General features: G+C 70.4%; 3 protein-coding genes across 3 annotated transcripts; 1 reads left to right on the top strand and 2 right to left on the bottom strand.

Annotated features, from left to right (window-relative positions):
• The first annotated feature begins 8,136 nt into the window (after positions 1-8,136).
• Positions 8,137-26,953, top strand: TAF4 (TATA-box binding protein associated factor 4). Its single transcript, XM_037501046.2, is given in 17 exon segments — positions 8,137-8,531; positions 8,534-8,841; positions 8,844-9,333; positions 16,654-16,820; positions 17,547-17,666; positions 18,515-18,634; positions 19,004-19,126; positions 19,542-19,631; positions 19,931-20,179; positions 20,549-20,696; positions 20,931-21,045; positions 21,754-21,923; positions 22,132-22,262; positions 22,826-22,951; positions 23,223-23,279; positions 23,952-24,071; positions 26,766-26,953. Coding segments are annotated over 17 exon segments (3,063 nt in total). The 5' UTR covers positions 8,137-8,170; the 3' UTR covers positions 26,934-26,953.
• A 609-nt stretch (positions 26,954-27,562) lies between these two features.
• Positions 27,563-29,040, bottom strand: LOC119237707 (basic salivary proline-rich protein 3-like). The gene is made up of 2 exons (XM_037501657.1): positions 28,945-29,040; positions 27,563-28,468 (listed from the first exon to the last, which is right to left on the bottom strand). The coding sequence occupies exons 1-2, from the start codon at positions 29,038-29,040 to the stop codon at positions 27,563-27,565; spliced, it is 1,002 nt and encodes a 333-aa protein (XP_037357554.1).
• A 3,149-nt stretch (positions 29,041-32,189) lies between these two features.
• CDH4 (cadherin 4) lies at positions 32,190-50,500 on the bottom strand. Its single transcript, XM_037501033.2, is given in 13 exon segments — positions 32,190-32,447; positions 32,782-32,919; positions 32,922-32,945; positions 33,210-33,349; positions 33,997-34,230; positions 35,289-35,522; positions 36,585-36,727; positions 37,094-37,347; positions 39,048-39,233; positions 42,334-42,471; positions 46,531-46,703; positions 48,299-48,443; positions 50,380-50,500. Coding segments are annotated over 13 exon segments (2,100 nt in total). The 5' UTR covers positions 50,464-50,500; the 3' UTR covers positions 32,190-32,240.
• Between the last annotated feature and the right edge of the window lie 1,933 nt (positions 50,501-52,433).

The raw sequence follows: 52,433 nt of genomic DNA, 5'->3' as shown, positions 1-52,433 counted from the left end.
AGGGGGAGGGGAGGGCGGCGCCCGGCCGGGGGGGGGGGGGGGTGAGCGGGGGTGGGCGCCGGGCTCGCAAAGCTGGGCGGACAGGGTGCTGGTGGAAACACGTTTCCCAGGCTGCTCGCTCCACTGGCCGGGGGCGAGGCGTGTGGACACAGGCGTGAGCGCCCTGCCCCCTGGAGGGAGCTGGGCAGGGCAGTGGCCCTTGGAGGCCGCCCAGGGTCTGTGCAGCAACAGCTGCCGAGGCCTGTGCCCACCTCGTCTGCCTCGAGGCTGCGTCCTGGCGGGACATCCCAGGTGGCCACAGAGGGTGGCGTCTGGGCTGTTTCCACTGTCCAGCTCCTGGGCACAGCGGGCCACGGACACTCATGTGCAGGGTCTGCGTGGACGTGTCTTCACGCCTCTGGGTCTAAACCAAGGAGGGTACTTGCTGGGGGCCGCGCAAGCTGCAGGTGTAGGGGCCGCTCCTTCTCAGACATGGGGCTGCCGATGTGTCTGCAGCCGCGCTGGGTGCAGGGCGGCGCCTCACCCCAGGGCCTGAGCCCCTTGGAACCCACGCCGTGGTGCTGGCGGCCTGTGCTGGACTGGCTGCGCTTCTGCCTGGAGGGCGGAGCCCCATCTCGGTATGTCGGCTGGGCTGGGTGTGACTCAGCTCAGGTGAAGGCCTGCTGGCCCAGGAGGATGCGGGGGGTTGGGGGGTGGTCCCCAGAGAGGCACCTGTTCTCTGTGGGGGAGGCGCCGCCGACTCTCTCCCCATGGGCCTGTCCACTCTGTGGCCTTAGAGCGTCCAACGCTGGTCAGGTCAGCCAGGCCCTGCCTTTGGCCAGCAGCCCCGCCTCCTGGGAGCGCTGGCAGCCTGGCCAGCAAATCGGGTTTGAACTTGAGCTTCTTCTGCTCTTCCGCCCGAGTGGAGGGTTTCTCCAAGGCTGCTAATGAGACTGGAGGATCTCACGCTTCGTTTTCAATTGCTTGTTAATTGCCCTCAGCCTGTCATTAGGTCTTAAGTCAATGCAGCCGAGTTAACAACCCTTGGGCCCATTGTCCCCACCCCGCCCCTCTACCAGCTCCTGGGCAGGAACAGGCCAGCAGCTGGGCCCAGGGCGGGGTCACCCACCCACCCGGTTTGGCTGCCAGATTTCGGGCGCCCCTAAAAGACGTGTTGAGCAGGAGTTGAGGTAGGAGAGTGTTCGGGGGCGGCCGCCCCTTGTAGACGGAGAGAGGTAGCGGGGCTAGACAGGTGGCCATCCAGAGTGATGTGCCCGAGTGGGGGCTGCAGGCCCAGCCAGCGGCACTGCCCACCCCCTGGCTCGGCAGTGACTGTGACCTGGGCTCCGAGCGGGTGGGCGGCCCCTCACCCGCTCCTCTAGAGGCCACTTGAGGGCAGGACCCAGGATGGGGTTTTTAGAGCTCGCCTGGGGACCCCGATGCACACCCAGGTGTGACCCTCTGGCCAAAGACGAGGGGAGGAAGTCGGGGCAAACAGGTAAGGCCGGCCTGGGCATAAGAGGAGGGTGCAGAGGGACAGGGCAAGGAGAAGGGATGCAGTCGGAGGGGCCCCAGGGAGCCTGCACTAAGGAGGAGGGATGAAGAAGGAGCAGCCAGTTCCATGGGGACCCTTTCCAGGTGCAGCGGGGCTGTGAGCTGAGGGTTAGGGGTCTGTAGGTCTTGAGGTGATGGACACGCCTTGGTGCCCATCCCAGATCCGTCTGGCCCCAGGACACTGGCCCCTGGACAGATGAGGGGTAACCTGGGGAAGGTGCCCACGCTCACCTGCTGGCACTGGGCCAGCCCCTGGGCGAGGCGCAGGTCCAGGTTGTCAATCTTCCACCACAGACGAGGTGCAAGGGCCAGTCTGGACGGCAGGCCCAGTGTGCTGTCTTGATAGGAGGGGCGCGCGAGGGTTTCTGGGTGCGTCTGGGTTGGGAGCCTCCGGGAGCGCATGTGTGTGATTCCAGTTACATAGGAATGGGCAGGCGTCCCTTAGGAAGACGTCTCCAGCATGCATGGCCACTTCACTGTGGCCGCCCCGGCTCTCAGGCCCCCTGCACCCCTGTGCTGGCAGAACCTACATCGGAGAGACTTGGAAAGCAAAGGTGGGCCTCCCTGGTGGCACAAGGGGTTAAGATGCAGCCTATGAAGCTGTCTGCAGCCTCTGCAGCACAAGTCCAATCACCGTCCAGGGAGCTACCCACACGGCGCAGCAGACCTCTCCTGTCTCCCCGCTGCTCCCCTCAGCAGTGTCTTTCGGTCAGTCTGCCTGTTCTGCTCCCCGCTCTCTCTGGGGAATCCTCTCACCCCCCACACCTCTGGCCTGTACCCCGGTTCTTGTATACATAAATAGATCTTTTTTTTTTTTAAAAAGGAAAGCCGAGGCATGTTCCCCGAGTCTGGAAGGCAGCCTGTGGGACGGCCGCGCTGTTGTTCACAGCCGCAGGGAGCAGCATTCAGCCTTTGCAGGGCCTGCTGGGCCAACGTCCAGCCCCGAGGGTGCCCACTGAGAAACAGGCCCGACGCGGACGCTGGGAGGAACAGGGGCCTTGCCGGTGGGGAGGGGTCCCGGGTGATGGATGTGAAGACTCTCTGGGGGCCTCCCTGTGGCCCAGGGGTCTGTCTCAGGCTGTCCCTGGCCAGGGTGCTGACCCGCTGCTCCCCTCAGCGGTGTGTTTCAGTGGATCCACCTGTTCTCTCCTCACTGTGGGGCGTCTTCTCACCTCCCCACACCTCTGGCCTGTACCCCAACTCTTCTATGCAAAAATAAATCAATCTTTAAAAAAGAACACTCACCGGTTAAGGTTCTGGAGACCTTTTGCTCAGCAATGCCAGTACTCCGAGCAGCCAGCACCGCGCACCTCAAATGATCACAACGCTGCATCTGATCTTAGGTATTTTTTATTGCAACTGGGGGGGACAGGGAGCTGATGAGAACAGACCGCTGAACTGGGGGCATCCTGGTTGGGGTCCTGAGCCCTTGGGTCTGGTCTGTGTCCTCCTGTCTGTCACCCCTGGGGGTGGGCGGGAGGGTTCCCAGCCCCCGAGGCTCCACCCGCTGAGTCCCCCAGAGGAGCCTGGGCGCCCTGTACTAGGATCCTCGCGTCACCTTGTCTCTCCGACCACGGTAGGAGCAGATCGCCTCTCTGGTCCCTGCTGTGCCGTGGTGGTTCTGGTGTCCAGGTCGGGCGAGGACGACCCTGGGGCCGTGGCTGGGGTGTGGAGGGGGTTGGCGAAGCAGCAGGCACAGGCTCGGAGTCCTCCCGCCCTCACACAGATGCTTCACTGCCCCCCACAGGCCCTGCGGGCTGCCTGCCGCCCAGCTGGCTGCCCGGCTGCTCCTGGCTGCCCGAGGAGTTTTTTTATTTTCGTATTTTTATTTTTTTAGAGGCATTTTTATTTGTTTGTTTGTTTGTTTACACAAGCACTGGGTACAGTCAGGAGCGCGGGAGGGTGAGAGGATTCACCAGAGCCAGAGCGGGGAGCAGAGCAGGCAGAAGGACCGAAGGACACTGCTGAGGGGAGCAGCGGGCGGCAGGAGGGGTCTGTGCGCCATGCGGGACCCTCCTCCGGTGGCCGGGGAGCAGCCGGGGATCGAACAGGCACCACAGAGGCTGCGGGCAGCTTCGCAACCCAGCGCTCAACCGCTGCGCCACCGGGGAGGCCCTGTTCCAAGTATTTTTTAATTTCCCGTGATTTTGTTTAACCCAAGGGTTCCTGAGATACTCCCAAATATGTGGGGTTTTCATAGCTACCTCTCTACTGGTTTTAAAAAGAAAAAGGGAAAAAATTCCCAAACAATAAAAAAGCAGCCCGTGTGGTCTCAATCCTTCTGCGCTGCTGGAGCCTGCGTGAAAGTGAAGCCAGCACCTCGTTGTCTGGCCGAGGGTGCCCAGGCGGAGGGTGTGCTGGGCAGCGTCCATCCCTTGGCCAAGACCTGCCGCTTGGCCCAGGGGCCCAGGCCCGCGTCCCGCGGAGGCTGCTGCCAGAGGGGTGCTGAGCCCCGCGGCGCCTGTGGGGCCGCCTCTTCCTCCGTTTCGTGTGAAGCTGTGGGGAGGGATGCACCAGCTTACCATTGTCTTCCCGACGAGGAAGCCTTTTCAGCGAGGGCCCCCCACCTGCAAGGAAGCTTGCCGCGCCATGCTAGGGTGCGGTGCCCGGGAGGTCGCCCTGCCCGGCTTGCTGCCTGCTTGCAGGACCCTGTCCCTGCGCTCGAGGGGCTGCGCGCTGGACACGGCGGTTGGAGGGACGCGCTCAGGCCTATTCCTGCTCTTTGTCTTATACCTATTCCCTCTGAAATTTCATCTTCTAAATCATTTAGGTTTTTTTTTTTTTTAAAGATTTATTTATGCACACAAGAGCATGGGCACGGGCTGCAAGTGTGGAGGTGAGGGGATGAGGGGACTCCCCAGAGACAGAGTGGGGAGCAGAGCAGGCAGATCCACTGAAATCCACTGCTGAGGGGAAAGTGGGGAGACGAGAGGTCTGCTGTGAAAGGCACCTTTTATTTGTATCGGGGATTATAGCTATGATGATTACTTTCAAATCTTTGCTAATTCACTCTCCTGGTCATGTAGGGGTCAGTTTCTATTACTTTTATCGATCAACTGATTGAGAATGGCTAACATTCTCCTTTGCATGAAAAATTTTGAGTTGGGAGCTTTCCCGGTGGCGCAGCGCTGTGAAGCTGTCCGCAGCCTCTGCAGCGCGGGTTCGATCCCCGGCCGGCCAGGGAGAGTCCCACATGGCACAGCAGACCTCTCCGGTCTCCCCGCTGCTCCCCTCAGCGGTGTATTTCATCAGTCTGCCTGTTCTGTTCCCCGCTCTGTCTCTGGTGACTCCCCTCACCCTCGCGTCTCTGGCCTGTACCCCAGTCTCGTATAAACAAATCTTTAAAAAATTTTTTTTTGGTTTGTATCCTGGACGTGCTGTTCTTTGTGGTGACTGAATTCGTTTCTACTAACGAGAGCGTTGGTTTTATCATTTCTGTGCTGTGTCAGAGGCAGGAGAGCTGTGAGGGGCAGGCCCAGGCTCTGCTCCAGGACGCGGCTCGGCCACCTGGTTCTTGCCTCCCGGGGGCAGAGGCTGCCCGCGATCCGGCGATCTGAAAATAGGACTCGGGTCTCCCCTTCCCTTGTGTCTTCCTTTCTTGGGTGCCCCTTTGCTTTCCGGAGAGTGTCACTGCCCTCTCCCTGCTCTTGGGGTCAGAAAGGGGCTGTCTCGCTGATGCCTGCCTGCACAGTGTGGCTGGGCGGCCCTCAGGCTGAGGCAGGGAAACAGGCGGTAGTAACCGGCCCGTGGCTGATGCTGCTGCATCCTGGCCAGGCTGTAGTGCCGTTGGTGGGCGGGTCAGTTCGGCAGGACTGGGGGCAAAGCCCACTGTGTAGAGACCCTGCGGGATTGGAAAATCCATTTTGTGCTAAATCTGTCGGTTACGTTTGCGGAGATGTGGCATTTTTACAAAGCCTAGTTTTCCGGGCCTTGGGCTTGTCCTTCCCTCCGTGTTTTTCTCTCGATCAGGTACTGTTTTTGGTCTAGGTCTTGCACCTTTTTGGGGGGTGGGGGTGGACGTGGGCAGATTTATTTAAAAAAAAAAAGGAAAGGAGATGATGCTTGCACAGCACGGCGGAAGGAAGGAGCATCTGGAAGGGGCAGGGTTGTTGGAGGCGCCTGCGCAGGCTCGGCGGGCATGCTGGGGCACAAGCTCCTGGACACTTTGTGAGCTTTATGTCAAGGACTTTTGTTGCTCTCGAGTAATTGCATTTAAAAGGCTTCCAATTTAGGTTCTCACTGGCAGGCAAACAGTCAGAGCCTAACAGCTTAACTTTGCACGTGAGCTGAGGCCCTGCGTCCCCGGGCCCCAAGCCACCCATGGGTGGTGCACACAGTGCACAGCTGGAGGAGCTGGTTGTTGGAAATTAACCCAAACAGGCGATTCCATGAAACCACTGTGCGCTGGGGAAACCACAGCGCAGCCAGGCACGCCTTCCCAGGGGACACGGGCCGGGTGCTCCCTTGAGGAAGGGGAGAGGCAGGCCCTGGCCGCCTGCAAGGAGGGGTCAGTGGAGGCCACCTGGGCAAGGGTGCCGGGTGGTGGTGGTGGGTCGCTGCCGCCTGACCTTGAACACAAGTTTGTGTCCAGGCCCTGCCGGCAAAGCGCGTCTGGAGGACGTAGCCAATAGTCTCCTGTAGCTGAGCTGCTCAGGCCGCCCCCTCCAGCTCTGGTCAGCCTGGACAGGAGGCAGGCCTGGCCACTCCAGTGCAGGGAGCCCACAGGCCATCAGGGGCCTGCCTGGTCAGGGAGGCCGAGTTGGAAGAGAGCGGCAAGGCCTGGCGGCTTCAGGGCCTGAGCCTGCGTCCGTCCCGACCAGGAGAGGCGGCGCGCCTCAAGCGTCCTCAGCTTCAGTGGCCTTTCCCGCAGCTCAGGTGGCCCGGTTTGGTCTCTGGCTGCTCGAGCAGGCCGCGCACGGTCATGCTCTTGGCCGGCAGAGCAGGGAGCCGCTGTCTCCACCCCACACCCGCCAAGGCTGCAGTCCTGGGCACAGTGCTCGCCGCTTTCCCTGAAGGGTCTCCTGTCCAGCAGTGGACACCGCTGCCCGCTGGCGAACTGGGAGACAGGCGCCCCTTTGAGCCCATGCGCTCCCGGAGCCCGGCCCTGCTGCCCGCGGCGCCGCTCCAGGCTCTCGAGATGAGGCCGCGTCAGGTCCCAGGCCCAAGGGGTGGAGTCCCGGAGAGGAGGCGACAGACGCAGCCTCGCCGGAGCCACACGCCCGAGCCCCAGCACCGGGCGGGCGGGCAGGTCCACACCTGGGCTCTGAGGGCCGCCCCGTTCCAGCCGAAAGCCCGCGTTTGTGGTCTGCCGCCGAGCCCGCCCGAGACGCTCGTCCGCGCTACAGACGGGGGTGCGGGGCGCGCTTCCGAGACCCCAGGGAGGGCGCCGCCCGGGAACAGCCGGCGGCGTATGCAGGGCCGGGGCCCCTGTGGCGCGGGGGCCCCCCACCCCCGGACCCCCCCGCCCCGGCGGCCCCCTGCCCAGCCCGGGCCTCCCCGCAGCCCGCGCGCAGCCCGCCCGGCGCCTTCCCTTCCCCGGGACGGGCCGGCTCCCGGCCCCGGCTGCCGCCCGCCGCGCTCGGCCCCGGGGCGCCCTCCGCGCGCAAACACGCGCCCGTCAGCCGCCGACACCGCGGGGCCCGGCCGGGCGCGGGGGGACCGGGGCCCCCTGTGCCGCGCGAGGCGCCGCCGTCCCGGGGCTCGAGACCCCGCGGAGCGGCGCGGAGGGGCCGGCGTCCCCCTCCTGCTGGGGGCCCGGGGGCAGCGGCCGGGCGCGGGGCGCCTCGCCGGGGCGGAGGGTCGGCGCGGGCCTCGGGGCCGGCGGGGCGGCGCGTCTCGGAGGACCCCGCCCGCGCCTCCCCCGCGGCCTCAGGCCGGCGCCCCCGCGCGCCCCGGGACCCAGCCCCGCCGCCCTCCCGCCGCGGCGCCAGGCCCGGCCCCGGGCCTGCTCCAGGGCGCGCCCGGGGGCGCGGCGGGCGGGGCGGCCTCCCCTCCGCGGCCCCGCGGCCGGCGGCGCCCCCGGCGCGGCGCTTACCTGGCGGCGGGACAGGAAGCGCGGGCGGCGCTGCGGCCGGAACTGCCGGCCCGGCCGGGCCCGCGCGCAGGAAGTGACACGCCGGGCGGGCGCGCGGGGCCGGGCTCGGGGCCCGGGCCGGCCGCGCGGCCCCGCCTCCCCCGGCCCGGCCGGCCCGGCCCGCCGCCCGCCGCCGCGGCCATTTTGGGGCGAGCGGAGACAAAGAGCGCCCCGCGCCCCGGCCCGGCCCGCCCCGCGCCGGCCCCCCGCGCCCGCGCCCGCGCCCGCGCCGCCGCCGCCGCGCCCGCCCGGCCTCTGCCGCCCGCGGCCATTGGTCGCGCCTTTTAAGCGCGCGCCGCGGCCAATGGCGGGGCGCCGGGCGGGCGGCCGGGCGGCGCCGCGGCCAATCGCGAGGCGCCGGGCGGCGGGCGGGGGCGGGCGCGCCGTCGCGCCTGCGCACCGCCGCCCTCCCCCCGCGCCGGCCGCCCGCGCCCCCCGCCCGGCCGCCGCCCCCGCCCCGCCCGGCGCGCGCCGCCCCCCGCCCGGCCGCCCGCCCGCCCGCCCGCGCGGAGCCTCCTCCCCGCCCAGCGCCGGCCGAGCGGCGGCGGCGGGGGCCGAGCGAAGATGGCGGCGGGCTCGGATCTGCTGGACGAGGTCTTCTTCAGCAGCGAGGTGGACGAGAAAGTGGTGAGCGACCTGGTGGGCTCGCTCGAGTCGCAGCTGGCGGCCAGCGCGGCGCCCCCGCCGCTCCTCGCGCCCCGCGCGCCCGAGCCCCGGGCCGCGGCCGCCGGCGCGCTCGGGAACCATGTCGGAGCCGCCGCCGCGCCGGCCGAGGGCGCGCCCGCCGCGGCGCCGGAGCCGCCCCTCGCAGGTAGGGCGCGCGGGCCTGGGCGCGGGCGGGCGCCGGGCGGGCCGCCGCCTCACCGCCGCTTCCCCGCAGGGCCCGCCGCCAAGCTGGGCGCGCTCGAGGCCGGCGCGCCGGGGCCGGGGCCGGGCCGGGGCCGGGGCCGGGCGCGGCGGCGGCGCCCGGGGCCTGCGCGCCCGGGGCCGGCGCCGGCGCCGCGGCCGCGCCCGAGCCCGCCGCCAAGCCCGCCGCCCGGCCCGGCGCCGCGCTCGCCCTGAACGGGAGCGCCGGGCCCGGGAGCCCGCTCCGCGCCGCCGCACCTGCCGCCAGCCCGCTGCCCAACGGGCCGCCCGCGCCCGCGCCGCCCGCCGCCTCCGTCATCCAGACGCCGCCCGGCCCCGGCGCGCCCGCGCCCCGCGCCCCTCGCCCCCCGCGCCCCCCGCGCCCCCCGCCGCGCCCCCCGCGCCCGCCGCCGCCCCGCCGCCGCCCGCCGCCGCCGCCGGCCTGGCCCGGCCGCCCGGGGCCGCGGCCCCCGCGCCCCCCGCGCAGAACGGGGCGGGCGCCGCGCCCCCCGCGCCCCCCGCCGCGCCCCCCGCGCCCCCCGCGCCCCCCGCCGCGCCCCCCGCCGCGCCCGCGCCCGCGCCCGGGCCCAAGGCCGACTCGCCCAAGGCCGCCGCGCCCGCCGCGCCCCCGCCGCCCCTGGCGGGCCCCGGCCCCGGCCCCGGCCCCGGCCCCGGCCTGCTGCTCGGCCCGCCGCTGCCCGCGCCCGGCGCGCCCGCCGCGCTGCCCAAGGGCCCGGCCGCCGCCGCCGCCAGCCTGCCCCGCGCGCCCGCGCCGGCCGCCGGCGGGATCCGGGCCACGCTGACGCCCACCGTGCTGGCCCCGCGCCTGCCGCCGCCGCCGCAGAGCCCCGCCAACATCCAGAACTTCCAGCTGCCCCCAGGTGAGTGCGGGCGGGGCGCGGGGGGCGGGGGGCGGGGGGCGCCACGTCCCCCACTTCCCGAGGGAGCGGCCGTCCCCGGGGCTGCCCGGCTGGCCAGTCGGGGTGGACGGCGCCCGCCCGCCCGCGGGGGAGGCCCAGGGGCGCCCGGAGGGGGAGTCGGTGCCCGGCGCAGCCCGGCCTCGGCAGGCGGCCCGGGACTGTCGTTTCTGGCTGAGGAAGTGGGGTCCCCCGCGTCTTTGGGCTGGCCTGCGGCTCCTGGGGCGCCTCGGCGTGCCTCAGTGTCCCGCCCGGCCCGGGGCTCGGGGCTGGGCGGTGGGAGCGCGCAGTGCCCGGCTTCCCCCACCCCCGCCAGAGCACCGGGTCCTGTGAGCGCCGGCCGGGTCGGTGGAGCAGCACCCCTGTACCCTCGTGCTCTGGGGAGGAACCCCTGGTCGCCCTGCAAGAACGTGGGGTCTTCAGAAGCTCAGGCTTCCCCGGCCCGCCAGGGGGGAGAGTTCCACGCAGGTGGGGGCCGCCACCCGCACTCGTGTTTTGGGGTGCCGGCGGGGGCTGCGCACCTGAGGAGGGAAGGGCGTTGTCAGCTGAGCTGCCGGCTGCGCTGAGCCACCTCTGCGGGCTCTGCTGGCTCCTGTGTCTGTGGGTGCATCCCTGAGCCCTCCTGCAGCTGTGCGTTCGGGCAGAAGAGGGGGCACCTTCCCACCTGGGGGTGGCTGCGTGCAGGCGCGCTTCCCTCAGCCTGCGGGGGCCTCCTGGTGCTCCGGCCCTGCTGTCACCCCGCTGAGCTGCCGGGGGAGGCCAGGGTCCCACCAGAGCCGACGTCTCGCGGGGGGAGGGGCTGCGGTTTGGGATGGACCCTCCACGTGCTGCCCTGGACACCTGGGGCTCACGTTCCTGGGACGCTCCCCGTGACCGCCCTGGGCGCTGGCTCTGCCAGGGTCCCAGGAGGTCCGGTCTGTCCCCGGGCCCAGCTGAGCTGCGCCAGCTGGCACTGGGCGACAGGCACCGCGGGCTGCGCCTCCGGGGCCACGCGCCCTGGGAAGTCAAAGATGGGCCTGGACGAGGTGGCTGCATCTGGGCACCTGCGAGCCTGAGTGAGTGCAGGGAGGGGGCGTGACCTGGGAAGGGGGCGGCAGGGTCTGCAGAGCGCCGGGTGCCGATGAGGAGGCGCCTGCCCCGGGCTCAGTTCCGTGGCGGAGAGCAGAGACACGGGGTTTGTGATCGCCTCCTTGTGTCCACAGGAGCCCCGTGGACTCGCAGTAGCAGCTCCGTGGTGGTGGCTCTTGTCCCATGGCTCCGCAAAGTGGCATTTGTGTTGCGGTGAAGGGAACGTGGCCCAGGCTGTCCCCTGGGCGCGGGGACCAAGTGGGGCCCTGCAGAGGCGCGGCCGCCCAGCACCCTGACCAGCTTCTGCTGGCTCCGGGGCGCTGGCGGGGGCAGAGTGGGCTGCAGCTGGAGAGGCCGCGGGACTGGCGTGCACGGGCAGGCCGCTCACGTCTCGGGCTCCGGCGGGAGTGCTCCTGCCGCCCGTCTGCCCGGCGTCGGCCCTGCCCAGAGAACTCGCTCCTGCCAGGCTGCGGTGTTGGGAGGGGCAGGCTCTGCCCGGGACGGAAGGCCACTTCCTCGTCGCGGCCGCCTGCGCTGGACTAGGGGCCGCCCGCCCGCTCCTCACTTAATGCCATCGCTCCAAAGGTCGGGCGCCAACTCCCGTCTGGGGACTCCAGTGACTTGCCGGGCAGGAGGCGAGCAGCGCCGTGGTCGCGAGAGTGCTGTTGGGGCTCCACCTGGGGGGACGCCCTGGCCGCGGGTGCAGGAGCTGGAGCTGCTGGTGGCTGCTTTGGCCCCAGCACCGGTCTCAGAGTATAGGTTTTGTGTTGGGTGGACGCTCACGCTCCAACTTGGCTGTGGCTCCGCGGAGCCTCAGTTTCCCTGCCAGATGGCAGGGTTGGATGGGGGAAGCCCTGAAGTCCCCCAGCCGAGCGCCCCCCCAGGCAGGCAGTGTTTGTTATTCACGCCCTGCCCTTGACCGAAGCATCTGCGGTCACATGCGTAGAGAAACCCCGCAGCTCGGTCCCCACCGAAGCACACTGGCCATGCGAACGGGCCTGGCCAGGAGGACCCGCGCTGGCGTGCCGGTTGCAGATGTGGGGACCAGCGTGGCTCCCGCAGTGTGGGCTGGGGGCTTTCCTCTCCGTGCACCGGGGTTGCTGTGGCCTTTGAATGAGGAAAAAAGTCATCTCCAGGGAGCCAGGCCAGCCCCGTGGCCAGGGAGCCCACACTTCTTGGCGCCCTGAGGTGGGGCGAGTGTTTTGCTGGTGGGGTTGGAGGTTCTGCTCCTCTGATCTTTCCTGGGGCCCTTGGTCTCGCTGCTGAGGGCAGAGCCCTGCCTTCCTGAGTCTGTTGGGCCAGGAGGGTGCACTCCTGCTTGCCAGGGGCCCCGCGCAGGAAGCTGGTTAAGGAGGTGTCCGGGTACTCAGTGGGCCGGGCCGGAGGGCCTGCCGCCCGGGGTCCCGTCCCCTCTGGCCACGAGGCCGCCGGTGGGCCCGGGGCTGTGTGTGCTGGGCGGTGCCAGGCGGGGCTGGCCCCACTGCAAGTCCCACGGGTCTCACCGCCCTGCACCCTAATAAAGCAGAGGTCCTTCCCGACGTGCTCCCAGGCCCGGCGGCGCGTCAGTGTAAGCGTGCGTCGTCTTCAGTGACTCGCTTGAAGGAAGTGTTTATAAATAGCTCGTTATGTGTGAGTTGATCAAAACATAATTAACTGTTTTTGAAAACCTTGAAGCGGCGATGTAAAAGGACTCTGGAGAAACTTGTCTGCGATTTGGGGTAATTTGCATAGTTCTCAGCGGTACTTTTCTTGTTGACAGCAGCAGGACCCCCAGACTTGCCCCACGCGCGCCGGGAGGCAGGTGCTGCTCAGCCTCTCACCTGGGAGGCTGGCCAGGCCCTCGCTTCTCCCCAGGCCTGCGCCGCCTGCGGTTGGCTGGAGAGGAGGAAGCGGGCGGGGCCGCCCTGCGAGGCCGTGCACCTGGCGGCGGCGGTTGCCGTGGCGTCCGCTGGGGGTGCTCAGAACCTCCGGCCTAGTGATTGCTCCCTGACCCGCCCCCGGCCGGCTGCGGCGTGTGTGGGGTCAGGCCCGTGTCTGCATAGGCCGCGAAAACCCCGAGCTGAGTTGTTGGCTTCTCACACGCCTGGAGCGTCAGCGACGGGGAACTCGACTCTCAAAGCCACGGGAGGAGTCCCCGGCTCGCAGCCCCAGCTCCAGGGCTTGCCCAGTGTTAGGCTGCCCGCCTGGCCCTGTGCCCCAGGGCACCAGGCAGTGGGCTCCCTGCTCCTGGCGGGCGGGTGCTTCTGGCGGGAGGGTGCTGCGTGGGGCCCGGGCGCCGGCCTCTGTGCCCTGCGGGTGGGGCTGCGCTGACTCGTCTCCATCCCAAAGTCAGTCGACGGGACCCGCCGCCGCTCCCAGGCTGGTGGGCGTGTGGCGGGGTCTCAGTGTCCCCAGCCCCGCGGGGTGGAGGCCCACAGCAGTTTGTGTAGCTGCATGAAGTGGACTTCAGGGCTGGACTCTGAGGGCCTCGGGAGGTGTGTTTCCGGGCCCAGTGGTTGGACCCCTGCGTGCACAGAGCAGGTTGGAGGGGCCAGCGCTGCGGGGCTTCCTTCATGCTCGGGCTGCCGGGCTGGTGCCAGTGGTGGGAGCGGCAGGCTCTGGCCTGGGACACTCCCCAGGGCAGGGTGGCCTGAGGGGTCAGCCGGTGAGTCCGAGAGCCCTGGAGTGCTGGGAGCAGCTGTGGGCGGTGCTGAGGCCAGGCCGTGGTTGGCAGGTCACCCTCCTGGGGTGGGCAGCAGCGGCAGCTGACTGCATCAGGGACCAGTGCCCGAGAATGGCCCGGGGCTGGCACCTCAGAGGGGCTGGGGGTGGGCAAGGGGGAGCCACGTGCCGCCTATGTGGGCAGAGCTGCCGTCGGGGACCGGCCGTCCTGTCGGCTGCCCAGCCGCCCGCGGGCCCGCCCCCACCGGGTGCCGGAAGCACAGCTGCCCGCCCTCTGCCAGGAACCCGCCTTGGACGCCAGCACCTCAGGCTCCTGCAGCGTGGCTTCTGGACGCGTGGCCCTCCAGCAGGCGGGGCAGCAGGCGGGGCAGCAGGCGGGGCGCGGGGCTGAGTCAGGGAGGCGCCCGGCTGCCCTCCCGCCCCGCCCCCACGGCCACCTGCCTGCACTTCCCCTTTTCTGGGCTCACGGCAGGTCCTTGTGGACTGTGGGGAGGGAGCCCCGTGGCCCCCTGGGTGCGGCCTCTCCTGGGGCTGTCGCCCCCCACCCCCCATGGGGCCGGGCAGCCCAGCAGACGTGGTCCCACCGCCATGGGCCCCAGCCTGTGGTGGGCCGTGCGGCTGGGGCCCAGGGGGTGCCTGATCCCGCTCCGGCACAGGGTCCTCCTTGCTCCAGAGCCCCGCGGGCGGGTGCAGTGTCGGGTGCGGGCGCCGAGAGGGAGCTGGGGGTGGGGCAGCGGGGCCGCGCCGGGCGTGCCGGTGGGCTGGCGGGGCAGGGAGGCCGGTCTGAGGCGGAGGAGCGGGGCTGGGGCGCCGTGGCCGTGGGCGCCGGAGGGCACGGTGTGTGCAGCGGAGCTGGGTCCAGGCAGGCCGGCGTGAGCCGGGAAGCCGGAAGAGGAGCGGGGCACGCACAGACCGCCGGGGTCAGGCCGGGCTGTGGGCGTGGCCCGTGGGGAGGCCGCCTGAGAGAGGCCAGGCGATGTTCCCCGGAGCTCTGGGGGCCGGGCCGGCCGGGCGCTGTCCCCGCCTCCTGCCCACTCCTCCACCAGCTGGACCCGGGGCCCAGCCAGGCGCTGGCTCTCCCCACAGCTCTGGACCCGTGGGTGGGCTTGTGGGGCCCTCCTGTGTCCAGAGGGCGGGGCTGGGGTGGGGCGGGGCAGAGGGCTGTGGTGGGCAGGGCAGGGCAAGGGTTGCCGGAGCCCAGAGCTCCACAGGCCCCGCTGGCCCCGTGGTCGGTCCGCCCGCCCTGAGCTCCCGCGCCGAGGCCTGGAGGGCCAGGTGGGGCCCCTCCAGCAGGTCGCGCAGCAGAGGGTCAGCCAGGCCAGCCGATCAGTGCTTGGGCTTCTTGGGCCGGTTCCTCTTAGACCCACCTGCCTTGTCCCCAGTTTAAGCTGATGGACCTGATCCCCAGGGCGGTTCCAGAGTGGGGGGGCAGCATCCCCCAGTGGGGATGCAGTTCAACCCCTCGTGTGCTGTGGGCCCGGTCAGGGAGGCGCAGGTGGGCTCAGGGCTGCCCTCTGCGGTCTCTGGACAGGCGGGGGCTGTGAGCACGCCGGGACCCTCTGTGCTCCTGACCAGCTGAGCCATGGCCGCTGCCCTCCCCACCACACCAGGGTGCTCTCCATCCTGGCCGCAGGCGAGTGTCCCTCAAGGGGTGCTCCGGCGAGCTCTTAGTTTGCACCCCTGGAGGTCAAAGCATCTCCCATCTTCAATGTTTACTTTGAAAACTTCGAGGCTTACAGAATGGCCGGGGCCATGCCTTACCGACCCCACGTGGGGTCCATGGTCTTGGTGCCTGGGACGGTGCCGGGTGCCCGTAGAGCTGGGTCTGCCCGGGCTCTGGGCAGGGCACAGGGAGGGGCCTCGGCGCCCGCCGGCTTCCAGCCTGTGCCCAGAAGCGCTTCCCCGGAAGTGAGGTCATCCAGGGCTCCCGGGTGGGTTGAAAGTGCCGGTCACCGTGTGCTTCTGCTTGACCTACATTTCGGTTAAAAATACAGAAGGTGCCGACACGGGAGGTCAGAGGCGGGTCACGCAGAGCGAGACCAGGGTCGCTCTGGTTTGTGCGTGCGGCCGGGGTGTCTGGGGGGCCGCCCTGGCCCCCGCACGCTCCAGTCAGGGGCTGCTGTCGTGCCCTGGCACCCGGTCCCCACTGGCCGAGTGGCCTGCGTGGGGCCTGTCCCTCGCACGGTCCCCGAGTGTCTGTGCCGGGCCCCGCCCGTGCGTGCTTGGGCTTCCTCCCTGGGCCGGGGCGACAGAAGGCCGCGCGAGGGGACGCTGCAGCTGTTCTGCCCGCCGGCGCTGGCAGGCTGAGGCCACAACGTGGCCCTGCCGCTGCGGCCAGTGGCTGAGCGTCTCCTGCCCCCGCCGCTGCCCAGGCCCTCCGGGACCCTGGCCCCCGTGGACCACAGTGCTGCTGCTCCGGGGCCCTTGTCACAAGCGCGTTGATGTGAAGTTTGTGGGGAGAAGCTTCTGACGGCTGAGGTGCGCGTCGGCTCTGAGCCAGTTGCGGGCCTGGCTGTGCGCCGCTGGCCGGTCCCCAGGGCAGAGGAGGGAGTGGTTGGGCGGGGTGGCCGGGTGCTCGCAGTGTTCCCCTGGTCCCCACCCTGCGTGGGCTTGGGGTGCTCCTGGTGGTCCTTGGCTGCAAGGGGCTGCTCCACCTGCATGGAGCCTGGGGCAGGCACCGGGCTGCCTGCTGTCTGGGTAGCGCCCGACGCCCTCCTGGCCCCGAGCAGCTCCTCGCAGCAGCCGGGTCGGGCGGCGGCCTCAGGTCTGCCTCGCTCGAGGGGCAGAAGGCTGTTTTGGGCGTTGCGTGGTGCTTCGCCCAGAGTGGGGCGGGCGCGGGGGCCTCCGCCGATGATCGTTGGCTTCGCCAAGGAGCCGGCCCAGTGACTTCAGTGACGTCCTGGACCCCGGGCGGCGGGAGCGAAGCCAGCAGGCTCGGAGGATGACGGCCTGATGCCGGGGCTCCCAGGGCGCCCCCGGCCGCCGCGTCTCCCTGCCCTCCCTGGGCCCGGCCCCGGGCGTGGAGCTGGGTATGCTGGCCCTGGGAGGGAGGGTGTGGGCCCTGGCCCCCCCCCCCCCCCGCCCCGTGAGTTGGATGGAGCAAAGGTGGCTGCGCTGCTGGCCGTGTGTGCCGCCAGGGCCCGGTCGGGCCGGCTGGCAGGGTTTGCGCTCCGGTCACTTGGCTCCGGAGCCACACGGGCCAGCGTCCTTCCCCGTGCCTGTCTTGGGTGCCCAGGTCTGTGTGGCCCAGCCCACGTGTCGGGGGCCCTGGTGGGGCAGAGCCGGCCTACAGGCTCCAGTGCTGGTGGCGACGGGCCCCGGTGGACAGGCCAGGTCTGGGCAGGGCGGGTTGCCCCGGGCGCTGGGGCCGGCGGCCGTGTTGTGAGCCGTGTAGGGGACGCATGCATGGGTGTCGGCGTCCCTGTGGCGGTGGCCCTGGCCCGGCTGACCGGCAACGTGAGTGAGTCTGTATGTTGGTGGCCTCTTCTTCCCGCCCGGCCAGGGTCTCTCTGGCCAGCAGGGTCGTTTCCTCAAGGCCAGCCCCTCTGTCCCCAGGCATGGTCCTCGTGCGGAGCGAGAACGGGCAGCTGCTGATGATCCCCCAGCAGGCCCTGGCCCAGATGCAGGCCCAGGCCCATGCCCAGGCCCAGCCGCAGACCAGCATGGCGCCCCGCCCTGCCACCCCCACCGGGGCCCCTCCCGTGCAGATCTCTGCCGTGCAGGTGAGTCCGGGGCCCCTGTCCTGGCCCCTCTGTCTGTCCTGGGACTTCGCCCTGAGCCTCCGTCTTCGTTCCGTCTGGTGGAGATCCCACCGGAGCTGTCCCGGGACGACGAGGGCCGAGCTCAGGCCTTGGGAGTGTTGGGGCTGTGGGGCCGAGGCTGCTGCTGTCGTGGGGGTGCCCGGCGCCGAGGACCTGCTGCGGCCGTGTGGGCCCCTCCAGGAGCTTGCACATAGGGTCCCTGCCTGCACCCCAGCTGGTAGCAGGAGTGGGCCTCGGCTGCCCTCAGTCTCCTGGGGCCGGACCGCTCTGTTGGGCTAGCTGGCCGGCAGCACCTACAGCAGAGCCTGGAGCGGCCTGGAGGGTGCATTCCGAGATGCCACAGCCCCGCTGTTGAACCCCGAAAGGCTCAGGGCAGTTCTCGTGGCGGGGAGCTCTGTGGAGTGATGCCCCGTGTGTTTGCCTCGCCTATCTGCCGTCAGCTCCTCTCCCGCCACTCCCGGCGCCGGGAGCCAGCGCCTCGGGCCCCCCGGCATCTTCTTTGGCTCTGACTGTTCTTGTGTCCAGGTCTGGGAGGGCCGGTCATGCCGTCCAGCTTGGCGGGGTACCGGAGAGCCAGGGTGACTTCCTGAAAACTGCAAGCCACTTGCGTGCCCTAGTTCTTTGCGGGTGGCTTTTGGGGTGCACGGTGATGGGGAGTCCTGCTCAGTGGCTCTTACTTGTCTCCAGGCCCCCGGAACCCCAATAATTGCACGGCAGGTGACCCCAACAGCCATTATCAAGCAGGTGTCTCAGGCGCAGACGACGGTGCAGCCCAGCCCCGCGCTGCAGCGACCGCCTGGAGTGCAGGTGAGCAGGGCTGGGGCGCTCCCGGGCAGGTGTGAGCTCGGCCAGCCATGGCTCTCAGGGAGGCTTAAAAGCCACGAGAGCTCAGCACCAGGCACATGAGGATGGCCCCTTGGCAAGGTCACGCGGCCCTGTGCCCGGCATGTGGGCGGTGCAGCCCCAGAGAGCCCCCAGCCTAGCCGACCACAGTGCCCGGGTGGTCACGTTCTGAGGAGGCCAGGGACGAGCAGGCCGACCGCTGGGGCAGTGCGCGTGTGCCCCACGACCAGACAGGCCACGCCCGTCCCCCCACCCCCCACCCTGGCGGTTCCTTCCTCGTCCTCTTCGAGGTTTCTCTGCTTGGAGCTTTTAGCTGCAGAAGTAGCCGGTGCTTGGCATCGCGAGGGGAGAGCACTGAGGCCCAGGAGCCGCGTCCCGGGGTCAGGTTGCGGGCGGCCTGTCCGGATGGCTTGTGAGCCGAGCTCGGGCTGCACGGCTCCCGCTCCGGGAGGGAGGACGGGGCCTTTAAAACCTGGAGCGGGAAGATGGGCTTTGGAGGTCGGGAAAGCACAGTCTAGAGGTCCCGGCGCCGTCACGTGGGGCGGCGGGGTCCAAGCAGGACGCCTCTGCCCGGCTGAGGGAGCGCAGGCGGCTGCCTGGTGGCGTCCGGCTCGGTCCCTGCTGGCTGCGCCTGCGCTGGCAACGGGCAGGCGGCTCACAGGGGTGCCTCGTGGCCTGGCGCTGGGCTCTGCCGGCTTCGTTCCGCTAGGCCCACAGTGGGTGGGCCGCGGCCTGGCAGCGGCCCCCACCAGCCGTCCTGTGCACCCTGTCTGCGCCGGCTGGGCGCCCGCTCAGAGCCCCGGTTCTCCTAGCCCCAGCTGGTCCTGGGCGGCGCGGCTCAGAACACCCAGCTCGGGACGGCAACGGCGGTGCAGACGGCGACCCCCCAGCGCACGGTGCCCGGTGCCACCACCACCTCCGCGGCTGCCACGGTGAGTACCCAGGCTGGCCCCCAGGCACCACGGGGCCAAGCCCCCCCCATGAGGACTGTGTGGGAGCTGCAGCGACTGACCCAGTAGTCAGCATGCCCACTGGGCTGCCTGGGTGCTCGTGGGGGCCTTGTGCCAGCGCCCCAACTTGCTGTTTCTCTGCCCAGCGCCTCCTGTCAGCTGCCAGCGCGGCTCAGCTCCCTCGTGAGCGTTTAGATGCCGCCTGACTCTCGCTTAGTGCAGCCCCGGGGACCTGGGCCGCAAGAGGTGGGGGCCGGCGAGTGGGCCCGGGAGCTGGGCTGGACCTGCTCCTCCGGCGGAGCCGGGGGCCTGCCTCAAGACGCCATCCCTCTGTCTTTACCTTGGACTCAGGAAACGATGGAAAACGTGAAGAAATGCAAAAATTTCCTATCTACGTTAATAAAACTGGCTTCATCCGGGAAACAGTCCACGGAGACTGCCGCCAACGTGAAGGAGCTGGTGCAGAGCTTGCTGGTGAGGCCCGCAGAGCGCCCGGCTGCAGGGCCTGGGGCTGCTCCGCCCTCCTCACTTCGCCTCTCCTGACGGCCTCAGGCAGAAAATGCTGAGGCCAGAAAACGCGGCGAAGGGGTCTGGTGCACCCGGGCCTGTGCCCCACCCTCGGCCTCCCCCTGGAGTTGGCCGGGGCTGCTCAGTGCATGGGGTGGATCTAGCGAGCTGTCCCCGACTCCCTGTGGCACCCGCACTGGCTGGCCCCGTGGCGTGGGGGCTGTGGGCAGCAGGCCCTGAGTGGGGCTGCCTGTGCCCAGGGCCAGCGTCCAGCTGGGAGGCCCCACCGCCCCGAAGTGGGCTCGGTGTGAATGCAGCTTGGGGCCTGGGGCGTCCAGGACTTCATTCATGTTAGAAATTCAGTGTGAATTTTGTTTTTAAGGATGGAAAAATCGAAGCAGAAGATTTCACTAGCAGGTTATATCGAGAACTTAATTCTTCACCTCAACCTTACCTTGTGCCTTTCCTGAAGGTAATCCCCAGGTCCCTGGGGTGCAGCGGGTGGGCCTGTCGGGGTGTTACAGGAGAGGTGTTTCTGCAGTGGTGCGCCCTGAGGGGCCGTGTGGGGCCTGCTCCCAGGCAGAGGGGCTGCAGGAACCTGGCGCCCCCAGGGCCCTGCTTCGCTGCTGTCTGCAGGGGGCGCTGGTGCCCCCACAGCGGGCCCCCTGGGGGCTGGGCTGCACTGTGGGGTTGCGCTCCTCCCCCAAGTCGGGCCAGGGAGTGAGGGTCCTGCGCTGTGCGGCCGCCCACCCGTATCTGTCTTCCGCCCAGAGGAGCTTGCCCGCCCTGAGACAGCTGACCCCCGACTCCGCGGCCTTCATCCAGCAGAGCCAGCAGCAGCCGCCACCCGCCTCGCAGGCCACCACGGCCCTCACGGCCGTTGTGCTGAGCAGCTCGGTCCAGCGCACGGCCGGGAAGACGGCAGCCACGGCAACCAGTGCCCTCCAGCCCCCGGTCATCAGCCTCACGCAGCCCACGCAGGTTGGCAGGCGGGCAGTGCTCCCTCCCTGCTCACCTCTGGCCACGCTAGAGACACGGCGCCTGGGGCCTGAGGGCACAGGCAGGGCCAGGCCCCAGAGAGTGTCCCGCCCGGTGGGCTGGGTGAGCGGGCTGCTGCCCCTGGGGCTGTGGGCCATGGCTCTTGTGGCTCCAGGGGTGCAGGCGGGACTGAGGGCAGCTGCCACCCAACCGGTGTCAGAGCCACCCCTGTCCCTAGAGGGGCAGAGCGAGGCCCTCGAGCTCTGGGGCCCTGGCCGCCTCTGCTGTGTGGGGCCTCAGAGCCCCCCACCCCAGAGCCTCAGCGCCACATAGCGCTGCCCTCGCGCAGGAGCTGCTGGTGGGGCCGCCCTGGGAGGGTGTACCGGCCTTGAGTGCTGGACTCTGCCACAGGTGATCCAGCAGCCGCCCAAGCCTGGGGCGCTGCTCCGGCCCCCGCAGGTGACGCTGACGCAGACGCCCATGGTTGCACTCCGGCAGCCCCACAGCCGCATCGTGCTCACCACACCCCAGCAGATCCAGCTCAACCCGCTGCAGCCAGGTGGGTCCCGCAGCCCACGCTGCCTCCGGCGCGCCCCCATCGCCCCATCTCCCTTATCTCCCTTGCGGGCACCCCCCACCCTGTGCCCCTTGTGCCACGCGCTGGTGCAGGTCGCTGCCGCGTGGAAGCAGCTCAACAGAGGCGGGAAGCTGTGGTGTGGGCGGCTCCTCCCTGTCCGTCGCCCCGGCCAGGGCAGGTCCCGGCGGCGGGGACAGCCTGTCTCCCGTTTTGCAGTCCCCGTGGTGAAACCCGCTGTGTTACCGGGAACCAAAGCTCTTGCCACTGTCTCGGCCCAGGCAGCTGCTGCTCAGAAAAATAAACTCAAGGAGCCCGGGGGAGGCTCGTTTCGGTAAGGGGCGGGCATCCTCGCTGCGCGGCCGCTGGCCACTGGCCGCTGGGGCGACTTCCTCCGCGAGCGCGTGTGGGGGCCCTGCGCAGCGGGAGCCGATGGGCAGCCCGGGACGCACGTCCCTCCGCCTCTCGGACGCCTCCCCACGCCCTGTCCTTGGTCGTGGGGCCAGACAGCGGGACACGAGGGGCGGGGTGGCGCGGCCATCGTTTAGGAGGGGTGCGAGCTTCAGGGGCCCCGAGGCTTTCACGGGACCTGCCCCTCCCGGGAACCGAGCGCGCGTCCACCTGTCCCGGCGTGCCAGGGGCGGAGGCACACGGAGCCTGCTCAGCGCCGTCCTGCTCAGTGTCCACTGGCCAGGAGGGCGGTCTGGGCCCGGCGCACAGGCGACGGTGTTTGCGCTGCCCTGGGGTCCCCGCGGGTCTGCAGTCGTTTCTAAGCCCTGCCTCTGCTGACAGCCTTTAAGGAGTTGGGGGGTGGGGGGCAGGGCCCAGGCGACGTGCGCTGAGTGGGGGTGTTGCCAGCGCTAGCCCTGGCGAGCCCTCTGCCCATGCCCACCCCCCCGCCCTGTCCCTCAGCGCTCCGGGGAGTGCAGACCCAGATCTGCTTCCCTGCGGTTCTGATTTGGGAAGAGCAGGTTCCCCGCAGCCTTGCTAGTGCCCCCGAGGGGCCCCCCTTCAGTTAGTGATGTCGCCTTCTTTTCTGAAGGGATGATGACGACATCAACGATGTTGCGTCAATGGCAGGAGTGAACCTGTCCGAAGAAAGTGCTAGAATTTTAGCCACCAACTCGGAGCTGGTGGGCACCCTGACGCGGTCCTGCAAAGATGAGACCTTCTTGCTCCCGGCCCCTCTGCAAAGGAGGATCCTGGAGATAGGTGCGCGAGGTGCCCCTGCTGCCCCGGCGTCCCGCGGGCGTCCCTGTGTGGACACGGTGCTCCCGGGAGCCGCGGGGCCCCTCCCCGCCCCGGGCGCTTGGGCTGCCGGTCGCGGCCTAGAGCAGTGACTGGTGGGTGGGAGCGGACAGCAGCGTGGCGAGGGAGGCCGCGGGTCCGGTGGCTGAGAGATTCATGTGCCAACCCCTAGGTAAAAAGCACGGCATCACGGAGCTGCACCCTGACGTTGTGAGCTACGTCTCCCACGCCACGCAGCAGAGGCTGCAGAGCCTGGTGGAAAAAATATCGGAAACGGCCCAGCAAAAGAACTTCTCTTACAAGGTGACGGCCGGCTGTGCTCTGAGACCGGACTGCGGAGCCGGGCGGGTTCAGGGAAGTGGCCACTTGCCCCAGCCACGTGCTCTGCCCCCCAGCTGGGGGAGGGGTGGGCGGTGGGGGGGGGCGCGCCCTGCGGGGCTGTTCACCTCTACCAGGCGACCTGTCTGCCTTTGGAAATCGGGAGCCTCTTGCCTGTGGGCGCCCAGGGCTTGGCCGGGCGTGGAGGGGCGCACTGCACCAGCGCCAGGTTCAGTGCAGGCACCGAGTGGACGGCCGCCCCTGCGCCCGGTGCTGTTCGGGGGCACTGCAGCGGTGGCTTTCCACCTGCCTGCAGGGCGAGGGGAGAGTCCGCAGCCACCTCCCTGAGCCGCCGCAGAGGCGCGTTAGTGTTGCTGAAAATGCCGAAGTAGACGAAGGGTCCCAGGGTGACCCCAATGAGAGTTTCTGAGATCGGGGGGTCTCGGGGGGCTGCTGGGTCAGCACTCCTGTGGGGCCTGCACAGCGGGGCTGTGTGCAGCCCAGCTGGGCCCCCAGGTCCATGACTTCGGTCTGTCGCTTTGCTGCAGGATGATGACAGGTACGAGCAGGCCAGTGACGTCCGGGCTCAGCTCAAGTTTTTTGAACAGCTCGACCAGATTGAGAAGCAGAGGAAGGACGAGCAGGAGCGGGAGATCCTGATGCGGGCGGCCAAGGCACGTGGCCAGCCCCAGCCGCTCGTCCGGTGGTGGGGGCTGGGCTGGGGAGGGCAGTGGGCAGGGCCGCGCTGGCTCGTGGTCCGGTCAGCGCCTGGGCGCCCGGCTGGTGTGCAGACGCTGTTGATCTTCTTACGTTTTCATTTCTTTCCAGGAGGGGCTTTGTGCTCCGCGCGTGAGGGAGGTTGGCACCGTGCCCTGTCGTGGGGCTAGACGGCCGGGTCACACGCGGTCCTAACTTACTGTTCTTTTTGATCTCTTTGAAAAAAAGTCTCGATCCAGACAAGAAGATCCGGAACAATTACGGCTGAAGCAGAAGGCGAAAGAGGTGAGCTTTCTCCGGGCAGGGTCTCCGCTGCGCCCCAGCCAGCGCCCATGTCCAGCCCCCTGTCCGGCAGGCGGGAGGGGCCCGCTCTCAGCGGCAGTGGCGCGGGTGGGCCGCGCGGCACTCCGTGGTTTGGTGAAGGCTTTTCTCTGCAGTCTGCCTCCTGCTGAGCGGCAGTTAGCGGCTCTTTTTAGAATTTGTTCATATTTCCTGAATTTTTAAGACAAGCAGGTGCTGCTTCCTCCTTCTGGTGGTAAACTATGTTCCCTGTTTTATTTTAATTTTTAAAAAAGACTTATTTATTTATTTACACAAGCACTGGGTGCAGTCAGAAGCGCGGGAGGGTGAGAGGATTCACCAGAGCCAGAGCGGGGAGCAGAGCAGGCAGAAGGACCGAAGGACACTGCTGAGGGGAGCAGCGGGCGGCAGGAGAGGTCTGCGCGCCATGGGGGACCCTCGCTTGCGGCCGGGGATCGAACGGGCGCTGCAGAGGCTGCGGGCAGCTTCGCAGCCCAGCGCTCGACCGCTGCGCCACTGGGGAGGCCCTATGCTCCCTGTTTAAAAAAAGTGAGAATGTTAAAAATGCTTTAATTTAGAAAGTGTCAGGAGCCCCCCTGGCGTCTGTAGTAAGCAGAGGTCACGTGCGTGGACCGACATCCTCTGTTCCCCTCAAAGATGCAGCAGCAAGAGCTGGCGCAGATGCGGCAGCGGGACGCCAACCTCACGGCGCTGGCCGCCATTGGGCCGCGGAAGAAGAGGAAAGTGGACTCGCCAGGCCCGGGGTCGGGCACGGAGGTATGGGTGGGCTGCGGCCCCTCGCCCAGAGCCCCAGAGGGCCCTGTGTGGGTGCTGGCGTCACTGGTCCTCGGAGCCCAGACCTGGGGACCCGTCTGTGTGCGGGGGTCCCCGGGGTCCACACCCCGCTGCTGGCTGTGAGGGCTCAGCCCGCGCATCACCTTGTTTTTGCCCTGAGAGGTCAGTTGTGAACGTCAGGCCTGCAGGGCGGTGCGCCGGGAGGTGGCCGTCTTCTGCCTTTCCCTCTGTCCCTGAGCCCCTCTATTTCACCACGGGGCGCCAGCGCGGGGTGTCTGCTCATGGAGAGACGGAGGTTCCCAGGCAGTTTTGCAGATCTGGAACCCTGTCCTCGGAGGTGGCCAGCGGCCTGAGGCTGCGTGCCGCTCGGGGCTCCTCCGAGGCCGTCCTGGCCACCAGCGCCCCCTGACTGGTGCTCCCACGCCCTGGCCGGGTCCTCTCGTGGGCCGCTTAGAGGGGGCCCCCAAGCATCTGGGGTTGGTCTGTGTTAGGTGCCGGGCCGGGGCCTCTGCTTCAGGCTGACTTTTTCCTCTGCACCCAGCGTTGGGGTCAGGGTGCCTGGCGGGCCTGTGTCCCCGCCCGGGCTGCTCCCGCCCTGTGTGCTGGGCCTCCTGCTGCGATGCGCTGCGCTGCCCGCCCGGCCCGGGAGAGCTGCCTCTCACCGGGTCCACCGCTGCCCGCCTGGCCGGAGCCTCCTGCTGCCCTAGGCCCGGCCGCTTGCCTGTTTACGTCTGTCTCGTGGCCGCGGCCGAGCTGGCCCCTGGGCGCCTGGTGGAGCGCCAGGGCCGCGGGCTCTCGCGCTGCGGGAGTTGGGTTGCTGCGGCTCCTGCTGTCGGCGCTTTACTTTCGCTGCGGTGTTGGCGAGGGGGCGGGAGAAGCCTGCCAGCGCCTAGGGAGCGGCCGCCGCCCTGGGAACGCCCGCGGCCAGCTCCTGCCCCGCTCCCCAGTTTAGTCTTCATTTCTCAAAAGAAGTTTTATTTGTGATTTTTTTTTTTGTCACGCTGCTTGCTCATTCCCATTTGTGGCGTTTTACGCTTTCTAGTGCCTTGTAACGTCTCAGTTTCGGAGCAGGATGCCCGTCTCTGGCGTCTGGCGGAGCCGGCTGCTGGCCCCATCCCGCCGTTCCCTGGGGCGAGGCGGCGCCCCCTTCCTCCAGCCCCAGGGGCTTTCTGGGGCGGAGCTGGGGCTCCTGACCTGTCCAGGGCGCATCCTACCTCCTGCGGCGAGCGGCCCCTTGCTGTGCGGACCTGTGGTTGTGGGGACCGAGGCTGAGCTGGGGCTCTGGTCATTCGGTCCCTGCAGCCTCTGATTTGAGCTGGGCCAGCGCGGCCCCGGCCCCCGGGCTCCGTGAGCGCAGAGCCGGAGAGCAGGCCCCGGCAGAGGCCCTGCAGGCTGCCCCTCCCTAGGGAGCCGAGGGCCGCTGGTTCTGTCTGGTCAGGCCCAAGGGGGCGTCTGGGCTCCCATGTGCCGGGCCAGGAGCCCAGGTCCGTGTGTTGAGGTGTGAGAGGCCTCGTGCCCCGGGCAGTGGCCGTCCTGGCGCTGCCTGTCCGGCTGCTTGAGGTACATCTCCCCGGCCACTGGGACGTGAGCACCGTCCCTCTAAGTTGCCGTCCGTCTGTCCTCCTGTCGTCCTCAGGGAGGTGTTGGCAGGGTCCTGCTGCTCCTTCAGCGGGGTGGGCAGCCCTGTGGTCCAGGCCCAGTGGCCTGCAGGCTCTGTCCTCGGAGCCCGCCGTCCCTGCCGCCGGCCTGCCCCGTGCCCGCCCGCCCCAGGGCTCCGGTCTGCGGCCTCCGCCTTGCAATGCCTGGGCCTGGGAGCTGCCTGGAGCCTGGGGCGGGTCCTCTGTGGGCTCCAGGTGCCCGCCTTCTGGCCCGAACGTCCCTGAGTGCCCCAGGTCTCTGCAGCCTTGGCCAGAGTCCCGAGTCCTGGGCGCTGGTGCCTCTGCAGAGTGGGGCAGGGCCCTGCGCAGGGCCAGGGGAGAGCTGGCCGGGCCTGGCCGTCCCTCCGCCCGAGTCCACCCCCTTCCCGGGGCCCTGTGTGTCTCGGTGGGGCTGGGTCAGCTGGTTTCGGGGCTCCCTGTCCAGCCCTCACCGCGCCGCCTCCGCGGCCTGGCTCCTGTGGGCGCCGCCGCGAGCCCCTCCTCGCCCGGGCCTCTGGCCCCGTCCCCCGCGGGGCTCGCGCCGGGCTGGCCTGGTGGTTGGAGTGTCCCGCGCGCGCCGGGCGGGCCGGAGCCGCGCGGGGACGGGTCTGCGCGGGCCGCGCCCGCCACCTGCTGGCCACGGGCGGCGGCGCGGGTGGCCGGGGCGCGGGGCCGGCGGCTGCGGGAGACGGGCCCGGGTCGGGGTCGGGCGCCGGGTCGCGCTCCGGGTCGGGCCCGGGTCGGGGTCGGGCGCCGGGTCGGGCCCCGGGTCGGGGTCGGGCCGGGTCGGGCGCCGGGTCGGGCTCCGGGTCGGGCCCCGGGTCGGGTCGGGCGCCGGGTCGGGCCCCGGGTCGGGGTCGGGCGCCGGGTCGCGCTCCGGGTCGGGCCCCGGGTCGGGGTCGGGCGCCGGGTCGGGCTCCGGGTCGGGCCCCGGGTCGGGGTCGGGCGCCGGGTCGGGGTCGGGCGCCGGGTCGGGTATGGCGCCGGGGCCGCCCCGGCCCGCCCCGCCCCGCCCCGGCCTGACCGCGCGTCCCCGCAGGGCTCGGGCCCCGGCGCGGCGTTGCCCGGCGGCTCCGGCGGCGGCGGCCCGCGGCAGTTCGCGCGGCAGCGGATCACGCGCGTCAACCTCAGGGACCTCATCTTCTGCCTGGAGAACGAGCGCGAGACCAGCCACTCCCTGCTGCTCTACAAGGCGCTGCTCAAGTAGCCCAAGCCATGGCGGGCCCGCCCCGCCCCGCCCCGCCCCGCCCCCCGGCCCCCGCCCCGCCCCGCCCCGCGCCCCTATTTTTGTACCGTCGGCGGCGCCGCCGACTTTTAGCCCGTCCCGCGCCCCGCGCGCCCCCCGCGCCCCGCGCGCCCCCCGCTCTGGTGGGTGAAGCCGGGGCGCGGGCGGGCGGGGCCCCGAGAGTCTATTTTACTTGCACTGTGTTTTTTAGCTCAAAGTGGAGACGCGGACGAAGTGAGAGCCGGGCGGGGGCGGCCCCGCGCCCCGTCTTTGTACCTATTTTTTTATCGCAGATACGCTGATGGGTTCTTTATATTTTCAGAGGTTTATTGTATCCAATTGCCCCGGACAGGACTTTTATGACCTTCGGACGCGCCGCCTGGACCCGCGGCCGCGCCCCCGCGCTCGACCTGATCAGTATTTTTTACCGACCCGACCGTCGCGCCTCTTTCTTTGTCTTTTAGGGCCCCCCCCTTCTTTCCATTTTTTCATGTAAATTTTGCACAGTTACTTGTTCATATGTAAATATTTTACTTTCAAAAATGAAGTTTTTAATGGCTATTGTTTTATATAGGATTGAAAGAAAATTAACTCCTTTATTAAAAACAAATTTATCTGTACGCGTTTCGCCTGTGTTTCCCGTCGGGTTCGCCGCGGGGCGCCCTCCAGCCCCCGGGGGGCCCCGCCCCGCGCCCGGACTCCCCGCGCAGGAGGCCCCGCCAGAGCCGGGCGCGCCCCCGGGGTCCCCAGGGCGTCTGCTGCGGGCCGGGGCCGTCGGGGGTCCGCGGTGGCGCGGGCCTGGGGCGCCGCCTCCCGGCCTCGTTGTCCCCGTATGGCCCGACGGCCTCCGTGGGGTGCGGCCCCTGCGCTGGGCGGCCCTCGGGGGTGCGGCCGCAGCTCGGGCCGCCGCCGGCGCTGCGGGATGGGGGGCTGCGCCCCAGTCCTCTCCGGGCCGGGCCGGCCTGCCGTGCGCGCCCTGGCCCGGGGGCGCGCGGGAACCGGGGGCGTGGGCGGCCGGCGGCTGCCGGGGCAGGGGCGTCCTCGAGGCGCCCAGGGCCGCGCCAGGCGCTGACCCGTTCCCCGCGGCGCGGGGCGGCCCGGAGCGGCCGTGCGGGGTGGGGGGGGCTCCGGGCGCTCGCGGGGAACCCTCGGCCGAGGCACCTGCGGGCGCGGGCGGGGCTCGAGCAGGGGGCGGGCGGGAGGTCGTGGGAGGGGGCGCGCCGGGGTCCTCGGTCCTTGGCCCGGAGGGCGCGCGCCCGGCCCCCGGCCCCCGACTCGGGCCGCTCCCGACTCGGGCCGCTCGGGCTCGTCTGCTCCGCGGGGGCGGGGGCGCCTGGCTTGAGGGCCCAGAGCGCGCGCCCCAGAGCCGGTCCTGGGGGGAGGCCGGCCCCAGAGCCCCCCGAGTTGGGGCCTGCGCTGCCCTGCGTGAGGCCGAAGCCGGGCCGCGCCCCGAGGGCCAGGAAAGTGCCGGCGCCGAGCAGGGCGGCCCTCGGGCCCCCGTCCCGCTCGGGAGGGTCCTGCAGCCCGGGGGGTGCCCGCAGGTGGGGGCCAGGCCGCCCCTCCCGGCCGCCCGTCGGCCTTGCCGGAGCCTCCCCGCAGCGGCTCCTCGCCGCCTCCCCGGCCCCGGCCCACCGCCCTGGCACCCGGCCTCCCCGCTGTTGGCGCCTGAGGGACGCGCCCCAGCCCCGGCCAGCGCCAGCGAGGGCCGCCCCTGAGGCCCCGCCTGCCCGCCCCTGAGGCCGCCCTCCCGTGAAGGACCCCGGGGAGCTGGGCGGGGTCTGGGCGGGGCCTCAGGCCTCCCTCCCCGGCCTCGGGGTCCGCCCCCAGCCCCCCGCCCCCCGCCCCCCGCCCCCGCGCCGCCTGGTTGTGAGCGTGATTAGCTGCCGGCCCGGAATCCACGCGGCTCCCTGTGCTGTGGTGGCCGAGCTGCCCGCGGGTAGCCGGGGCCGTTTCTGTCCTGCTTTGTGGACGCAAGTTTGTGCCCATGACAGGCCTGGGGCGAGGAGGCCGAGCGGCCCTGCCGCGGGCGGGAGCCTGACCCCGCGGGCGCCGACCGGCCTCTGCGGCGGCGGGGCGGGGGCGCGGCCATCCCTGCTGAGCTCGCCCCAGGGACCCGCGGGGTCCGGGGCTGTGCCGCCCGCGCCCGTGCCCGGCTGCCCCCTGGGGCGCCCCCCCCCGCGGGACCCAGAAGGCGGGGCCCCCCGAGCGCGGGAAGCCCCTGCGCCTTCGCCAGGCCTGAGCCACCTCACCGGCTGGGCTGTCCCCCCAGGACCCCGGGGCCGGCGGGCAGGCCCTGTGCCCGGGCGGGGGAGAGGCGCTCACGGCTCGGGGGTGCACGGGCGGGCGCGGGCTCCGTTGGGCCGCTGACCTCGGTGTGTGTTGGGGGTGGCGCGGAAGGCCCCCCCAGGGCCCCGGCGCGGCCTCTGCTCGGGCCCTGGCCTGGCTGTGCGCCCCGGGGTGGGCCCTGGGTTCCCGCCGGCGCGGCCTCCTCCGTGGCGGCGCCCCAGCTCAGGAGCCGCGGCCCCGGGGTGCGCCCGGCCGGTCTGCGGGAGCCCGGCGCCCCTCGAGGGGCGGCCGCCGGCCCCTCCGCCCGGGACACCTGCGGAAAGAACCAGCCCGAGGCGACTTCAAAGGGGACTTTATTTCCTCCCCAGCAGGTGCCGCGCCCCGCGCGCCCCCGCGCCCCGCGTTTGGAGCCGCGGCCGCTGGGCGCTGCCACACGAGAACATGGACGCGCTCTCCCCCTTCGCCTTTTTGGTACAAAATGATACAAACAACAATACAAAATAGTTGTGCTGTCGACGGTTACAAAAGAGGCCGCGCGCCCGCCCCCGGCGCCCGGCGTCCAGCCCGCGGCCTCGTCATGCGCCGCGCGGTCGGGAAACATGCAACGAAGAACCAGAACGGAAGACGGGGCGGCGAGAAGACGCGTCTCGGGGCGCCCCTCCAGCCCCGCCCGGGGAGCCGCCGCGCGGGGAGCCGAGGCTCGCGGGGGCCCCGCCCTGGACGCGCCGTCGGGCCGCGGGGCCGGTGCTGCCCGCTGGCCCAGGCCCCCCGCGCGGCCGTGCGGGGCTCCCCCGTTTGCAGAACCACCCCCCAACAAGCCGAGCCCCGCCCCAGCACGTCCCAGCGCCCATGCCGGGCCCGCCGCGGACATGGCGCGAGGACGCGCTGCGTGGGGGGACGCTGGACACGCGGCTAACGTGCCGCGGGCTCCTGGGGCAGCTCCGGCACCCTCTGGGAGGGCGTGGGAACCCCATTTTCTCCGCCCAGGGACCGCTGTCCAGCAGTGTGGAGACGGGGTGGCCGCGGGGCCCCACTTCGCGGGGAGCTGCCCGGGCAGAGGTGGCCACGCGGGAGGCCGGGGAGGGGGCGTGGGTGACGGCCGGGCGGGCTCCGGGTGCATGAGGCGGGCAGCCCAGGGCTGCCGGTGCCTGGGGCGCCCACAGGTGTCGCTGATGCTGAGCCCTGGCCTGGTGCAGCCTCCCAAGGTGAGCCGGGGCCACCCCGGGCCACGCCCGGCACGTTCACACTTAGCAGTGACGCGGGATGAACTTCCCCCAAACCAACAAAAATGAGATTCCAGCTCCCACCCCGGCAGCACCCCCCGCAGGCCCCCGGCAATGGGCATAGCAGGGCTTGGACTGGGGTACCCTCTGAGGCCCCCACCCTACAGGCCACACAGAGGGGGGCACCAGCCCAGGGTGCCGCCTCCCCTCCCAGGCAACCAGGAGGTCGATGCACAAATGCGCACAGGCCAAGCCAGGGTCCCGGCAGCCCTGGGAGCAGCGGGATGGTGAGGGGAGTGAGTGGCTGGTGAACCCTGACGTCCGTGACACACCCCACGGCCACACGCGTGCACCTCCCAGGTCACAGCTGCTCAGCGGTGAGGATGAGCGTGGCAGCAGTCACCCCGGGCTGGGGGGACGGAGCAGAGGCCCATGGAGACATGGAAGGGGCACCCAGCCCCGCCTCTCCAGGCCCCGGGGAAGCAGGGAGACTACCCGCTCCCCCCCCCCCGCCTCCACGCACCCCGGAGGGGGCTGTGCACCCCGCCCGGCCCGGCCGCTGCCTTGGGTCTGGGGCGTGTAGGCCTCCCCAAGGCCGGCCGAGGTGTCCCCGCAGCAGCAGCCTTTGTCCTTGTCGGTGCCGGGACCCTCTCCGGGGGTACCGAGGCCAGGTCCTGCCCAGGGCTATGGTGCCTTCACCCATCTTGGGGCGCAGAGAGCAGAGGAGCTGGCCCCACGGGGGTGCCTCCTGCCCCGGCTGCTGTGGGGAGTGCGGGAGGTTGCTCCGCAGGGACAGAGGCTGCGGGGCGGCCCTTCCTGTGTCCCGGGGCCGCCCCAGCGTCCAGTGGAGGCAGAACTCCTCCCCCTGCTGCCGCGGGTCCACGGGGGGGGGGGGGGCAGGCGGACGCGCGTGGGACAGCGGGACAGCAGCGAGGGCGCTGAGCGCCAGATGCCCTGCCCAGCCAGGCGGGCGGGAGAGTGCCGCGGCCCGGTGGCCGGCCAGGGCGTCTGCCGGCTGCCGACGGGTCTGATGAGGGGGCTCGTGCCGGGGCCTTTGGGTGCGGACTGATTTGGGCTGTGGCTCCGTCGGACACCCAAGGCAGGGGGCCCCGGGCGGCGCCTGGGGTGACAGCAGGCCTTGGGGAGGCTTCCTGGTTGGCTGGGGGACCCTGCGGATGGCAGGGCGGAGATGGGGAGACCAGGGACAGTCCCTGGGGCCTCCACCCCAGCTCTCCAGTCTCCAGGCAGGGCCGGAGGGAACGCGCTCAGCTGCTCCTGTGGTGCCAGCAGCTGCCCGGGACTCCCGCTGCCAGAGCCCGGCGCGGGCCTGCCCCCAGCCGCCCCGCGAGCCCCGGGAGCCCCCAGCCCGAGCCAGCGCGCTCGGGGGGCTGCTGGGGTGTGTCCCCAAACAAGCTTTGCTTTGTGAATTTTGCCAAGTGACTCTTCCCCTTAAGAGACTAGAAACAGCGACATCCTCCCCGTTCCTGGCCGGGCCGCCGGGCGCTCGGGGCCGGGCCGGCTGCTGCCGCGGCGGCTCCTGGCTGAGGCCGGCGCGCTCCGGAAGGCACTTCCGTGTTCTTTAGCCAGGGCTGCTCGCGGGAGTGTCGAGTCGGGCGGCGCCTCCGCTCTCCTGGCCGGCCGGCGGGCCGCGGCGAGCATGCTGGGCAGTGGGGCTGGGCGGGAGGGGCCCTGAACCCACGAAAGGGCCGTCCGGGCAGGAGACCCGGCCTCCCCGCTGCTCCTGGGCACCTGCGCGGCTCCCGTTGGGTCCCGGGAGGCCTCAGTCCTCTTCGCCGCCCCCGTACATGTCCGCCAGCTTCTTGAAGCGGGGCCCCCAGTCGCCCAGGTAGTCGTAGTCCTGGTCCCCCGAGCTGGACGAGGTCAGGGAGCTGACGGAGCCCGTGGTGGAGCCGCTGCCCTCATAGTCGAAGACCAGCAGGGAGTCGTAGGGGGGCGCCGTGGGGTCTCTGTCAGCTGCCCGGAGGCCCTGGGGGAGACGGGGGTGAGGGCCGGGGCCGGACGGCGCAGCAGGTGAGCTGAGGGGGGCGGGGGTCAGGGCCGGACGGGGCGGCGGGTGGGCAGGCTGGGGGGCTCAGGGCTGGGGCTGGACGGCGCTGCGGGCGAGCCAGGGGGACGACGGGGGTCAGGGCCGACGGTGCTGCTGGGGGCTGGGGGGCCGGGAGTTGGGGCTGGCCGGGGGGCCGGCAGGCCAGGGAGCTGTGCTGGGGAGCAGGTCTGGGTCTGTCCCTGCCCCGCGGCGCGTCTCTCGGGGTGCTCTCTGGGAGTCCTGCCGGGGCGCCTGCTGCCGTGTGGGCACCCACCTCACTGATGAAGTCGCCGATGTCTCCTGGGTGGGGTACCACAGGCCTGGCAGGGTACTGGGGCTCGGCGCCCACGGGCCGCTCGTCCACGCGCCGCACGCCGGGGCCTTGCTCAGCGTGGGCTCCATGGCCTCGGGCTGCTGCAGCTGGCTCAGGTCATAGTCCTGGGGGGTTGGTGGGGGGGTGCTGCTCTGTGACGGCCTGCCTGCGCCCCCCCACCTGCCCTGCCGCACCCCCGCTGCTCTTGGCCCACAGCCCCGCCGTCCGGGATGGCCACCGTCCTCGCTGCCCTGGCAGGCGTGGTGCCCACACACTGCCAGGCTGGGCTGCGGATCCCCTGCCCGCGGGCTCCAAGGGGTCATGGGGGGGAGTTGCCACGTGTCCGACGGCTGCGCCCGGGAGCTGCCCCTGCCACCCGCGGGGCTCACCTGGTCCTCCTCGCCGCCCCCCTCCTCGTCGTACTTGAGGATGTTGTCCCGCACGTCGTCCTCGGGGTCGATGAGCAGCTGCTTGGCGTGTCGCTCCCTCTCCCGGCGCCGCAGCCACGCCGCGAACACCAGCACCATGGCTGCGGCCGGGGCCCGGAGAGCAGCGGTGAGGGGCAGCGGGAGGGGGCCCGTGGCTGCTGCACCCCGGCCGGGCGCCCCGCTGCCGCCTTGGCCGCCTTGCCCTCCCTGCCGGCCGCCCGCCACTGGCCGCCGGGGGCCGTCCGCGCTGGGCGCTCCCAGGGCCGGCTGGCGTGCGTCCCCACCGGCACAGACACCTCCTGCCCGGGCCAGAGAACACCCCGCGACGCAGCTGTGGTGACCTCGGTGACGAGGACCCGCCCTGGGGGATGACCTGGAGCTGGAGGCGGGTTCCCCCCACGTGCCTGGAGGGCCCCTTGGCTCTGGGCATGGAGCCGAGCCCGCGCCCACCCCTCCCTGTCCTGCCTCCTGGGGCCCTCCCCGCTCGCCCTACCTGGGGAGCCAAGCTGGCTGGAGGAGCAGGAGCGGCCGGCACACGCCTGCCTGCCGGCGACAGGCTCCAGGGCAGAGACACACCTTCACCCCCGCCAGAGAGCGCCCGCTCCGGACAGAGTGCGCTGGGGGGCGCTGCCCCTCCTCCACGGCCTCCACCCTGGAGGCTGCTGCCCCTGGCCCGGGGACACCGGCCCGAGGGGCGTCCGGGAGGCCCCGCGGAGAGCCCGGGGCGGCGCGGCACGGCCGTACTCACTCAGCAGGATGACGATGCAGAGGAGGATGGCCACCATGGCCCCCGTGCCCAGCCCGGCCGCTGCCACCGCGCCCACCGCCGTGCAGTCGCCGTTCTCGTCGCACGGGCACACCTTGACCTTGATGATGGACGTGCTGGACAGGGGCGGGTTCCCAGAGTCCGTCACGGTGATGGGGACGTCGTACACCCCGGCCTCCAGGTACAGCACGCGCAGGCTCAGCTGGGCGTAGTCCCCTGGGCAGAGGACAGGGCCGGTCAGCACCGCCGCTCAGCACGCCGGCCCCGGCCCCCGAGAGACCGCTGCCCGAGGAGGCCCAGCCATCGACACGTCTCAGTGGTGCGTGGGAGCAGCAGCGAGAGCCGCTCACCCCGGTGGTCGGGACGTGGACGCGGCTCCTTACTATGTGAAGAGTTTACCAGATCAGTCAGCAAAGCGCCCCCAAGAACACACCGGCGCAGGGGCCCCCGGGGGCACAGGGGCCAAGTCTCAGCACTGAAGCTGTCCGCAGCCTCTGCAGCACGAGTTCGATCCCCTGCCCGGGAGCAGCCCACAGGGCGCGGCAGACCCCTCCTGTCTCCCCGCTGCTCCCCGCAGCCGTGGGTTTCAGTGGATCCGCCTGTTCTGCTCCCCGCTCTCTCTGGGGAGTCCTCTCACCCCCGCACCTCTGGCCTGCGCCCCAGCTCTTGGATGCATGAATAAATACATCTTTAAAACAAAGGAGAACGCCCCAGGGCAAAGCACAGACAGAAGAAATGAAATAACAAAAATACATGAAGGAACGTCCCCCGGTAGCCGAGAGCCGCAAAGGGAGACAACGGTCTCGGCCATAAGTTGGAAAAGTGCTTCTGGACGATTCTGTTTGGTGTCAGCGAGGTCTGGGGAGACGCTGCTCTGTCCCTCCAGGGAAAGCGGGAGCCACGTGGCCCGTGTGGGGGCATCTGCAGGGCGTGGGGGGTCAGGCCCTTCCCCTGACCTCTGGCCCTGCCTGAACCCCACGGGTGCCCGGGCCTGGAGCACCGACCGCGAAGCTGCGACCCCCAGTGGGGCCACACGGAGTGAGACCGGCGGCCTGGAGCCGCACCCAGTGTCGCAGGGTCCCCCCGCTCATCCTTGTTACAGCGAAATGTAGTTTTGGGGCGATGTGACTCGAGGGCCCGCTGGAGCTGCTCTACAGTGGCAGGAGACGCGACACCCCGCTGGCTAGAGCCCACGTGGGCTGCCCGGCCTCCGTGCCGCGGGTGCCCAGAGCAGCCCCGGCCCGCCCGGCCCACAGAGGCCGCCCGGCGCTCACCGCTCAGGCGCGCGATGGTCCAGTTCCTCCGCACGGCGGCCGGGGCAAAGGGCAGCTCGAAGACGTAGGGGCCGACGTTGGGGTCGATGTCGGCGTCGGCCGCGGTGATGTTGACAACGTTCAGCCCCGGCCTCTCGCATACCTGGGCCTCCTTGGGGAGCAGCTCGGGGGCGTTGTCGTTGATGTCGATGAGGTAGATCTGCAGGGTCCCGGTGCCGCTGGCGGGGGGGATCCCTGTGGCAGGCGGGACCTCGGGGTCACCTCCGGGGATCGGGACCTCACCACGAGGCGATGCTGCGGCCAGCCCACAGCCCCCAGGACAGGCCAGAGCCCCTCGGCCCCCCAGGTGGACCACGACAGCCCCGGGAGGCCCTCAGCCCGCGCAGCCCTGACCCTGCACAGATGCCCACACACCGCGACCAGCCACGCGCACACTCAGGGCACTCGCGTGCACACTTACATACGCACACACAGCTGCACACTCACACACGCACGGCGCCCACACAGGCTCTACGGACCTGGGCTGCAGGGAGCACATGCTTCGCCCAGAGCCCTGGGCCGCGCTCCGCCAGCATGGGGTGTGCGCTGGCCCTGACCCTGCTTCCGGACTCTTCTCTCCCGGCTAGCCCTTCCCCAGCCTCTGCAGAGCGGGTGGGTGCCCCAGGGCTCAGTGCCGGCAGGGTGTGGGCTACCCCTGGGCCCAGCCCCACTGGCCTCTGCTCCCCCTCTCAGCCCGTCCAGCCCAGCCCCACGTGGGGCCCCGGCCCCTCTCCGCCCGCTTCTCCGGCTCCCAGTCTGTGCCGGCCCTCGCCGCCGCGCCTCTCATTGGCAGGCACACGCCTTCCCACAGGCCCTGCCCGGCCCTCCCAGGCCCGCTTTCGCTGTGACCACAGGCCATGGGGCTGCGTACGGGCGGTCAGGGGCGCCAGGAGCACCAGGGGCTGCTCTGGAGGCTGCTGAGCAACCTGCCTGCCCTCGCTCTGCTGAGGGCGCCCGGGCGGGGCCTCGAGAGGGCCGCACACTAAAAGGCCCTGTGTGGGGGGCCTCATGGGGCAGAGGGGCCCAGCTGCTGTCCCGGCGGCTCGGTGGACGGGCTGGGCACGCAGCAGCCCCGTCCCACGGCGGCGTGTGGCCCAGTGTGCAGGCTGGAGGGACCAGCGGTCAGGAGAGGGACGGCCCTGGAGGCTGGGGACGTGGGCCATGGGCCCATATGGCCCCCCCGTGCTGCCCACCCCGCTCCGGTGCCAGACGGCCTCATGTCCCCAGCCCAGGCCCATGGCGGGGCCGGGCACGCACCGTTGTCGGCCGCCAGGAAGGTGGCCTCGTAGACGTTGTTCTTGGCGTAGAGAGACTCGCGGTCCAGCACGGCCGCGGTGCTGACCTGCCCGCTGGTGGTGTTGATGCGCAGCCAGCTCGCAGGGTCCGACAGCTTTGAGTACCTGGGGGTGGGGTGGTGCTCTGGGTCACCCCGAGGGACAGTGCCCATGGGTCTGCAACCACCCGGCTGGACAGCCCCCCCGCCAGGGACCCCAGGAGGCAGGCGCGGTGGGGAAACAGGAGCAGGTGGGAGGCGGCTGGCGCGGGCGTCCGAGCCTTCACCTCTTCGGGGAACCTCCAGGATCCCGGGCCCTGCTGCACAGCGGCCTTGCTCACCACCTGCGCCCGGTGGGCTGGGGGACCCCGTGGCTCCTCTGACCTGGGGAGCGCCCTTATGCACGCCCCCAGGACTCCCTGGGCTGCGGATTTCGCTGGACGTCTCGGGTCCCTTCCACCTGGAAAGCGGGGAGCCTGCGGCTGGGCCCCACCTCACGGCCTGCTGCATGAAGCGGTCGGGGTCCACTGCCGAGAACGTGGTCAACACGGTCCCGGGGGGCACGCCCTCTTCCAGGCGGATCAGCTTGTGGTTGGAGGGGAAGTAGGGGGCCTCGTTGATGTCCATGACCGAGATGGTCACCCCTGCCGTGGACTGGAAGGACATCTGGATGCCACTGGCCAGCGGCGCCTGGTTGGACACCATCACGGTCAGCATGAAGGCTCGGTTCAGCTCGTAGTCGACCGCCTGCGAGGAGCGAGGCCCTGCCTGAGCCGCAGCGTTTGGAGGGGGAGGGCGCCCCACCCAGCTTCCAGCACCCCTGTGCCCGGCCCAGGAGGCAGGTCCCCGCAGATCCCATGCCGCAGGCTCCCTTAGCTCCTGCATGCTGGGGTTTGGCCGACAGGAGAGAGTCGTGGTCCTGCCTCGCCCTGCCCTCCGCCCTGGGCGTGGGGGGCAGCTGGGCTCCTTGGGGGCTATAGAGTCCGCTGGGCGCCCCCCCGCAGCCCCCGCACGGCTGGCTCCTGCTCCGCTCGGCACCCAGCGTGGTGAGGGGCCTGCGGTCTGGCCGCCTTGCCCGGGCGCCGTGGTGTCTCCTACAGAGATGCCCTGGGACTGGCGAGTGGGGCCTTATTTGGAACCAGGGGCTTTCAGATGCGGCTATGAAAGGCCTGGAAGGGGTTGCCCAGTCCAAGGACAGGCCCTGATACGCGCGGGGGCCACGGAGACACAGGCGATGGCGTGAGGCGGCCACTGCCCGAGCATGGAGGGCGTGGCCCGGCCCAGCCCAGGTGCCAGACCCTCACGATGCTGCCCCAGATCCGACCTTCAGTTAACGGGAAGACGGGACAGAGGGACAGACCAGACAGCACCAGGACTTAAACAGAAAAATCAGTTTTCTGGAACATTCTACAGGACAGGAGACTTGGCTTCTCCAGCGAGTCAGGGGCACCGATAGAGACAACTGTGTGTTGGGGGCGGTTCTGGATTGCACGCCCCAGAAGCGGGACAAGGAGCGGCGGCCCTTGGCCTGGTTTGGTCCAGGAGGCCCGGAACGAATCCATTGATAAAAAACAGACATTTTGGAGACAATTGGGAATTTGGGTGCTGGGGGAGTCCTAGGTGGCTTTTCTTACACCTGACACGGGCCATCTGGCGGTGAGTTGCCTTTCTTGCCCTCCCTTCGTCGCCCGTGCGCTACCCCGGCACACAGTGCTTTAGCCAGGACCACGAGGCTGCTTCTCGCTAAGCTGTCAGTGACCGATGCTGCCTCACGCCGCTGCTGCCCTGCCTTCCGGGGACGTGGACGGCGGGCGTGGGGAGAGGCGGGTGGGAAGATGGCTCACGGCCCCGTGCCGGAGGCTTGCGGAGGTCAGCTAACACGTTTACACGGAGCACGCTTCTCGGGAAGCGCGGTGACCACAGTTAGTGAAGACCTTGCGCCGGCGGGTCCCTATTTATCCCGCCCCAAGACAAGCGCGCAGAGAACCCTGCGGCCACCTGCCGGGGCGCCGCCCCCGCCCCGCCCCCAACGCCAGCGCTGGGTAATTCCGTCTGGCGCGGCTGGTCTGGGGCAGCCAAACAAGAGGCACCTGCCCCAACAGTGTGGTCTGTCACCTCCAGGGCCGAGCCCGACGAGACCGCGTGGGCGCGGCGGCCACTCCCGCTTGCTCGGGGACGGGGAGCGTCTTCAGGTAGGAGGCGCGCGTGCTGCCCTGTGCGGAGAGCGGCCAACCCAGCGAAGCCGGGTGCGTCTCGGGAACGCAAGGACGGGTTAAGCCGAGAAGCCCAGGTTACTAGACGGGGGCGAGCGGGGCCCCGGGAGGCACGGCGCGTCCCCCGCGGGGGCCCCCCGGTCTCGCACACCGAGGCGGGACGGCCGCCGGGACCGCGGCTCCGGGGACCTGACGGGGCCGAGCTCGGCGCCTGGCGACGCGAGCAGCACCCACCTTCACCACGGTGACCATGCCCTCGTTGGTGACGGGGTCTGTGCGGACACTGAAGTGCCCCGAGGGGTCCCCGCTGATGATGCGGTACACCGCGTTCCAGTTGGGCGAGTGCGGCTGGTCTCGGTCCACCACCGTCAGGTTTGCGACCACCGTCTCCACGCGGTTTTCAGGGACCTCCCCCGCGTACTGTGCAGGTCAGGAGAGAGCCCGTGAGGCGCTGGGGGGCAGCTCGGGAGGTTGGGGGCCCTCTGCCCCCCACTCCGCTTCAGGCCCACGCGCTGCCCATGGCGGCATCTCTAGAGGGTTCTGGCACCTCCAGCTGAGGCCCGCAAGGCCCGGGGCTCAGACGCGCGTAGACCCGCGCCTAAAGCAGCCCTTCCTGCACACACACGCGCACGCACACGCGTCCGCACCACGTGTGCTCCCCCAACACACTTCCCAGGGCTGGCAGAGGAGCTGGGGTCTGGTCAGTCCCGAGAACCAGCCACTGAGGTTTGACTGGAAACTGGGTCTATTGGTGCTAACTGCACCCCCGGCCCGAGCCCCCCACCCGGCTTCTCAGGACCCATTGTGGGAAGCCGGGCTCTTGTGGGTGAGGGCTTGGTGGGGCTGCGGGTGCATCATCTGCCGGGGGTGCCGGAGCCCCGCAGGCTTCCCCGCCGGGCCTGGAGGCACAGGGGGAGCAGGCAGACAGGCCCCTGCCCTTGGGGGTTTAGGGGCGGTGTGGGCCACGGACACGGTGTGGGGAACGGAACCCACTGGAGGGAGAGCCGAGGCCGCGTTCCAGGGACGGTCCATGCCAGCGCTGAGGGTCCGGGAGCCCTGCCTGACTGGGGTCCTGAAGTGTGGGGGTGGGGAACACTGGCCCACCACAGCTGCTGCTGCCCAGGTAGGGTCCGGGGCAGCCTGGCTTTGGGCAGAGGATGGGGTACTTTGAGGGATGGGGTACTTTGAGGGGACTTTGCTGAGGTCTGGTCACGAGGCCCAGGGGGTGCAGCCTGAGAAGAAAACCAGCCCAGAAGTTACGGCACAGGGGAGGGTCCTATCACCCGCTGAATCCTGGATCTAGCCGTGCCTGAAGTCCACCTTCAAGGACTTCTCAGTTTCTGTGAGATGAATTCTCTCTTATTGAAGCTGCCAGGGTGAGTGTAGTGGACACTGACTAAGCTGCTGGGCTTGCCAGGGCCTTCTGAGTGACCTGCCAGGCAGAGCGCTGGCCAGCTGTGTTTCGGGAGTGGGGCAGAGCCGTGCCCCATCCTGTGTTGGAGGCGGAGCCTCCGCACCCGGCACACCCGGCCTTTGAGAGCCGGTCCTCTCCCGCGCTCTGCTTAGATGACGGTGCATCTGGGTGGCCGCCGAGAGCCCCGAGCGGCATCGCCAGGGAGGAGAGGACTTACAGTGGAGGCTGGGTGGGGGTCAGCGGGCCGGGGTCAGCCAGGCGGGGGTCAGCGGGTGGGGGTCAGCGGGTGGGGGTCAGCAGGCGGGGGTCAGCAGGCGGAGGTCAGTGGGTGGGGGTCAGCGGGTAGGGGTCAGCCAGGCGGGGGTCAGCGGGTGGGGGTCAGCAGGCGGGGGTCAGCAGGCGGAGGTCAGTGGGTGGGGGTCAGCGGGTAGGGGTCAGCGGGCCGGGGTCAGCCAGGCGGGGGTCAGCGGTCACACCTCCCAGACGGTTCTGGGTGTGAATCACCCAGCCAGAAATGCAGTAACTTTTAAAAAGGAGAGAAGAATTAAACCAACGGGGGCGCGGAGAGAGCTTGCTGGGGGAGGCTCCAGAGGCAGCAGAAACCAGACTGGGGGGGCGGGAGCAGAGGGCACCCCCCAGGGGACCTCCTGTGGGGGCCAGGCCAGAGCCGTGGCTCCACGTCTGACCCTCTGAAACCCGCTGGCTCCACGTGCCGGTGGGGCCCCTCCCCCTAAGCCAGCCCCTGGGTGTGCCGGGGTGGGGGGAGGGCCTGACTGCCGTGCCCGCGGGCCCTGCCATCCTGCAGCCCGGCCAGTGCGGCCACCTGCCCCGGCCATGCGGGCTTCAGAACTCAGTGCCAGCGCAGAGATGGGGACACCGAGGTGAGCGCCCCTAGTTTCCGGGGGTTCTGTCCATCCTGTCTCCCAACAAAGCCCCCTCAGCAACCCCTGTTTCCCCACCAAACCCAATACCACCAGCACTGACCAGGAGGCCCTCTGAGCCCGGCAGCCCCAGGAACCTGGGGCCTCCCGGGGAGCCTCATCCTGTCCTCCCTGGGGACCAAGCAGCCTGCCTCCCTCCTACCCAGGTTTGGAAACCTGGGGGCTGGCGCCCCAGTGGTCAGCAGCTGGCCAGGACAGTGTCCCTGGGAGGATGTCCTTCACCTGGCCATCTGCCCTGGGTGGGCCAAGGCTCCTGACTCAGCCCTGAGCACCGTGAGGGACGAGCCAGGCCAGCCCCCTCCCCAGGGCCCTTGTCCATGGCCACGTGCTCCTGCACCCCCAGAGCGGGCAGCTGGGTCTCCTGGCAGGCATGGCTGACCGGCAGGGGCTGGGAGTCCAGCGTCATTATTCTCCCTGCACCCCAGGGACGCAGCTGCATCTGCGTGTCCAGATTTCCCGAGACGGGGGCCGGTGGGACCTTCCTGCCCGTGGAGGGAACCCCGAGCCGCCAGAGCCGCCACCCTCAGGCTGGTGGGCTGCAGCCTCCTGCCGCCACGCGCCAGCTGCCCACTAGATGGCGCTGTGCCCTCACAGCGGAGGCTGCAGCTGGGGGCGCCCTGCTGGACGCGGTACTATGTGGACCGAGGCCGTGGGCTCACCCAACGCAGTCCTCCAGGGCCTGGCCCCGGGGGCCCTGGGGCAGCATGCAGGGGTGACCCTGAGGTCCTCGACTTCTGTGACCCTCCCCTCGGCCCGCCCTGCCCACCCCTGCAGCCTGTCGCATTTCTGGGGCACCACAGGCAGGGGGCACGGCCCGCGGTGTTGGCACCCCTAGGGGGCCCGAGGAGATGGTGGGGAGCCTCTGGCTCCCCGGGGACGCCAGAGTCCGTCACGGAGGGAGGACGAGGGTGCGGCCTTCCGAAGACTGCAGCGCCCTTTGTCCGGCCCCCAGGGCTCTGCCACAGTCCTGGGCAGCGCTGCTTGTGGGCCTCTCCGTGCTCCCCACCCCCTCCTGTGGGCAGGGCCTGGCCCCCTCCAGCCGACTGCCCCAGCCGGGCGCCCGCGGGCCCTGTGCACACGGCCCCACAGTGGCTGAGGTGCCACGGACACTGCTCCGGCCCCGGGCTGCCCCCCGGCCCCGGGCTGCCCCCGCCACGCCACCCACCGTGCTGGCCGTGAACTCGGGCGGGTTGTCGTTGACGTCGGTCACCGTGACGATGGCCGTGGCCGTGTTGGAGAGGCCATAGTTGAGGTTGCCCTCCATGTCCGTGGCCTGGACGATCACCGTGTACTGCTGTACTTTCTGGGGGTGAGAGCGGGCGTCACCACACTTGGGCGCGTGTCCCCAGCGGAGTGGGGGTGAGGGTCCTCAGCAGCAGGGCACTGGCTGTCGGCCCGCGCGCCACGTGCCGCAGCCCCCTCTGACCGGGCGGGGTGCAGCCCGTGGGGAGGGGTGGCCGTCTCGTCCAGGCACCGGGGCTCTGCATGTGGGTCACGGGGTGCAGGGGCCGAGGGCAGCAGGGGGAGCCCGGGGAGCCCAGAGGGACGGTTGCAGAGAGGGAGGGATGGCCCTGAGGGCCTCATTCCTGCCCTTGTCGGCGTCCAGCTCAGCGCAGGCCCCACCTCCTTGGGGCCACGGACACACTGCTGCATGCAGCTGAGGGGGTGGCTTCCCAGAGAGCACGGGCAGACCCTGTTAGTCCCCAGGGTGGACCCCAGGGCGCGGGGGCTTGCTGCACCCCTAGGGGACACTGAGGGCAGCAGTCCATGCTGGACACAGGACACACGTGCGTGTAACCACGTGTGTTCATGCACACCCACGTGTGTATGGACACGGGTGCAGCGCACCAATGCATGCACGCACACACGCACACGCAGGCCCACGCACACTGTCGTGTGTGCACGGATGTGTGGGAGCTCATGTGTGTGCGGCTGGCCGCCACTAGAGGGCAGGCCGGTCTTACTTTGGGGAGCTGGGGGTCTTCCCTGGGTGGGTGGGGGAGAATTCCAGCGGCAGGGGAGGCATCTTGGGGGGCCCGGTGGGGCCTGGTGGGGTCCCCGTGTGGTCACGGGGCTGAGGCCGAGCCCCTGGCTGCCCTGGGCCCCTGGCAGGTGTTCCTCGGCCTTGCGGCCAGTGCTCTCCCTGCCAGATGTCCCCGGGACTGGAATTCGGAGGCTGAGGACAGGGTCACAGTCTCCAGTCTGTCCCTCTCTGCTGAGCAGGGGCGCCAGGCTGGGCTGGGGCCGAACCATTTGTTTAAAAGCCCCGACCCCGTGCTTGGTCCCAAGGGCCACCATTGGTGGTGCGGCTCGTGAGGGAGCCCCCAGCCCTGTGGTGGGTGTCACGCCTGCCCGCGAGGCGCTGGTGACATGAGGCCTTGCGAGGCCAGAGGGCCCCCTGATCCCAGAGTGGTGCACCTGGGCCTGCCAGGGCAGGGGAGGAGCCGGGCTGTGCCCTGACAGCCTGCGCTGGCATAGAACCCCCCGGGCTCCAAAGAGGGTGCTGCGGGGCCGGGTCTGCATACCCAGGGCCGCCCCCACTGGCGCCAGCTGCCCCCCTGGCGTCTGAGCCGGGCCGGCCGGCCGTGGACTGCAGTGAATTCATCAAAATGTGGCCTGGCCAGTGTCAAGTTCCGGTGGAGGAAGGACGCCGTGAGCCGCGTCCCTGGTTGCACGCACTCCCCACAGCTCTGCGCTCAAGCCGCATGCGCCCATCCACATGCAGCGCCTGCGTGCGTGCCACACCCGAGGAGGCTGAGGGTCCCCGAGCCGCATGCGGGGTTGTCATGAGACGGGCGCCTGGGCCGGTGACTTCTGTCCACAGGCAGGGCAGGGTCCGAGCCCCCGACCCCGAAGGACTGCACGGCGCGTCTGTCCACCATGCGGGGCGGACACTTGCTGGGTTGGGCCATCACTTGGCCCCAGGGAGGAGCTGTGTGGGTGTGCGCCCCCCGTGAGGTGCCCAGTCTGCGGGGGGATGGGGTGCTGGTGGGGCCAGGCTTGCCTTGGGGTGACAGGGTCAGGGCATTGGTCAGGGGTGTGGGCGCAGGGCTCTGTGAACCGGCTGAGTGACCGGCCAGCCGGTCCGGGGCCTGGTGCCCGGGCCGTGGCGGGAGGGGCTTGGACCTGCCAGGCACAGGCCAGCATGGGCACCCGGCGGAGGCGGGCCCCAACACTAGAGCCTCTGGCTCTTAAGTCTCTAGAAATGGGATTTGTGGACAGAAACTCCTGCTTAAATGTTGGCCCAGATAAAGCAACCGTGCGTCTCCAGAAGGCAGCACCGCACGCCTGCCCCCCTGCCCCCTGCCCCGTCTGGCCGCGGCTGCTTGTGACCCGGTCGAGGTGCCCGGCCAGGGCAGGCTGGGTCCGGCCTCTACCCTCGGACCTGCCCCCTGCGCCCCAGATCCGCTCCCCTGAGCTGTGCCCACCCGGAAATCGGGGTGCAGCACAGCTCAACCTCCGGCACCCAGGACTGAGCGGCAGCCAGGTCAACCCAGAGGGGCAGCAGGGGGGCGATGGGAGGTTGGGGTGTCTGAGGCCTGGGGTCCCCATCCTGTCGGGCCCATCGGGCTCAGTCTCTTGGCCGAGGGCGGCGGCTCAGTGTGGGCTCTGGACGCCGGGCTCACAGTGGGAGCTTGTGAAGTGGCCCCGCAGCCCCACGAGCCGCAGAACAGCGGCGGGGTCAGCGCAGCGTGGGTGCTGGGGAGGCGCTGCCTGTGTCCAGCCCGGCGGCGCAGGGGGCACCACCCTCTCCTCGCACCTCGTTAGGATTTTCTGCCCCACGTGTTGTGTCTGTGGGTGTCCTGTAGCGAAAGGGCTCCCCGCGGGGTCCAGAGCTCAGGGGGCCGGGGCCGGCGCTGACCCCGCACAGGCGCGGAGCGGGGCGCGTGCCCGGCAGCCCGGGTCACCTTCAGCGCGGAGCCGACGCCCCCTTGTTAGGCCGTGAAGACTAATGAGGAAGCAGGCGACGGGGACAGGCTGAGGGAGGGCGTCGCCGCCGGCCGAGAGACACAGCCGGGGTCTTACCCGAGTCTCCCCTGACATCTCATCGTGTGGGATCGCGCAGTTCACACAGCGCTGCCTGGTTAGACACGTGGCAGTTGTGCTTGTGGGTTTTCCCCTCCCGAAGACGGCTCGTTGGGGTCTGGAGAGGGGTGTCTGCGTTCCCCAGATACCACCCCTCAGCGTGTGCGTGGCGAGGGCCGGGCTCTTAGGAGGAGGGGGGCGTCTGCCGCCTGCGCGGCTGGTGAGCCATGGCCGGGGAGAGCCGGCGGGGGAGCCGGCCGGGGAGAGCTGGCCGGCGGGGGCTGGCCGGGAGCTGGCGCTCAGCACGCAGGCTGCGCCCGGGAGGGGCGGGCCCCGCGGCAGCCAGGAGCGGCTCTGGGGCCCCCAGACTCGGGGCGCGAGGCGCTGCTGTTGAACAGTTCACCCCGAGTTGCCTGCCCCCAGGCTCCCACTCCCAAAGCTGTCGGTTCGGGACCTTAAGTGGAGGCTGCTGGGCCGAACCTGCTGGAAACACAAGACTCCGCTCCCCACGGCAAGCCCCCCCGCGGCTGCCGCTCCCTTTCCGGCCGGAGGGCTCCCGCCTCAGTGCGCCAGCGACGGGCAGGGCAGCCGCCAGCCAGGCACGGGCCAGGCGCAGCTCGACTCTGGACGCACGTCCACGGGGCTCGCAGGACCGGGGCCCCGGGCCTCCCGGATGAGCTTCCCAGCCAGGCCTCGGGCACCGCCCACCCGCTCTGTGCGCCCGCGGGCTGCGGCGACGAGCTGACAGGGTCTCCCGCCCTGGTGCTGCCTGCCTCACGGGCCACGAGCAGCGGCCCGGCCCGAGCACTGGGGTCCCTCCCAACCCGGCCAGGCCAGGCGGCCGCACCCACGAGCACGCCCGCCCCGCTCCCTGCCCGAGCTGCCCGGGCCACGGCCGGCCCCGTGTGTGCAGGGCGAGTGCACGCAGCCGTCCCGCCACGCTGCCCTCCCAGGGCGTGAAACCCCGACGGCGGGGCCGCCTGGAGCCCTTGCTCCCCAGGGCTGCGTCTGGTTTGTGGGGCGTTACCCGCGACCCTCCCCTGGGGCTCGCGCTCGTGGCCGAGGGCCCCTCCCCAGCTGCCCCGCAGCCACCTCTGAGCCGGGCCGGGCAGCGAGCGCACAACCCACCCCCACGGCAGGGCCCGTCTGCCTGGGCAGGCCCCGCTGAGATCCCCGGGGCTCTGCCCCGCCCCCAGCCCGTCACCCAGTGCACCACGGGGGGCGGCATCCCAGGGCCCTGCCCTCATGGAGCGGGACGCAGGGCGCACCGCGGGCCTGGGACCAGCCTCCCCACAGGCTCTAGGGCCAGCCCCGCTCCCGGCCGGGCGCCCCCTACCTCGCGGTCCAGGCCAGCCGCCACCGTCACGATGTCCCCGGTCTCGCTGTTGATGGTGAACATGTTCTGGGACGGGCTCTGCGGAGTCTGGGTCACGATCCGGTACCGCACCATCCCATTGGCCGTGGTGCCGTCGTCAGCGTCGTTGGCCGTCACTGTCATCACGTAGGTGCCTACGAGAGAGGAGGCAGCTCAGACACAAACTGTGTGCCCGGGCGCTGCTGCTCCCCACCCCCAGGACAGACACCACCAGCCCCTCTGTGGGTCCCACCAGAGGCTCCTTCCCAGGGAAGGCCGGGCCCGGCTGACCTCGTGGGCAGTAGCTGAGCTGCTGCTGTCCCCACAGGAGGGTCTGCGGGCTCCCGGGGAGCCAGGGTCCTCATCTGCCTGCGCCGGCAGAGAGAACTGGGCGCCGCCACGGCGTCCAATGTGGGGTCAGCACCCCGTCAGCTCTCAGAGGACGTGGGGCGGCTCCTTCCTGGGCCGCCCCCAGAACAAGCATCTGAGCTCTTTCAGCAAAGGAACTGACATCGGGGCTGAGTTTCCTCCCTGGCGTCTGCTGAGGCGTCCGTCCGAAAGGGGTGCTGCCTGCTGCGCCCCTTTATTAGCGCCCGCAGGTGAGGCTGCCGGGGGCGCCGGGCCTCGGCCCCCCTCGGAACCCCTGTACAAACTGCCTCGCGCCTGCAGGATTAATTTCACAAGCTTCAATTGCAGTTTAATTTGAAAACTAATTCAGCCCCATAATTGGCTTTCTGCCCAAATCACTGAGGCTACGGTTTAAGTTCTCAGGACGCAGATGACTCTCGAGGGGCCGCGCACCGCGCATCCGGCCGCGGCCTCACCCTCGAGGCTCCTCCTCCGGCTCAGAAATAAAATAAACATGCGAGCGGCCACGACGGCGGTGGCGCAGGGGGTCGGGTCCAGGAGGGCCCCGGACGTCCTCGCAGCGCGGCGCCTCCTGCCTTGAGCGCTCGAAGTCACGCCCCTCCCGAAGAGGACGGGCCACCCCGCGCCAGGAGGCCTCGGGGAGCAGGCCTGCCCCGGGCGCTGCTTTCGTGCAGAGGAACCAGCCCTGGGCTTCTTTCGCCGGGGCTGGGGCAACGCGCGGACCCTGGCCGGGGGCTCTGGCTGGGCGGGGTGCAGGGGAGGCGGGCGGTCCCGCCATGAGGTCATTGGGCAGCTCGATGCCGAGCCCTGGGACCCGTGTCCCGAAAGCCGGGGTGCTGGGGTGTGGCGGGGCGTGTGCGGCTCCGGGCCGGCAGGTGGGACCCCGGCCCGCCGTCCGCTGGGTTTCCCAGCCCGCTGAGTCCCTTGGGGGGCCAGGCTGGGGGTGTCTTCCCAGGATCCTGTGCCCGCGCAGCACTTGGTGGTGAAGGAGACCGTCTGCCCGCAGGGCGGGGCCCCAGAAGCAGACTGGTGGGAAGGATCCAGGACCCCGGGGGCGGGGCTGCGGGAGGGGCAGGGAGGACGGCCTGGCAGAGGAGACGTGGGGGCTGCAGGAGGAAGAGGCGCAGCCACGTGGGGTGGGGGCACCCGGGCTGGGGCGCGGCACCTGCAAGGCCCGGAGGTGGCAGGTCTGTTCCCCGGGGCGGGGGCGCCGGCCCAGACGGGCGCCCGGTGCCATGAGCGCGGACGCCGCACCCTTGGTTCTTGGCTTCTCAGCTGAAGACGGGGATGGGGCCCAGCGGGATGGCGGCAGAGGGGGGCGCAGGCTGGTCTCCCCCACACACTCGCAAGTGAGCGGCGGCCGGGGCGGCGCGGGGCTCACCTGGCTTGGAGCCCTCGTCCACCGAGCCGTTGTAGACCTGGTTGGCGAAGTCGGGCCGGTTGTCGTTCATGTCGATGACGTAGATGTACAGGTCGATGGGGTTCTCCACCTTGTTGCCGTTCATGTCCACGGCGTGGGCTCGGAGCTGCGAGGGGACGCGGACGGTCAGAGCCCGCGGGCCGAGGCCCACGCCGGCCGCAGCACCCGGACTTGACGGCCCTGGGCTCCGGGGCAGGCTGGGGCGTGGGGGGCTGCGCCTCAGTGGAAATGGGGAGGGCTCTGGGGGCACAAAAGGGGCGCCTGGCAGCCGGAAGCCCAGGGAGCCCGCGCCGCCCACCCAGGACCCCCAGCCGGCTCGGACCATGCGCTGCCACTGACCACGGGGGCCATGGCCACCTGCAGCGGCCGCTTGTGCCCAGAGGGGGTGGGGGCCCCGACGGGAGCCTAAGGTAGGGACCCATGGGGGCCTTGAACTTGGGGGGGCTGGGGTTCATGGGGTGCCCAGTGCAGCCCAACCTTTGTCTGTTCTTGGGGCGCCATGGAAACTGGGGCCTGGGAGCCAAGGCCCCTCTGTCCTGCTGGAAAGGGGCTCCAGGAACTTCGGGGTGTTTTCAAGGTACGAAGGGAAGGGACGGGACTGGAATGTTCCAGGGGCTTCACGCCCCGATTTTGTGTCCCTCTCCTTCCTTCTGCTCCTCCCTCCCTCCCCCTGCTTTCCTCTCACTGGCCCACCTACCGCCCCGGCACCTCGGACACCCCGGGCCGGCAGCCCTGGGCCTGGAGCGCGTGGACACCCCGGGCCGGCAGCCCTGGGCCTGGAGCGCGTGGACACCCCGGGCCGGCAGCCCTGGGCCTGGAGCGCGTGGACACCCCGGGCCGGCAGCCCTGGGCCTGGAGCGCGTGGACACCCCGGGCCGGCAGCCCTGGGCCTGGAGCGCGTGGACACCCCGGGCCGGCAGCCCTGGGCCTGGAGCGCGTGGGGCCGGCAGCCCTGGGCCTGGAGCGCGTGGCCCGCAGCGCTGAGGGGGGAGCACCGGGCTGGGGCCAGGGAAGCGGCCGGCGCGTGGGTGGTCTTGAGCCCCTGAGACCAAGGCCCGAGAGCCGCCTGCGCGGGGGCCATGGGGGCTCCTGGGCCACAGCAACCCCCAGGTGTGGGAAGCAGCCTCGGAAACGGGGAGCCCGGGACACACCAGGCAGGGGCGGCGTGGTCACCCGGGCCGGGCAGAGCAGGGCGCTCTGAACCGGCCGGACATCAGAGCCGGCGCCCAATGTCCTGGAAGGGGATGCGCAGGGCCGAGCGCCCAGGGGCCATGGCGGGGGCGGCTGCGCGGATGGAGACCCCTGGGGTGGGGCTGGGGGACGGGCAGGGCCCTGGCAGCGCTGCTGGTGCAGGGAGGACTGCCCTGCTCGCTCCTCTCCCCACTCACTCCGTGAAGGGTCACCGGGCTCCGGCTGCTCACCCTCTGGAGCCCGCACATTGAAGGACGCACTCTGGAAGGGTCCTGGGGGGCCGGCGGCAGGGGCGGGAGGAGGGCGGGGAGTGGGGTAGGGAAGGGGCGGGGCCCTGGCCAAGGGCTTGGTGTCCAGAAGAACCTCCATGCCTCCGTTCACGGGGTCCTGCGGCGGGTTGTCACGGGGAGGAGGTCCCCCGAGGGCCCCTCCAGGGCGAAGGCACCCCTGAAACTGCCCCCAGGAGCCAGCAGCCCAGCTGCCTGCGTTGGGCCAACACAGGCCAGGCACGTCCCGGCTACCGAGGCCAGTGGGGGCTGCAGGGCAGACAGGCCAGGAGCGGGGCTGCCCCTCGAGCCCTCCCACGCGCGGTGCCTGGGGCCAGCACGCTGCAGGGCGCCTCCGGGGCGGAGCAGGGCTTGCTGGGAGGACGGGCCCTGGGCGGCAGGAGAAGGGGCAGAGCTGAGTGGGAGGGCCTGGGCCACACGGGCATCCCCAGGAATGTGCTAAGTTGCAGATTCTGCAGCCCCCCCAACAGCACCCCCAACCCCAGCCCTGGGGGCCTGCTCAGCCCGGCGGGCTCAGGCGGCGGGTGCGGCGGCTGCTCAGGGAGCCGCTGGGCCCACACTCACGTGGTAGGAGGCGCGCTCCTCCCGGTCCATGGGCCGCGTGACGTACATCCGGCCGGACATGGAGTCGATGCTGAAGACCTCCATGGGGGGCTGGTCGGCGCCCACGCCCGTGATGCTGTACCGGATGGGGATATCGTTGTCCTTGTCGGACCGGATCTGCAAGGGGCAGGGGTCAGCCTGCGGCAGGGCCGCGCCGGGTGCCCACACTCGCCCTCTGGCCCGCCGGGTGCCCGCGCTCAGCGTCTGGCGGCCTCTGGGGCCCGGCGATGCCTGCTTGGCTTGGGAGCAGGAAGGGCGGCGGCGGGCAGGGATGCGTCGGGGCCAGGGAGGGGCGAGGCCAAGTGGACAGGCCCGCAGGGAGCAGGGACCCGCAGAGGCCACGGTGCTCCGGGCAGGATGTCAGGCCCGACACAGTGCTCCCAGCGGGCCCTCGGCCCGGGGAGGCGGCGGCCAGAGTGCAGAGCAGCCCCCACGGGAATCTGAAGGGAAAATGGAGGGTGAGGCCCCTTGTGCTCCTGGTTTTTATCCTTGCTTGAAGCCAGCAGACGTTTTGACACCCCAGGAGAAAGCCCCGCCTTCCTGCGGGTGAGGGCCGGGCGCCAGCGTGTGCTGACCCCGAACACCGCCAGTGCTGTCCACGCGGGGAGACCTGAGCCCGCACAACCTGGCTCGGAGCAGCGTCCACTGCAGGGAGTGTGCGGCCGGTCGGGAGCCCGAGCAGTAGGCAGCCCGGGCGGGGCAGCGAGATGGCACCAGTGGGGGGGTCAACCAAGTCCAGGAACACACGGCCTGGCCCGGCGGAGGACAAGAGCAGGACTGTCACCTAGACCAGGCAAGAGTCTCGAGCTGGGATAGCAGGGGGGACATGATGGGGACAGTGGTGGGGCATGATGGGGACAGCAGGGGGACATGATGGGGACAACAGAGGGACATGATGGGGACAGCGGTGGGGCATGATGGGGACAGCGGGGGGACATGATGGGGACAGCAGGGGGGGCATGATGGGGACAGCAGGGGGACATGATGGGGACAGTGGGGGACAGCCACCAACTGAAGCCAGGCTCCCCCAGCCGTCCTGGAGAGGCAGACGGGTTGTGGAAAACCAGCGCTGAGGGGCCCGTGGCCACCTCTCGTGATGAAGTGGCCAGTCCCTCCCACGCGGAGTCGGCCGCTGTCTTTTATTAGAACGCGCAGTGAAAATTTAATGCGAAAGCATTAAAAAAAAGACCTTTCAGTAATTTTAAAAAACATTCTGAAATAACTGCTGGGACCAAACAAGACCCAAAACTGCATCTAGAGGGTGTTTGAAAGGATGACGGCACCGAGCCTGGGAAACCCAAGGAGTCTGGCCGAGGGGGAGCCACCTCCAGCCGCGACGGGCCCCGCCGAAGACAAGGCAGCCCGGGGCCCGGGAGCCGCTCGGCCTGGCACGGACGTGGGCACGAGAGCGCCGGGGCTCCAGAAGAGACCCCGGAGGGGAAACAGGCTTGTGTTTTCATGTGATTTTAAATATTTGTGCACACCTGCGCTCACCCCCGCGCGGCGCCAGCGGAGTCTCAGGCGGTGACCGCCTGACCGGGCACAAGGCGCCCAGCCTGTGCTCAGCCCAGCCTGTCCGCCCAGCCTGGCTCCCGCCTCCCGCGGGCAGCAGACCTGGCTGGGGAGCCCCCTCCCCCACCAAGGAAGGTCCGACAAGGACTGTGCTCCGGCCGGGCAGCGGCGACCATGTGCGCTGAGGGTACAAGGCCAAGCAGGTGGGCTTTCTCCCTGGCGGCCTGGCTGCTCCCTGGGGGCTGTGGCTGAGAGCGTCTCTTCTGCACCCACAGAGCTGGTCACAGGGAGATGGCAAAGCTGGCCGGTCTAGACTGGAGAGACAAGGCCCCCACCTGCCACTTATTCTGGACTCGGTGTGGGGCAAGGCACGGGGGGCGGCGCTGGGGGGTGGGCACGGGGTGGGGTGACACTGGGGGCCAGTGCTGGGGGGGCCGGCACGGGGGGCAGCGCTGGGGGTGTGGGCGCTGGAGGTGCTGGGGTGTCCCTGGCGCTGGGGGTGT

Source organism: Talpa occidentalis, unplaced genomic scaffold (assembly GCF_014898055.3).
Source record: "Talpa occidentalis isolate TD23 unplaced genomic scaffold, MPIMG_talOcc4v2.1 talOcc4.10, whole genome shotgun sequence".
In the NCBI taxonomy this organism is placed as follows: domain Eukaryota; kingdom Metazoa; phylum Chordata; class Mammalia; order Eulipotyphla; family Talpidae; genus Talpa; species Talpa occidentalis.
Note: the sequence above shows the minus strand (reverse complement) of the source record. Positions and strands in the feature narration are given on the sequence as shown.

Coding starts and splice junctions, on each gene's coding strand:
- LOC119237707 (XM_037501657.1), bottom strand. CDS start 29,040: ATGGCCGCGCCCCCGCCCCGCCGCCGCAGAGGCCGGTCGGCGCCCGCG. Junction 28,469..28,944: donor GCTCGGCCTCCTCGCCCCAG/GCCTGTCATGGG, acceptor CCCGGGCTGCAG/GACCCTCCCGAGCGGGACGG.